The 72089-nt window shown below is 47.7% G+C and overlaps 1 protein-coding gene across 1 annotated transcript; it reads left to right on the top strand.

The window, feature by feature from the left end:
• The first annotated feature begins 9337 nt into the window (after positions 1 to 9337).
• NCR2 (natural cytotoxicity triggering receptor 2) lies at positions 9338 to 21288 on the top strand. Its single transcript, XM_069489052.1, is given in 7 exon segments — positions 9338 to 9425; positions 9579 to 9920; positions 14889 to 15018; positions 15110 to 15220; positions 15923 to 15962; positions 15965 to 16044; positions 21252 to 21288. Coding segments are annotated over 7 exon segments (828 nt in total).
• The last annotated feature ends 50801 nt before the right edge of the window (positions 21289 to 72089 follow it).

A 72089-nucleotide genomic window follows, 5' to 3' on the forward strand; every position in this document is an offset into this window, starting at 1 on the left:
TCACAATATTCTGTTTCCACATAGGATTTACTTTGATTATAACTTTATTATTATTTATTTACCTTTTTAAGAATTTTCCATCTCCTTTCTACCTTCCCCATCCTACCAAATTTGCTTCTTGAATATAAGCTCCGTGAGAGCAGGAAACATTTCTGTTTTATCAGTCTATTTCCTGTGTCTGGAATGGTATGCTCTCAATAAATATTTGTTGAATGAATGAATAAACTGTGCTTTTGTTTTCATAATCCTTCAGCTAACATCCTTGAGTTATCAGAAGCTGGAAGAAGCGAGGGAAGGATTCTCCTCTAGAACCACTGGAGCCGTGCAGCCCTGCCAACACCTTCCTCTCAGACTTCTGGCCTCCAACCTGTAAGAGAATTCATTTCTCTTATGCCATCCAATTCGTGATAATTTGTTACAGTAGTCCTAGGAAACCAACGCACCATCTAATCAGGATTTTTACTATTTTATAATATAGAATTGCATTAATTCACATGTTTTCTAATATACTTCAGTTTTGTAATTTCTGCTGGTTTGTCATTCCTATGTATGTATTCTTTTCACAAATATTTTTCCAACAGTATATTTATTCATTTAATTTAATTTAAATTTTTTTGCCTTTCTAGAGGGACATTCTTATTTTTCACCACGTTTGTGTTAAATATTTTATATGTACACATACTTAAATATAAATATGTTCTTATAAAATATGTACCATTTTATGCATGTTTTAAATTTACACGAGTTACACTGATATAAATTTATTATTTTATGCTACAACTAAATACATATAAATCATAAATAAAAAATTAGGAATAATAGGAGAGATTATTAATTTAGATAAAGATCCATATGCAAAATTTAATTGCATATATATTAACAAACAACATGCAATTACAAAATATGATTTTTTTTGTTTTTTTTTTTTAAAGCAAGCACAAAAATGAGGTTTATTGGGGAGAGAACGATAGGATTATAGGGCAAGAGCAAGCTACGGGTTTACAGATCATGATACATACGCCACAGATGACGACCGGACCCATTGTCACAGCGAAGGGAGAGCAAACGGAAGGGTGCAAAAAAAAAAAAAATAAGGCACAAAATGTGATTTCATAAAGACATCATTTTTGGTCACCTTTATAACCAGAATACAATAAGTATTTAAATTTATGTCTCTTTGGTCTTACTTACTGCCACCATTTGTCAATTCTTTAAAAAGCTTAAGTAAATATTCAAATTATTTTTTTCCAAGAAGGACATTCTTTTCTATCATTTGTAACACTGTCTGGTCATCTTCACAGAGTGAGGATAATTTAGTGAGACTTAAGAGTCTTGGATGACAATGCCTCCCCTGCTCTCTATAGAAATCCATCTGTTGTCTTCTGACGTTTGGTGTCGCAGCAGAAAGCTCTGAAGCCGATGAGACTTGAAGGAAATTAACTTCTTTCCAGTGCTGAAGCGTATAGGATTTTCCCCAGGGAAATGTGGCGGACGTTGCTACTGCTGGCCAGTACTTGGCTTCCCTTTACCCCTGGACAAGCAGAAGGATCATGCTTTTCAGCTCCTTGGTGACCTGCGTGGCTAATGACACGCAAGGGGTGGTGATATGCCTCATTCCCAGCAGAACCATTTAAGGGCCAGTGTTCAACTTTCTAAACCCTCTTTTCTTTCCATGACAACCAGGGAAGCAATCATTGCCCCTCAAATGCTGAGCCAACCCACAGGGGACTTCTGCCCTAGAGAGTCACTGGATTGTGTGGTGGACTTCAAAGGAGCAAGGGAAAAACATTCTTTGTGTGAACCCACTCAACTGTGTGAACACACTTTGTGTGAACACACTACTCATAAGGCTTGTGCTGGACGATACAGCTCGCATCTCTTCCACTGGTTATTAACAGAGCTTTGTAACTGGCCTTGTAAAATGACCCCCTTCCCAAGATACTTTTCGTTCCCACGGACTTTACCAGTCAAGCCTTACAACCAGACTTAACTAGCCCCTCCACGGGACTTGCTAATGACTCACTCCCCACCACCCACAGCTGATTCCTGAATCAGAACACCTGAAGACCCTATGCCTTCAAACCCTATGCAAGCTGACCTGCATTCCACAACCCACCTTAAAAGCCCTTGCCCTTAGTCCGTCAGAGAGATGGATTTGAGACTATTTCTCTTGTTCTTCTGACAGGTGTCTTTCACATTAAAACTCCTTTCTTCCTTGGCAATCCTCCTTGTATCAATAATTGGCTCTTTGTGCAGCAGATGACATGAGCTAGGCTGGACCCCTTTTTGGGTTCAGAAACAGCTTTACATAAGTCATCCTTCACTTGAGAAAATAATGGAATATATTTGTTGCTTGTGTTCTCATTCTTCTGGCCTGTCCTTCAGAAGCACCATTATTTATTGGCTGCCTCTCCATTCTTTGTCGTCTTCCATCTCTAGGGTCAGCAAACTTCTTCTGTAAAGAATCAGATAGTAAGTATCTCAGGCTTGTGGGCCATGTGATCTCTGTTGCAACTACTCGTCTCTGCCATTGTGGCACAAAACCTTCCATAGAGGACACAGAAGTGAAGGAGCATGTCTTCATTCCAATAAAACTTTATTTACAAAATCAGGTGTCAGGGTGGATTTGGCTCAAGGGCTGTAGTTTGCTGACCCCTGCTCTAAAAGTTGGGAGTAAACGAAGGAAGAGTTAGACATGGGATCAGAGAGAGCACTTTCAACACTAGATGGGGGCAAAGGGAGTTCCCAAGCAGATGAGGAAGGGCCATCTCAGGGAGGAATATTTCAGCTATGCTGAAAGCCTAGAAGAAAATTAGTCCAGACTGGGGCAGGAAGACATTAGATCACATGGGATGTCTTAAAGGAATAATACCAATTGAGAACTGAGAACTGTATGAACATACTGAAATGACATTTACATTTTTGGTGTAGAGTTTGGAAAGGAATTATTCATAGCACATAGAATATGAAGAATTTTTTTTTTAAATAAGGCAATTAATAACTTCATGGGAAATAAAAAGTATCAAAAAGGAAAGGTAGTCATAATAGACTACATGACCAGACTATGAAAAATATTTACATGGTCATGAAATAGAAAATCTAAGTATTAATTTTACTGGTAACCATATTGAGAGAATAAAGGTAGGGGAAGAGGACTAGGTGTGACAGTGATGGATGTGGAAGAGGAACAATCCTCACCTTCCATAGTATACACTTAATAGATAATACCTACAGCTGTAACACAGACAAATGTCAGTATAAGGATAAATAGGAAAAATACTTTAAATTGACTCCCTTAGGAGAAAGGGAATTGAGGTATAGAATGTTAAGGCATAGAACTGCTGCACTTTTTTTTTTTTTTTTAACACAGGGTCTCACTCTGAGTGCAGTGGCATCATCATAGCTCATAGCAACCTCAAACTCCTGAGCTCAAGTGATCCTCCTGCCTCAGCCTCCGGAGTAGCTGGGACTACACGTGTGCACCATCACACTGGCTATTTTTTTTCTATTTTTAGTAGAGACAGGGTCTCACTCTTTCTCAGGCTGGCCTCCAACTCCAGAGCTCAAGCGATCCGCCCACCTCACCCTCCCAGAGTCCTAGGATTACAGGCATGAGCTACCATGCCTGGCCTGCATTTTCATTAATATGCATTTATAGCATAAAATGTTTGCAGATGTGTACATGCATTATTTTGATGAAATGTTAAAATAACACTTCAGCAACAGCCAATGTACCCTTTTTTAATTCCTAGACTTAGAATTGCTGAGTTAAGGATGATTTCTTTTTTAAAATGGATTTTGATTCATCTCCCCACACTGTCTTTCAGAAAGGTGGTATCAATTATTTTGACCCAGCAGAATATGCAATTGCCTTTCCCTAAAGCCCTCGACTCAGGTTATCATCATTTATTTTAACTTTTATCAATCTGGGAAAAGAGTGGTTTTGCATTTATTTTAGTAATATCCCTTTTGAATATATTTTATTAACATTTTTCATCAATATTTCTTCTGTAGAAAATTGCCTACTCACAGCCTTATCCCCTTTTTCTACTGAAATATTAATTTTCTCTTATTGTTTAAAAGACTTGTTTTTATATGAAATCTATTAACCCTTTATCTGCCAAGTAGGAAGAAAATATTCACATTGTGATTTTCTTTTAAACTTTATTTATCATATTTTTGACAATGTCCAAGTTTTAATTTGTATATAGTGTAAGCTATCATTTTTCCCTGTATAGTTTCTGGCATTGGGATCATAAATAGAAAGTTCTGTTCCACAAAAAAAATTATATAACTTTTTTTTTCATTCAGAACTTTTGTGTACTGCTATTTTATGTATGGACATATAATTAAAAGTCAAGCAAACACAATATTGTGGATGTTGCTTATTCACGATAAAAGACATTAATTGGGGAGATACCATGTAACGGGCACTTCTATAAATGTTTTAAAGGGTTTACTCATTTATTCCCAGAACAATTGCTTTAGGGACCCATTTACACCATCTAAGAAAGGCGGGAACCTAGACTTTTGTTGGTTTAGCAATGTGCTTAAAAATGTCAGCACCCAAAGAGGCAAAGTAGGAACCCCAAAACAGGGGGTGTCTTTCAAGAGTCCAAAGTTCTTTACAGCACAAGTCTATGAGTTAGCTGCCTTGAAATCTAAAACTCAGGGTGTGTACGTGTGCACCTGACATACCACTGGAGAATACTCCTTCCTGTGTTACTGGGGGACAGTTTCAGGGGCCAGAGGAAATGTTTTTATTTTTATTTTTAAAATGATGGGACTCCTTTAAGGACAAATATACTAGAGATGTTTCAACTCCCTTAATAGATCTACGCAGTACAGAAAGAAATATTTTTAAATGAAAAGAAGCTAGAACTCATTTGCCTTTAATAATAATAGCTCGTGTTTATTAAGCGCCAAGATTTTACATGCAATATCGCACATAACCCTCACAGTAATCTTGTGAGACAGGCGCTGTCTCTCCATTTTGCAGACGATGGGATTGAGGCTCAAGTTGGCCTGATTCATAGGAGCTCCTAATGGGTCTGGGTGTACTGGCTGCATGGATTGGCTTAAGATTAATTCACTTGGCCACACTGGCACTGGCCCCACCTTGGAACCCAGAAGGAGCAATGACAGGGGTATTTCTGGTGGACCACCCCACTTTGTCCCTCTTGGGGTACCTAGAAAGCACAGAATGCATCTGAAGGCAGCTGAAAAGCCCAGGCTCAGATTAGGAGCCCTGTGAGGGTCTCGGGGAGATTCCCCCAGGGGCCAGTGGAGAGCCCAGCAACACTCCTTCTGCTCCATGTGAGGACCCTTCTGCAGACGCCTCTGCAGCCCCAGCGCCTTGGCTGCACCTGAACCCAGCAGGCAGCCGGCTGTGCCTTCACCAGCCCCGCTCCTGGTTTTCCACAGCCCTTGCCCTGCCCACACTTCCCACTGCCAACCTCACTTAAATCCCCTCTCTGTAGGCTGGTCTCTGTGCTGTGTTCTCACCAGTCCCCCTCTGCTTTCATTCAAATTTGTACGGTCCTCACAGTCTTTTGGAAGAGCCCTGACTCTATAAGCAGACCTGTTGGGGATCGGGGGGAGGACTCCTTGGGTCTGCAGCAGGCTAACCGGGCTGGGGGCTCAGGAGGTGCCTGTGGGGAACCTGAGCCCAGAAGGAGCACCGGGCCAGGAGACAGGAAGCCTGGGTCCTAGCCCTGGTTCGGCCCTGAAGTGGCTGAGTGACTGAACCAGCCACTTGCCTTCTCTGGGCCTCACTTCCCCCAGCTACGACATCAGCACTGATGGCGATTCCCTTTCATCCCTGTCCCTGTGGCTATTTCTGGGCTCCAGCACGGGGGCAGTTTAGAGCTGGTACTTCACCACTGCCCAGCCCAGCCTAGCTCTGAGCTGAGTCCTGGGGACCCCTTCGGACCTCCCCGTCCTGCGTCAAAGGCCAGATCTCCCTTCTGGTGAGACCCCAGCACTCCCTGGGCTCACAGCCACTGCTGGAGGCTGGACTGGTCCTCCCTGGGGCCACAGCTGCAGCTGTTGACAAGACAGAGGGGGCAAGGGCTGACCCCCAAGGGGAGGGAGCTTCTCCCAGAGCTGGTGGGAACAGAGAGGCAGGGGCTGGTTAGGCCTGGGCACACAGAGAAGCCATGATGCTGGGTCACCCCCAGGGCCTCTAGTCTCTGTACCCCAAAGCCTAAGAGCAACCTTCATGTCAGGCTGAGGGATGGGACATCCCACCCCAACCCTGACCCCAAAGACAGCCCTCAGCCCAGTGCCAGGCCTGCTCCCCCAGCTCCTGCCTCTCCCTGCCCCTTACCTGAGGTCAGGAGCAGCAGCAGGGCCAGCAGCAGGTGTGGGGCCTCCTGTGCGGGGTGGGGCAGGCGGGTGGGGCAGGCGGGTGGGGCAGGCGGGGCCTCAGCAGGGACCCTGCCCACACACAGAGAAAGGGAGGGGAAGCTTTGGCTGGGCCATGTGAGGCCTGCGGGGCGGGGTCTGTGGGCAGAGTGGGGGGTGGAGGTCGCTGCCCTGCGGGCCTCAGCCCTGCCCAGCTCTAGTCCCCACCCAGCAGGCACCTCCCCTCTCCCCACTGTGCTGCTGGGTTTCCCTCCACGGCCTTCCTGTCACCTAACACCAGGGAAAGGACAGGCTGAAGCTTCGTCCTGCGTCAGGGGCCCATCAGCCCCTCTGCTCCCTAGGGAAGGCAGAAACCTCATTTCAACCTCGTGTGAGCACCCGGGGTAAGGGGGCACCGAACCCATGTTGAGCTAAGTCAGCGGTGTGGGGTCAGGTCCACCTGGAATCCAATCAGAGCTCCCAACACGTGTGTCTGTCGAGGAGGGGGCGGGGGAGGAAAGAGCCCAGACTCTCTCAGCTCGGACACGCTGGGCTGCCAAGGTCCCCTGCAGGGCTCCCCAGAGCAGAGGTCACTGACAGGAAGCCACGGACGGATGGAGGACAGCCTGGGATGGATGGGAAAGAAGGCACAATGTGTCCATTTTACAGACAGAGAAACAGAGCTCTCGTCTGCCCCAGGCCCATTCAGGGAGGGGGGGGGGAGGGCCGGGCCCTCTGGAAACACCATGTCTTCAGCTCCCCAGCTCCTTCTCCGGTCTCCCCCGAGAATGCTGCCAATGAGGTTGGGTGAGGAGGCTGCTGAGGCTCCCGAGATCCCTGAGGGGCCCTCTCAGAGGGAGACAGAATGATTTCCCCCCTAGAACCCCAGGCCCCCCTCAAAACTCCTGGCTGTGCCCTCCCCTGGTGGTGGCTCCTCATCCTGGTGGTGGCTCCTCATCCCCATCTCTTGAGGAGACTGCTGGAGAAGCCCCAAGTCCTGCTACAGCTGCCTGCCCCGGCCCCTCCTGCAAAAATTCAACATGTAACAGGGGCTGTCATGAGCCCCTCAGAGCAGGGCCAGCCCCACCCCAGACAGGGTTGAGCCTAAGCTCAAACTACCTGCTCCTACACCTGGGGCTCAGGTCCCCAGTGCTGGAGGAGACCGAGGGTCTAGGTGTCTCCAGCAGGGTCCCCTCCTGGGGCACCTGAGGTCCCAAGTCTATGCAAAGGATGCCCACCCCCTCAGGCTGGTGCGGTGGCCACAGCGCAGAGAGGGGGCAGATCCCGCCCTTTGAGAGGTCCCTGTCCCGTGGGACACAGCAGAGAACAACGCAGAGCCAATCACAGGGGGCTGAAGGGACACAGAGCTGGTGGGATGTGGCAAGGGCAGCTCTGATGAGCCTACAGGGAGGGCGTGTCACTTCTCAGTGGTCAGCAGTGGTTAGAGAAGAGGAAAATCATTGTGGGAAACCGGTTGCTGACACCCTCGCACGCAGTGACACGCTTCTGAGCCACCCCTCGCTGATATGACTTGTAATTAGGTCCAGAGAGAGAGAGCTGGGCCCCACTGGAGGTGAGAAAGCCCCTATGAGCTCACCTCTGCCCTGCCTCACCCCTGGTTTCCTGTCCTGTCTGTGGGTCAGACTTCAGCCAAGCTGCAGCCAGAAGACTCCAGTCAAAAGTCAGGAGGCCTGTTCTGGTAATACCACCAACTCACAGTGTGACTTTCAGCAGGTCACTGCCCATGCCTGGGCCTCAGTTCCCATTTCTGAGAAAACGAAAAGTCGTGAAAGAGAGAGAGAGTGCATGCACAGGCCTTGCAATCATGGCAGAGAGTCAGGCGTGGCAGAGGGACAGCGGTCTGCCTGCAGGCGTCCTCTGGCTCTGCAGCTCCGTCCTGCTCTCCCACCCTGCCCCTTGGGCCCCGACACCTGCTGTCCCTCCTGCGTCCTCCTGTTGTCTGTCCCTCTGCGCTTCTCATCCTCAGTCTCTGCTTCCTCCTACTGTAAGGAGGAGGGCACTGCACCAAGGCGGAGCAGGGAGTCGGGTCCAGGGGTGGGCACAGCAGCGCACATAAAATCAAGTCCACTTGGTGGGTTCTGGTTCCCGTCTCAGCCATTAACGCCGCGCAGACGGTAGCCTGGCAGGGCCCCGGGCGCCACTGCAGTCCCACACAGCCTCTCCACCCGTCCTAATATAGATCCTCTCTCTCTGTAAATTGCATCTTTTGTAAAAAATGAAATCTTAAAAATGCTAACATTCACTAAAGAGATGCTAGAATTTTTCATCCATTTATGTTTATTAACATCTGTTTATTCTCAATTAAACAAATATTTCCGCAGTGCCCTGAGGCAGCAGGAGTTGAGGACACAGAGATGAAGCCAGGTCCTGGCTCCTGGGACCCGTCCCCCTGCCCCCTCTAAGGGCCCCTGCTCCGTGCTGTCTCTCCACCTCCTCTCTCCCCTCCCCTCCAGCACCCACGAAACTTCCCAGGGGGGAAGCACATCCCTGACCCACTGGGCAGGCCTAGGCGTGACGTCTCTGACAACCCCTGAGACCAGTGGGGCTGGGGTTCATGGTCAGGCCTCTGTGTCTCTGAGCTTGTCACCCACTTTCAGCCTGACTTTCCCTGGAGATGCGGCAAAGCCAGGGCCCTGCAAATAAGAGGCCGTGCACAGGGGGGAAACAGAGGGAGCTGGTCTACCACTTGACCACAGTTTCCTCCTGGCCCTCTCAGCTCCTCCCCCAGGGGTGGGTCTTGGCAGAAGGGAGGCTGGGCACCAGGGAGAGCAATCTACAGAGGCCAGAGAGCTGTGTGCCAGCCGGCCAGGCCCAGCCAGGCCTGCAACCAGAGGCCTCCACTTCCCTGTACCCACAGAACCTGCCCCCCACTCCCCCGCCCCCCTCCCCCCGTCTCCCACCTCCCCAAGCCAGGCCCTGGCCTGTCTCATTTTTCATCTCATCCATTTTTCCCTCTGCCCAGTCTGCCCCCATGTCCCTTCCCACCAACACACAGGACAAGGGCCCGGCCTGGAGAGCACTCCCAGAACTGCTGCTGCTGCTGCTGCTGCTGCTCCCAGGTGAGGGGAGGAGGAGCCTGGGGAGGAGAGGGGAAGGGTGCGGTGGGGACTGTCGGTGGGGGCTGTCGGGCAGGGAGCAGGTGGCTCTGTGGCCAGAGACTTGGTGTGAGGCAGGTTCTGCACGTGGCCCTGACCTGGGGCCTTGTTCTCCAGGCTCCTGGGCGTTACCCAAGGTTCATGAACTTCAAAGCACAGCAGGGCAGCAGCTCTCTGTGAGATGCCAGTACCCTCCGGCCAGCAGGTTCTACGAGAAGAAGGGCTGGTGTAAGGAGGTGTCGGCTCTTGTGTGCACCAGGCTGGTCACCAGCTCCAGGCCCTGGACGCAGGTTCAGGTCTCTCGATTCTCAATCTGGGATGACCCTGTTGCTGGCTTCTTCATTGTCACCATGACTAGTCTGAGAGAGGAAGACTCAGGACACTACTGGTGTAAAATCTACCGTGCTTCCGGCAACCCTGTCTCTAAGTCCGTCAAATTCTACCTGGCGGTGTCTCCAGGTGAGCCCCTTCCCTGAAAGGGGGAATGCCCCTCCCTCCCTCTTGCTGCTCCATCACCCCCATTTCCCAATCACGGAAGCCAGCCTCGCCCCGCCCCAGTCTCCCAGGAAGGCTACAGGTGCCCGGGTCACACATATGCACACGTGCAGCCACCCCACACTGTCTGCCTGCGGCCAGTGGCCTCCTCAGAGATGCTCAAAGGGGTCAAACACATCAGTTGAGCATGCTGACCAGTCACGTCCATGTGACCCCACCACAGGAGGGCCCAAGACTGCCCGGCGTCTTGGGCACATAGCAGGTGTTCAGTAAATGCGCATCCACTGGTTGCAAACCCGCCCCACCATGTGGAGCCGGGGACTCACACGGGCTCGGTGGTATCTGGGTGGGGACCTGCTCATCCCTCCTGGTCCAGATCAGAGGTCAGCAAACTGTGACCTGAAAACTAAGAATGGTTTTTAAGTGGTTGGGGGAAAAAAAATCAAAAGAAAAATAATACTTTGTGACGTATGAAAATTATATAAGAAATTCAAATTTTAATGCCAAGTAAAGCTGTTCTGAAACACAGCTATGCCCATCATGTACCTGTTGTGTATCTCCCTTTTCATGCTACGGCAGCAGAGTTGAACAGCTGTGACAGAGAATGCATGGCTCACAAAGCCCAAATTTTTATCCCTGACTCTTTACAGAAAGTTTGCCAACCTCTAGCCTAGAGCAGAGCTTCTCAAAGAATCTGTGGTGAAAAACCTTTTTTTTAAAAATCTGTAATTCATAAGTGACTACTTTTTTTGTAAAATACAGTAAAAACAAATTACTAGAAAATAAAATGAGATAAAAGAAAAACACAAAGCAAAGCTCGAAGTGTTTATTAGGTTTGATAGATATAAAACCACATTTCAACAAATATAATCAGAATAAATATAACATAGGGAAAAATTTAAACTATAAAAACTGTACACATCCGTCATTTGAAAGTATGCATGAAGGTGATTAATATAGTGGCCTAACATCATACCCATAATGTTTTGTGGTTCCCCAGTCATAACTAAACACAAGGTTAAAAGGGAAATAGCAATTCTCCATATTAAATGCCAATATGCACATTTTGAACAAACACCCTGTATATCCATATTTAATGATTTTAACGTGACAAATGAGTACTCTTCTTACTTGTTAACTTGCCTAATCTGAGTGCTATTTATGACATCATGTCTCTTAAGAGATAATGGATGAAGAAATTGTATTGATGCTTTTTTTTAAATAACACTCATAGTAGAATACTGGTCCCACAGAAGTATGTTGGCAGAAATAGAAGGAATTGTAAAGCAATTTCAACAAGCTCAATATTGTTATTTTTAACTTTTACAAAAGGAAGCACCTGATGCTGTATTTTCAAAATGCATCTTCAATCGTTCATCGGTAGCCAGTTCCAAAATTTTGTCCTATGAAGTTATAGTTTAATTTAAATTATCTTTTGATGGGAAAAATGAATTCTGGATCTATTATATTAATTTCTCTGCAGACTCTTCTTTTGACAAAAAACAAAATTGAAAACATTCTAACAAATAATTAAGGTTTCTCCATGAGCACTTGTGCAGATATGCAATATCAAAATCATCTATTTTGTTGATAATTGTTATTATGAACATGTCATAACAATTCATAGAAACTATTCTAAGCATATTTCACTTTTGCACTTAGATTTTATTTGCCATTGAAAAGCATGTTGCATTCCTTCCTTGCATGGAAACATTAACATCAAAACTATAATATAAATAAGTCTGATTGTGCAATTTACTTCTTCAAAAATTTGTACTAAACTGGTTTCTCGTCTTGTGGAAACATTAGGAGTTCTTTCCACTGATCAAACATTCTCAACAGAACTTTTCCCCTTGTAAATTGGTATGCACTAATGGCTGGCCGTGATAATAATAAAGGGAATGATTTTAAATTTCATACATTCATCTTTTGTAATTGACAATTTTTTCCATGTTGGTCAGCACACACTGTTCATATTTTTTTCATAGCAAAACTTTCTCAATGAAGGAAGCAGTGCATTGATTTACAATGTAGCCCAAGGCTTCTTAATCTGGATCACTATTCCAGAATGTTTTCCTGTCATAGCAACTTCATCCATCAGATCATACTCCTACATGAAACTTAGCACAAATCACACTTTGATAATGTGATCTTTCATTGTTTCATACAGTTCAGAGCTAGTTGTGTTTTGGGCAATGAAGCTAAAAGATACAGAATTCCTTCATATCATTGTGTTCAAATTGCACATATAGTAAAACAATAGGTATGCTAACAATATTTGTGCATTTTTCCAATTGCCATGCAAAATGCTTTGCTAGCTTTATATGTTCTAAGAGATGGTCTCCATGTCGTTATCCATTTCCTGAAATATTTCTACCTAAGGTGTCAGTGAAAAGTGATATTTAAGCTCCCTTCATTTCTGTAAATTAACCCAATATTGTGAACCAAAAGTCTCCATAGCAGTCTTTCAATAACGTTTTAGCAATTGTATATGGATTGTAAGTCTTTGCAATACAAAGTGTTACTTCACAAGAAACCCGCTAAACTAAGGTTTATAAGCAAATACTGATTGCTTTTAAAAGCTTCTTAATCCAATACTCTCTTTTTCCTGAAAAAAAAATAGTTTGTTTTGAACTTGTGTATTTATGTTGTATATGTATATGCCACTTGTTTTTATGGTGTATTTGCTTTATTAGCGAATACATTTCAACAAATAACTCGTTAAGTTTTAATACTTTACTACTAATTATAACTACAAAACTCACACTGTACGAGAACAATAGTTGCCTGTTGCTGCCATAACCAGTTACCAGAAATTTAGGGGCTCAAAACAACACAAATTTATTATCTTACAGTTCTGTAGCTTGGAAGCCCAGTGTGGGTCTCAGGAGACTGAAATTAAGGTGTCAGCAGGTTGTGTTTCTTCCTGGAGGCTCTAGGAGAGAATCCGTTTTCTGCTCATTCAGATCGTTGGCAGAATTCAGTTTCCTGCAGCTGTGGGTTTTCTTGCTGGCCGTACCCTGAAGGCTGCCCCCAGCTTCCAGAGGCCACCATATTCCTATGCTCGTGGCCCCCTTCCTGCGTCCCTCTCACGTTGCGTCTGTCTCTGACAATAGCTAGGAAACGGTCTCTGCTTTTACAGAGCTGTATAATTAAGTTGCCCTGGATAATCCAAGATACCTTCCCCATCTCGGGGTCTTTAACTTTCATCACATCTGGAAAGTCCCTTTTGCCATAAAAGGTGACATGTTCACAGGTTCCTGGGGTTCCAGGAGTGAACATTTTGGTAGAATACCATTATTCTACCTACCGCAATGAGGGATTCTATTTTCAAACAAAACCAGTACAAACTCTTTGGAATACTCTCAGAAGGAAAAGATTTCTTGGGCACCAATTCTACCATCTTCATTTGGTTTAATGTTACTGCCACATTACAAAACAGAAGTATCTTTTCTTAACAAAAACTCCTGTTTTGCTATCTGTTCATTAGAACTCTAATTAGGTAATCACAGCCCTACCATAAATTAGCTAATCATGTTAAAGCTCTAAATTTTAAAAAAAGATTAGATCAAAAATGAAAATCATTTAAAAATAACAATTGTAAAAAATAAATACTTTTTTTCAGGTGTTTATATAGTTTTGGGTTATAGCTAACAACTAACCTTAAAGTGTCACACACTGTAACCTGGTCCTGTGTGTTACTGGCACAGCTCACTCCACATTCGACTCCCCACACCAGTCTGGCAGCAGCCAAGCTGGTCTGTACCCTGTTCAAGCAGGTGAGACGAGTTTACTAACCACGTGCTTGGATGTTGAGCAGTATCAAAGTGACAAAGGTTTTACAATCCTTACTCTTAATTCTTAAACTTACCTTGTTGTGGGCGGATTACAAACAGGTCATGGACCAGCGCCAGTCCATAGGTCACACATTCACTAGCACAGGTCTAGAATTTTCCCAGAGTGCCCCAAACACTTCCTCCAGGCTGGGCACAGGGTTGTTCCTGGCCAGCATCCCAGGCAGCCTCAGAGAGAGCGCCCCTGTGGGACAGCATCGTGTCCATGTGTCCGTGGGCTTGGGGCCCTCTCCAGGGAAGGCCTTCCAGGGCAGTCCCTGGGACGTGGGATGTCCCAGCCTCTGGCGCCCTCTCCTCTAGCCCTCCCTGCCCTTGCCCTCTCTTCCCCCAGTTTTCCGGGCAGCTCCTCCCCTCCAAGACAGGGATGGGGATGTGGGCCCAGTAGAGGACATTGGCAGTCCGCACTTGCTCTCACAGCCTTGGAACCAACCCCACTTTCTTCCTCTTCTGGGCCCCCCTCAATCCACAGCAGCCATTGACCCTGGTGGCCCCCACCACTTTTCCAGAGACAGCTGTTCCCCCCCACCACCCACCAACAAGGGCTCTGAGCACAGGTAGGGCTGGGGGCTTCCTGGGAAGGTGAACGGTGGGAGTGGTGTGCAGGCAGCTCACGAAGTCTCAGAGTCGGGAGGGGCCATGCAAAGCACGTGGGGACTGTGGGGGCCAGGGCTGTGACAGCAGCCCTTCACATTCCCAGCAAGGGGCTCCTTTCCCCAAGCAGCCACAGAGGAGTGAGGACAAGAATGGAGGTCAGAGAAGAAAGGGCCCTCAGGGCGGTGACTGTCCCCATCCTTGAGGAGGCTGAGGCAGGCAGCCGCCCAGAAGTGCAGAGGAGCTGGGAGACAGCCAGGCCTCCTGAAGCCTCTTGCAGTGCTCCTGTGGGCGCCCTGTGGAGCCCAGGCCACAGCTCTGTCTAAGCCTGAGCCAGGGACTTCACAACACAGTCCCCACCCTCCCAAATCAGTTTTCTCCTCGGCCAAGGGGCTCTGTTCCCAGTCTGGCCCAACTCGCTGACCCGGCTTTCCTGCAGGCAGGCTGTCCCACCGGCTAACCCACTGTCCCTTCTCTCCCCTGGCAGCCCCCACCTCCACACAGGCCACCTGGGCTCTGCCCAACCTGGTCTCGTCGCAGACCCAGAGCTGTGTGCCCCCAGCTGGAGGAGCCACAGAGACCCTTGAGGCTCCGTCTGCCACCACTGCCCCTCCACAGTGAGTTCAGGGTGGGACCCGCAGCCACCGAGGCCTGGGCAAGGGACCGCAGAGGAGACTGCCTGCCCAGCCTGTCCTCTCTGCCCTCTAGGCCACGCAGCTCCACGCCCCACCTGGGCCCCGCAGTCCCCAGGGCCCTGCTCCCTGGGCTCTACGGACTCCTCCTGGCCAAGAGCCTGCTGCTGCCCGCCCTGCTGCTCTGGTGAGTGCGGTGCGGGTCAGGCTGGGGCATTGCAGCAGGGGACGGCTTCTGCTCCGGACAGAGGGCTGGGGGGAGTCAGCCAGGGAACAGAGTGGGAAACTATCCCGCACAGGGCTCCCCAAATTAAAGCCTCACAGAGTCGGTCCACCCGACACGCTCACGTGGACGTTACAGGTCCACCTCTGTTCCACAGCTGCAGACTCGCAGGAATCTCATCCACATTTCTGTTTGCTCCTCTCTCTCTCCCCCACCCCACTCTCTGTCTCTTTCTCTGTCCTTCTGTCTCTCTCCTCCTCCCGCCCCTCCACTCACCTGCCCTCTCTGTCTCCCTCTACTCCTCCCCCATCCCCTCCCCCCACCCCATCAGTGACACTGACCTGCACAACCAGAAGTTCCGTCCCCACCTGCCCTCCAGCAACACCCACCTCCCAGGACTGCCTCACTCCGGTCCTCAGGGAGAGAAGGTGGACACAGGAGGGGAAGAGCCACCAGCTCTGGGGAGAAGGGGACACGTAGGGGAAAACCTAGGTGGGGCTGTGAACCCCAGCAGTGAAGAGGGTGGGAAACAGTCAGGGCCAGCCAGGAGCAGGCTTGCTGGAGGAGGGGCAGGCTGCAGGCAGGCTTCGGGGAGAGGGAACAGGGTCAAAGAACAGTTAGGGTTCGAGCCCCTTCCTGTGTTTCTTCCCTCTCCTCACATCTCAGGGCCTTCAGGAACCGATGTGTGCGGCATCGACATCGCATGGAGGGCAGTCTCTGCTGCGCCCGGCTCAGCCCAGGCCCTCGGCCCACGGGCGCTTCCCACCGAGCCACCGGACCCCAGGGGGGTGGCCAGTCTCCCCCAAGCCTAGACGCCCAGGAGCTCCTCCCTGACCCCTGGGCTCTGCCTTCCCTGCAAAGAAAAGGCCAGAACTTGACCCCACCCGCAGCCCTTGGCTCCCTCTCCCTCCGGAGCCTAGGGCTTCCCCCCAGGCCCCCACCCAGCTCAGCGCAGGGTCTGGGCCAGCGCCACTGGGTTATGGGAGCAAAGCCCGGGGCAGCATCTTCCCACCAAACCTGAGCCACTAATGACAATTCCTCCTCTCCTCCTCCTCCTCCTCCTGTCTGTAGCCCCTGATGAAAGAAAAACCCTAGACAGGATTAATTTACAGGAGTTTATCTGAGCAAAGAACAACTTGTGAATCAGACAGCCGTCAGAATCAGAAGAGGTTTAGAGATCTCCCCTTTGCAACCTGGACAGTGTTTAGCGACAGAACACAACTGAAGAGAGCAGAAACGAGGACAAAAAGTGGTTGGTCTTTTCAATGTTACTTTCCTTGTAAAGGTTAAAGCAGGGGGGACTTCCTTGGCATTCCGGCTAAAAGTGGCCTGTTTGGGGATTTGGCTGTTCCTTCTCTCCCCACCCATCCCCCCTCCACCCGGCCCCCTCGGATTTCTTGGAAGGTCAGATGAGCAACCTCGCTTCAGCCTGGTGGCACTGTGGAACTTCAGCACGTGTGACTCCTTTTTGGTCTGGTCTGTTGGGCCCAGCACAGGAGCCCAGAACAAACCAGGACCTCCTGTGACTTACACTGAACACCCCCAGCCGGACACCTAGGTTGCCCCAGCATTTCTCCCTCCGTCTCCCCCTGTTCAGCCACACTCTGCCAGGGCCACTGTGTTGCTCGGCCTCCTCCAAATCCCTCCCCCTGGCACCAGCGCCCAGACACCTGACTGGTGTCCCGTCCCCGGACCCCCTCCTGGCTGGGTCCCCTGATACGACCCTTCCCAGCAACACCTCTGTGCATTTTTGCCACCTGGGAATTGAAGTCCCTCGCCCTGCCGGCACTGCACACCCTGTGCCGTCCTTCTCACCACCGCCAGTGCGGCTGCAGGATGGAGCGAGCAGCGAACTTCCTTTCCTCTGCACCAGCCGGGCAGGGGGCTGCTCACACACAGCACCTGAGGTCACTCTGCATCCTACCCTAGGCCTGTCACCCCCGAGGGGCTGGTCTCTCTCTGACACCTACTGTCCCGATGTCAGACCTTCCGGACTGAGCCTCTAACTTTATTATCTTTTCTCTCCTGCTCATCGTCTATTTTTCTTTATTCCTCCTTTCTGGAAACGTTCCTCTAGGTTACATTCTATCCAAATGTTTACAATTTATACTATCACATTTTTTTCATTTCTAAACGGTCCGTTTGTTCTGCGAATATTCCTTTTTATAGCACAGCGTGTTTTATTTTGGCGTGCCGTATTGTCTCTGGAAATATTAAAGTTTTAACTTTCGAACGTTTTTTAAGCTTTGTGTATTTTTTGTTTCCTCTGAGCGCCTGCTGTGTCTTTTGTCTTCTCCTTCCATGGGCCTCTGTCTTTCCTCAGAGCTTTCTGGAAGCCTCTGCTGCTTCTCAGCAGCCCATGGCCTTGCAGAGCTCAGAGGCTGTGTGTCTGCCACGGGGTTTGTGGCTCTACACAGATCGGGCAGCAGCTTGGGCCCATTTTTTCTCTCTGACAGCTCAGTTTCTCCAGAAGGGATTCTTGCCTGCCCTCCTTGGGGGCGTCAACCTGGCTCCAGGGTTCTAGGCCCCAACTGCCGCAGAGCGAGGGGCTCTCCCTGCCCCGTGTCTGTTCCCACTCAGCCCCCATCACGCCCTTTCTCCACGTGCCTGGTGCCCTAGCGGAGCACCTCTGTGACTCACCCTCACCAGAGACTAACCTCAAGCTCTCTGCCGGGTGGCCGGCGAAAGGGAAGCGAGGAAGTGGGCAGCTGACCTACTCTCACTCTCACGGGAGGCAGAGGATCTAGGAGTCCGACCGATTCTTAAAACAGACCCCCAAGCCACCGTCTGGTCTCCAGCACCTGCTTCCACTCTGCCTGCTGAGATGTCCAGGCCTCTGACTGCTAAGCCGGTCTGGGGGACTCAGGCAAAATGACTTGCTGTCTCTCCTCCCACCCCTACCAGCCTTCCCTGCTCCGTGAAGTCATCTGATTGTCACTCAGCTTCAGAACTTGTCTGGAGCTCTCTTCACCCTCCCGTGGATTTATACAAATTGTATCCGTTTGCTGTCCCGCCCCTCACCCAGCTTGCACGCCACTTAGCAGGATGAGGAGGGACCCCAGATTCTCCACTAAACGCCCCTCCCCAGGAGCGAGTGTGATCCCAGACCTCCACTCGTGCCAGTACAGACTCCTGTCCCCCAGCCATCCCCCACAGTCAGCCTCTCGGTGTCTTTATTTCATCCCTGTTCATGCCAGTCACCACGAGAAGCCCAGGATGCCCCTGTCCTCATCACCCCAGAATCCCGTCTCAGTAAGACCTTATTTGAAATCCATTAAATTAGTCCCTTTTCCCACTCTTCACCAAATCCATAAACCTTTCCACTCTGGCCTCTGAAGTGCACAGCCCTGAACACAAGCCCCTATCTGTCTCTGAATGTCACCTTCCCACTCTCCCTGAAAACTGCCTCTGCTCTGAGGATGCTGCCTTCCCTGCAGTTCTCTTGGGGGGTAGCTCATTGCTGTCCTTTGCCTCGTGCCACTGGGCCTGAGGGTGGGCTTGGTGTCTTCTGTGCTCCTCTGACCCTTCCTACTTTCCCATCTTCCCGAAACCACCCAGCAGCTGACTCGCTGCCATTAGACTCTCCCACCGTTGTGGACCACCCATCCTTGTTGCGGGTCCTATCTAACCTGGGGTCCTCCTCTTCATTCCTCGAGGGTCTTAACCCCTGGCTCAGTGCCACTGTCACCGCTCCTGCCACAAGTCCTTGGTGACCTTGGGCCCATGCAGACTCACGGATGAGCCTTCCAAATCCCCGGCCTCTCGGTCGACTAAGAGATAATATCTTCAAGCTTCTTGGAAGCCTTAATGTTTGACTGAAAAAATCTGGGAAGCACATACCTTAGACTCACTCGAGGGCCCTTTGTCTGAGGCATGATGTGAAATAATAAGAAATACGTATGCTGGCTTTTGACCCTGGTTCCTGACACAGAGCTTCTAAGACCCTTGTAAATAGGGGTGCTAGGGGGACCTTTTGTCTAATATTTGGTCTTTGACTCTGGTTCCTGACACAGAACTTTTAATCCCTTAGAATTTCCTGGGAGATAGGAGCATCTTTGGTTATAACGAGGCAACGTCTGGTGGGCTCCTTGATGGGGACTAGTCACAAGGAAGATCAAACCGTGATTAGAAGCTTGGAACTTTCAGCCCCACCTCCCATCCTGCAGGGAGATAGAGTTAGTCACCAATCATGCCTGCATGGTGAAGCCACTGGAAAAACCCCACAAGCAAGGTTTTGAGGAGCTTCTGGGTGGGTGAACATCACGACGTCCTGGGAGGGTGGTGCACCCCACTCCACGGAGACAGAAGCTCCTGTGCTCGGGACTCTTCAGACCCCATCCTATGTGTCTCTGCACCCGGCTGTTCATCTTAATCCTATAGCACATCCTTTATTATAATATTATAATAAGCCAGGAGACATAAGTAAGTGTTTTCCCAAGTTCTGTGAGTCATCCTAGAAAATTACAAAACCTGAGACAGGGTTCATGGCAACCCGATTTATAGCTAGTCAGTCAGAAGTACAGGTGACAACCTGGGGCTTGCGATTGGCATCTGAAGAGGGGGCAGGCTCGTGGGACTGAGCCCTCAACCTGCGGGGTCTGTGCTGACCCTGGTTAATGTCAGAAGCGAACTGAATTGCAGGACGTCCAGTTGGTGTCTGCAGAGAAATGGAGAATTTCTCGGGTGGGGCCCGGGGTGGGTGCACCCACACGTCTGGTCACAGAAGTGTTCTGTGTTGAGAGTACAGTGGAAGAAAACAATTTGGTTTTTCAGGCTCTAAACACGTTACCTTTGATCTTTCTGAGGTTTTAAGGGATTTTACAGTCACACCTTTGGTTTCATCTTTAGATTGCATATCCCTGAAAGTGCCTGGATTTTATTTTAGCATCATTTATCGCCTGCAGGCTGGGAGTTTTAAAGTCAAGTCCCAGCTCCTTCACGTTGAATAGTCCTGACTATAATTTCTCTCTCTCCTCTCTCCTTTTACAATGAGACACAGGGAGAAGCCAGGTAGCACCTTCAACGCTTTGCCTGGAAATCTTAGCTGGGCAACCCGGTTCATTGGGTACATGCTCTACTTTTCACATCACTGCAGGTGGCAGCGTTGCTTTTGCCGTTGCAGAACAAAGAATGCCTTTCCCTCTTACCTACTGAGAGACCCCAGGGAGGGCACTTAAGGTCTCTACCCCTAGGCTCTTCACTGGTAAACACAGAACTGGTATTATCCACGTTACCAAGCCATTTGGATTTGCAAGTAGGATGATACATTCATAAAGCACCAGACATATGAAGGACACTGAAAAAAATGCTGAGCTTTGGAGGGAGTGAGGGATGGTAGAAAGAGAACTCAATTATGACACAGCAGAATAATGTGTGAGCAGAGGTGAAGGTGAACTTGGAGCCCTGATAGCTTCCTCTTCTCAGTGGACAGTAGAGGAAAAAAAGGAAAAAATCAGGATTAGGAAACTGACCGAGCTGGGTCCCATACTCACTGCCACCTCTCTGGCCAGCAGTGGTCAGGAGCAGCCTTCCTCCTTGTCAGAACGGTGTGGCCACCAACTCCGCATGTCATGGGACAGGGAAGGGGCCACCTCTGCATCTGGCATGCAATTCCATGGCAATCCCTGACCATCTTCCTGGTTTCCTGTGCTGATTGCAGATGGCACACACGGTGGAAAACCCTGATGGAGCTCAGGAGCCTGGGTCCCAGCAAAGCCATCTGCCACTGTCAACAGGGCACTGACCTTCTCGGGACCTGAGTTTCCTCATCCGTAGGGAGATAAATATTACCACCACACTGACATGAGGATGAAGATAAACGATGGTAATGAACACACTTTGTAAATAATAAAACTACGTGAATATTTTATTCCTGCTGTTTCCTAAGTTTCCTTCCAGCTCTGAAGCTGCATCCTGCATCCCACACTTGGTCTCTAGGGGACCAGCTTCTCTGGTCTGCCCTCTTTTCCCCACCCTCACCCTTTCCCGTCCTCAGTTCTCTCAATGGCCCCTGGAAGTCCGGGAGCCCGTAGATGCTGCGGGGAGGGGCACTGCACAGGAGCCCAGGGAGCAGAGGGGCCAGGGGTGGGCGAGGCTTTGCTCTCTCAGCTCAGCCATGCGTGAGCTTGGGCAGGTCAGTGTCCCTCTCTGAACCTTTGGCTCCTTCTCTGGAAAACGAAGGGGATGGAGATGAGTTCTACCATCCCTTCCACGTGAGAGCAAGTCAGTGAGCACAAACTGAACGCTTCCCCGTGCCCAGCTCAGGGCTACCAGGGAGCCAGCAGCACAGGACACAAATGCAAGGAGCCAGCCCGGAACACAGCTATGAGTCTGTGGGTGGAGAGGCCCTGGGGAAGATTCCAGCACAGGCTGAGGGAAGGGGACAGGGAGGGGAGCAGAATTAGCATGGAGATGGCCAGGGAGGGACAGAAGAATGGGACACCAGTGGGCACCAGACAGTGGAAGGAGCCCAGCAAGGATGAGGAACTTTGCTATGAGGTCACATTAGTCAGGACGCCATGACCTCAGTTGAGCCCCGTAGAGGCAGACACAATCTCAGAAAGGAGGTGGAACCCTGTCCCATCTCCATTCACCCCTAAGGTCCTGGGAGCATCCTGGTATCCAGGGGCAGTTTGAGCTTTCAGAGGCAGAGCTCCTGCCTCTTTTTTCTGGTTCTCATCTTCCTTCCTGGGCTCCGCTCGGGACCAGGCTTCCCAGGGCAGGGAAGTGTGGGGACAGCGAAGGTCTCAGGCAGACCAGAATTGAGAACTGAGGCTCCTCTTTCCTCTAAGCCTCCCCCTAAGCCCCAGCCAACGCCACTCCCCCGTGAGCCCTGCTCAGCACTGCTCTGTGCTCCAGCCCTCATCTCCTCCACCTTTGCCGAGGCCCCTCTGCACCCAGATCCTGGAACTGGCTCTCCCCTCCCCTCCCCTCCTCCCCTCTCCTCTGTTCTCTCCTCTCCTGCACTCACAGAACCTCCCAGGGCGGCAGCACTTCACGGACCCACCGGGCAGGCCTGTGTGAGCTCCATGGGGTCCAGCGTGATCAGGATCCAAATGCCCCTCTGACCCTGTCAACTGTCTCTAGCCCATCCTTCTAGGGGACATGAAGAAAAGAAGGGCTACCGGGAAGTGAGGGGCAGTCTGGAGAGGGAGAGGAGCAAGGCAGCACTTGAGCTGACCACAGTTTCCTCCCATCTCCATTCCTCTCCGTCTCCCCACCCACCATGGGGGATGCTGGGCAAGGGGGAGCCAGAGCCCCTGAGCTCCTGTGGCTGCCCTGGGGGGCAGAGAGGAGGCCTCTCAGGGCCCAGAGGTGCTCCCGCACCTGGGGGAGGGGGTCTCCTGGCTCCGCCTCCCCCTCGTCCACTCCTAAAATGTCCATTTCCCAGGCCTCCCCCTGCCTCACACAGGGCCTGTGTCCTCCATTCTTCCTTCTCTTTTTTTTTTTTTTTAATTATTATTATTTTTTATTTTTATTTTTTTTTTTTTTGAGACACAGTCTCACTCTGTTGCTCAGGCTAGAGTGAGTGCCGTGGCGTCAGCCTAGCTCACAGCAACCTCAAACTCCTGGGCTCAAGCAATCCTCCTATCTCAGCCTCCCGAGTAGCTGGGACTACAGGCATGTGCCACCATGCCCGGCTAATTTTTTCTATGTATATTTTTAGCTGTCCATATAATTTCTTTCTATTTTTAGTACAGATGGGGTCTCGCTCTTGCTCAGGCTGGTCTCGAACTTCTGAGCTCAAACGATCCGCCCACCTCGGCCTCCCAGAGTGCTAGGATTACAGGCGTGAGCCATCGCGCCCGGCCCATTCTTCCTTCTCAGAGGTGCGGGGCAGCCCTGATGGATCGGGCCCATTTCCCAGGGACCACATAATGTCCTCAGCCCATCAGTGTCCACCCCGAGAGCTCAAGGAGAGAGGTGGCTTGGTTGTCAGGCCCCCTCTCCTACCCCTGAGCCCATGGCTCCAGAGGAGCCTGGGGGAGGAGGAGGAGGGAGACACAGGAGGGGGAGGCGGCTCCGCAACCAGGGGGCCAGCAGGAGGCTTACTCCAGTGTGGGCACACAGGTGGCTCACCCCTTCCCCAGCCCTGGCCTAGGCCTTGTATTCCGGGCTCCTGAGGAGAGAACCCTGAGCCTGAGGGACTGAGGGAAGGGAGTGGGGAGGGTCTCCATGGGCAGGGCCCGTGACACCCCAGGAAGACGGGAAAAGGAAGGAGTCTAAGCAAGTCGCTGCGGCCTGCCAGGTGCCAGCCCCAGGCACAAGGCGTGACTGTGTTCTCCCCATAGGTGACCTGGGACGACACCCCTGGGTCTGGCTGCTCAAGGGGAAAGCTCAGGCACCCTAGTAGGAAACACAGTGCTCCCTGCAGCTGTCAGCGTCTTCAGCGTTGTCCTCAGGTGTCCTGAAGTGAGCTTTGTCCCTGAAGAAACATGCCTCTGCAGGCTTCTGGGAGAAATGCCACTCACCTGTCCCCAGAGAAGGACTGGCCTCTCCATACAAACAGCTCCCCCACACACAGCCAGGAGGGAAGACAAATAGATTTTTCTACCTAGAAAGCAATTCTTGTACATGATAAAAGATACTACAAACAATGTTTTAAAAATTGCAACAAGATAGAAAAAAATAACCCATGCGTTATACAAAGATTGATATCCAGAATGTAACAAGAACGTGGGAAATCAGTAAGTGAAGGGCAACAAATCAATAAAAGCAAAAACAGAAAAGGACAAAAACTGCAACCCAAAGAAATGCCCCACGGAAAATTAATATACGGAAGACAAGATTGATTTTATTAGTAAATGGGAAAATGCAAATTAAAACAACGTTGGAGGATCATTTTTCACCTAGTAAATTAATAAAAAGTTAAAAAATTGGCTTTTCCCAGTGGTGATGAGGTTGTGAGAAAACCGGCAGTCTCGAAAGCTCACGGTGGGAATATAAATTAGCGCATCCTTTTAGGAAATCAATTTGTCCAGATTTATGAAAATATTAGATGTGCGTCCACTTCCTGCAGACAATTCCATTTCTAGTGTCTACAGGAGAGAATAAATCAGGTGTGCACAAAGAACTATATATAAAAGGTTGTTTGTTGCAACATTTTATATAACAGCAAAACTTAGAAACAAATCAAACTGGCCATGAATAGAAAAAGAACTAAATATTATAAATGACGCTGCATGTCTAGTGTAAGGTACTGTGCAGAAGTTAGAAAGAATGAGGCAGATCTGTGTGTGCTAACATGCACAGATCAGATGGCCCAAACATATTTAGTTCACAAAAATCAAGCTGCTGAGTGACACATATCGTAACACCCCGTTTATATCAGTTAAAATGAAGATAAAGCTATATCCCTAGACACAATGTGTGCACGTGTGTGTGTGTGTGTGTGTGTGCACGTGTGTGTGTGTGTGTGTGTGTGTGTAAATACAGGGAGCAGCACGCATAGGAATTGCCTGAAGATGCTACCATGGGTAAGGTCTGGGTACAGGTGTGGGACAGGGGTGTGAAGGGGGACTTTCACATTTTACACTGTGTTCTATTGTACTGAATGTTTTTACTATAAAACATACCTGGATTTAAAAAATAGAAATGTTTTAATGTTGACATGAGCGGGAAATGCAGAAATCAGAGGCCACGGCAGCCTTGCCCCTGGATAGCAGCGGAAGGGGGTGGGGGGTGTGATGCCCTGACCAAGGCTCCTGATGACAGACTAGTTTCTGTGTCCTTTCTGGAGGCTCAGCCTCTGTGTGGTGCAAACTCTGTGATTCCCGTACACTTCAATTACACACTTGTTCTATCCTTTCAACAGTCTGGCAAGCTTAACAGGACCAATGATGCCCTACTCTGTCCCGTCCCTGACCGCCCACTTACCATGCTAGCCCAGCAATGATGCTTCATCTATGTGCGCACAGAAGCCCCTACACAAATGTTTACAGCGCCCTTATTCATACCAGAATCAACCCCAGGGTCCTTCCACTGGTGACTGGATCAGCAACTGTGGCACACACGTGCAATGCAATGCTACTCAGTAACACAAAGGACAAGCTACCAATACGGATACATGCAACACACTTGTTACATCTCAAATGCACTAGAAAAGGGGCTAGCTTCACAAGGCTGCACACTGCCTCATTCCATAAATGCGACATTCTGAAACAGGCAAAACCAGCAGGAGAGAAACCACTAATCCGTGGTTTCCAGGGGCTGGGGTTTACCACAGAGAGGCATGGGGGAACCTGGGGGGTGGTGAGAAGACTGTTCCGTGCCTGGGTTGTGTTGGTGGCAACTGTAACCACCACTGCCCACTCCCAGAGGCTGTCCCAGCCAGTGCTTTCCTTACTTCCCTTCTTCCATCTTTATTCCTTCCTTCCTTTTCTTCCTCCTGCTCCTTGTTCTTCAGCAGCGGAAAGCTCCCTTCAAATGGAATCCTGCCTGTGCCCCTGCAGATGCTCCCGCTGGAGGGGCGCTGTTCTTGATGAAGAAGGGGGAGTGTCCTCGCTCAACAGAAGTTTGTCCCCATGCTTTCATTCTGCAGATGAAGAAACTGGGGCCCAAGAGGAAAGGGGCCCGCATGCTCTATGGGCCCAACTTTCCCCCATGTCACTTTCAGAGACCACTGGAGAGTCAGAGGAGCCATCATGGTGAGCAGCTTGTTCTAACCATTCTAGAGTCAGCCAAAGCTACAGCCTGGTCATTGGGTAACAAAATAGAAACAGATCTGGGGACAAACACATCCTTTCCAACTACCTGCCCTCCATACCCTTCTCCCTACCTTCCGATCCAAAGAGGCCCATGGGCCATGTGTCCAGGAGAGGCACTGGTTTTTCCAGATTGACTATGACTTTGCCATGACATAGACACAGCCTTAATAAGGTTCACCTGGCAGCCTCTCGTGCAACTGTCTCAGAGCATGAACACGTCTTGCAAGACTTCAGGGATTTGGGAATCCCACTTCTGGGAATTTATCTCACAGACATACAAATGTGAAATGACATACATAGATGACTATTTACTGTAGTACTGTTTATAATTTCAAAAGACTGAAAACAACCTAATGTCCAAGCTACTAGACAGCCATGCAGCAGAATACTCCGCGTTTTCACAGATGAAGTAGCTCTCTATGTACTGATACTGGCCACCAAGATGCTTTATATACCGTTAGGTGCAAAATTCTGTCTAACATAGGCCAGCTGTTGTGTTTTTTCAAAAGTAGAAATTACACTCATATGCATAAAAAAAAACTGGGGAAAAACAATAAACCACTAACAGTGGTTGTCGGGGTAGGGCAGGAGGAGGGGTGACGGGGACAGGGTAGGATAGAAATTTTTCACTTTTTATATATATTTTTATTTTTGAATCATTGAAGCCATTCAAAATTAAATTTCTTAAAAAATGCTTGTAGAGGACCTTCCACTTCTAAGAAGATGGAATAGAGGTATTTTCTCCTGTTCTTCCCACTACATAACTACATAGCACTAAAAATCTGAGGGGGATATATATATGTATATATATGCACACACACACACACACACAAACGCACATATAAAGCAAACATGAGGTGACTATGAAAGCTGGAGAGCAGAAGACTCGCCAGGGGCCACAGGACCCAAGCAGCACCACCACAGTGAGTTCCCCGAGTTTTCTTCTTACCCCGTATGTCCCAGACTAGATACTGGAGAAACTGCAACCCAGAAATGCCAACAAACACTGGAAGAAACGCCTTAAGAAATGCTTGCTTTCTCTAGCTGAAGGACCAAGACAGAAAATTTTTATCTTGTTTGGCATTTTGTTTATTTGTTTGTTTGGAGACGGGATCTCACCATTTTGCCCAGGCTGGGCTCGAACTCACAATCCTCCCGCCTCAGCCTCCTGAGTAGCTGGGACTACAGGCACACCACAGTGCCAGGCTAAAACAGAAAACTTTTAAACACAACTGCTCTACTCCAGCCAAACACCACAGGAAAAAATGCAGCCTCACCTCACCTGCAACACAAGCAAAGTCTGAAGCAGAGAGCCCAGACCTCTACCCTGTAATAAGCCCCCCATCCCCATCCTGGGGTCAGAGAAGGCCAAGTGGGAAGCCATGACTTTCATCCACTGGGGTGACATTAGGACTCCCACTATGGAGTCAGGCGAGACCACACAGGGAGCCTGGACTTTCACGAACACCCAGCAGTCACCAGGTGCCCCTGGCCCTCCCCCTGGGGTGGTGTCAGAGGAGGACCGGCAGAACATCGGAACTTTCATCACTGCTCAGTTTCATCAGGGCCACTCCCCAGCAACGGCCGTGGAGGCTGCCCCTTCCCCTCCCACCCAGGGTGGTGTCGGTGAAGGCCTAGCTCCCAGCCCCACCGGCAGTTATAAGGAGGGCCATCCCAGCACCCCCCACCCTAACCCACCAGGTGTCAAACAGAGGCCAAGAGGAGAACCCAGACTTCCACCCCTACCTGGCAGTAATAACGTGGCGCCCCACTTTTGCCCGCAGGAGCTGAGTCAGAGAAGTTCTGCTGACACACATGATTTAAACAAGATCCAGAGTCTTATAACACAATGCCCAAATGTCCAGGCTTCCATAAAAAGTGACTCATCATACCAAAAACCAGGAAGATACCAAACTGAATGAGGAAAAACAGTCAGCAACACAAGTGCTGACACGCAAAGACGTTAGAACGCGTCAACGAGCCATTGGGAACACACTGGAAACAAATTAATACCTAGAAAGTTGTAGCCAAGAAATAGTCTGAGAAAAGAAATAGAAGAAATAAAGAAGAACCAAATGGAAACTTTAAAACTAAAAAATACAACAACCAAGATAAAAAAAAAACCTCAATGGATAGACTCATCCGCAGAATGGAGAGAACAGAAAAAAGAAGCATAAACTTCAACGTGGAGCAGTAGAAATTACCTAACCTGAACAAAAGAGAGGAAAAAACTGAAAAACTGCACAGAGCCACATGGAACTATAACAAAAGATCCAAGATTTGTGGCATTTGAGACATGGAAGGAGAGGAGGAGAGCAGAGCTGAAAGAGTATTAAGAAAAATAGTAAGGCCGTGCGCGGTGGCTCAGGTCTGTAATCCTAGCACTCTGAGAGGCCAAGGCGGGCAGATTGCTTGAGCTCAGGAGTTCAAGACCAGCCTGAGTAAGAGCAAGACCCCGTCTCTACTAAAAATAGAAAGAAATTATATGAACAGCTAAAAATATAGAGAGAAAAAATTAGCCAGGCGTGGTGGTGCATGCCTGTAGTCCCAGCTACTCGGGAGGCTGAGGCAGAAGGATCGCTTGAGCCCAGGAGTTTGAGGTTGCTGTGAGCTAGGCTGATGCCACAGCACTCTAGCCTGGGAAACAGAGTGAGACTCTGTCTTAAAAAAAAAAAAAAAAGAAAGAAAGAAAGAAAAATAGTGGAAGAAAACTTCTCAAACTTAGTGAAAGACACAAACCTCCACATTCTAGAAGCTGAGTGAATCCCAAACAGGATAAACTCAAAGAAATTCATCTTAAGACATATCATAGTCAAACACAACATTTTTCAAGCACTAAAAGAAGAACTGTCAACAATTTATATTTAGTGAAATAAAAATCCTTCAGGAATGAAGGGGAAATCAAGGCATCCTCAGATAAAGAATAATTTGTTGTCAGTAGACCTACTTTTTAAGAAAATGGCTAAAAGACATACTAAACAGAAAGAAAATGGGATTTTGTTTTTTGTCTTGTTTTGTTTTGTTTTCAGACAAAGTCTCTCTGTTGCCCCTGCTAAAGTGCATTGGTTTCATCATAGCTCACTGCAACTTCAAACTCCTGGGCTCAAGCAATTCTGCTGCCTCAGCCTCCTGAGCAGCTGCAGCTGGGACCACAGGTGTGCACCACTGCACCTGCTTAATTTTTCTTTTCTTTTCTTTTTTTTTTTTTTTTTGGTAAAGATGGTGTCTTGCTCTTGGTCAGGCTGGTCTTGAACTCCTGGCCTCAAGCGATCCTCTCACCTTGGTTCCCCAGAGTGCTAGGATTATAGCACTACCACACCCAGCCAGAAATGGTTTTTAAAAAGGAATCTTACAGTATCAGGAAGCAAGAAAGAATATGGAAAGAGCAAAAATACGCATAAATACATTAGACTTTTCCTCTGGGGTTTCTAAATTATGTTTGATGTTGAAGCAAAAATTATAACACTATTGTTACAATGTCTAGTGAGGTTTTCAAGGTATGTAGAAGAAATATTTAAAATAATATTATAAATGGGGAAGGGTAAAAGGACATAAAGGGAGATATAGTTTCTACACATCACTCAAACTGGTAAATGGCAACACAAGTTATGTGTATACTATGTATTACCTTGGTAAGTTATGTACATATGTGATACCTAGGGCAACCACTAAAACAGCTATACAAAGAGGTACACAAAGAAATCCTGTGATATATCATAATGGAATTCTAAAAAATGTTCAGGTAACTCACAGAAAGGCAGGAAAAAGAAAACGGAGAAACAGAAAACAGAGGAACAAACAGAAAACAAACAAAATAAATGGTAGACTTAAGCCTAACATATCAATAATTACCCTAAATGTAAATGGTCTAAATACACCAACCAAAAGACAAAGACTGGCAGAGTGGATTTAAAAAAGTAATCCAACTATGTGCTGTCTACAAGAAATTCCCTTTAAATATAATGGTATGCACTGGTTGAAAGCAAAGGATTAAAATAAATATAGCATACAAACTTTAATCAAAAGATAATAAGCAGCAGGATGAGGAAGGAGGATCACTTGAGCCCAGCAGTGTAAAGTTGCAGTGAGCTGTGCTGATGCCACGGCACCCTAGCCCAGGCAACAGAGCAAGACTCTATCTCAAAAAAAAAGAAAAGAAAAGAAAAGAAAAAAGCGTGGCTATAGTAATATCAGATAAAGTAGACTTTAGAGCAAACAAAATTACCAGGAACAAAGAGAGACTTTACATAATGCTAAAAGTGTCAATCTACCAAGAAGATATAGCAACACCTAATGTGTATGCACCAAAAACACAGAGCTGAAAACTATGTGGAAAAAAAAAACCGATAGAACTGACAACAGAAAGGACAAATCTATAATTATATAGTTGGAGACCTCAACAACCCCTCTCAATAATTGATAGAACAACTAGACAGAAAAGCAGCAAGACTGTAGAAGAACTCAAGAAAAACATCCACCAAACTTCATAGAACACTCCACCCAATAACAGCAGAATATACAACTTTTCAAGCATTCCCAGAACTTATACCAATATTGACCACATTCTGGGCCGTAAAGCAAAACACCAGCAAATTTAAAATAATTGGAATCATACAATGTATGTTTTCTGACCACAATGGAATCAAATGAAAAATCAATAACAGAAATATAACAGGAAACTCTCCTATTTGGAAACTAAACACACTTCTAAATAAGCTGTGGGTGAAAGAGGAAGTTCCCAGGGGAGATTTAAAAATACGTTGAACCAAAAAAAATTAAAACACAACATATCAAAATTTGTGGGAAAGCAGTATTGAGAGGGAAATTGAGAGGAAAAACACCAAAATGCTTTCATCAGAAAAAAGTAAAAGTCTCAAATCAATATTTAAGCTTGCACCTCAATCTAAGTTCAAACGTAGAAAAAGAAAAGCAAAATAAAACCAAAGCAAGAAGAATATAATAAAGATAAGAACAGAAATCAATGAAATTTAAAACAGGAAAAACAATAGAGAAAATCAATGAAACAAGAAGTTAGTTCTTTGAAAAAATCAATAAAATGGACAAACCTCTAGCAAGGTTTGAAACAGAAGAAAAAAGACACAAATTCTAATATTAGGAATACAGCAAGGGATATCACTACAGTCCCCGCAAACATCAAAAGGATAATAAGATAATACTACGAACAACCCCTCACACATAAATATGACAAGTCGGAGGAAATGAACCAATCTCTTCAGTACACTTACCACAACTCACCCAATAAAAGAGATAATTTGAACACCCCTATAAGAACTTAGAAAAATGAATATATAATTTAAAACCTTCTAGAAAAAGAAATCTCCAGGCCCAGATGGTTTTACTTGAGAATTATACCAAACTTTTAAAGAAGAATTAACACCAATTCTACACAATCTCTCCCAGAAAATAGAATAACGAAGACAGTAGTACTTTGATACCAAGACCAAAGACAATATGAAGAAAGAAAACTATAGATTGATATTCCTCATAAATATAAATGCAAAAATTCTTAATAAAATATTACCAACATACATAAAAATAATTATGCATTATGACCAAGTGGAGTTTATTCTGGATGCAAAGCTGGTTCCGTATTTGCAAAGCAATCAGTGTATTCACCATATTAACAAGCTAAAGAACAATCACATGATCCTCTCAATTGATGCAGAAAAAGCATTTGGCATATTCAATACCCATCAGTAACACTCTCCGAAAACTAGAAATAAAGGAGAACTTCCTCACCTTGATAAAGAAATCTATAAAAAGCCTACAGCTAATGTACTTAATGGTGAAAAACTGAATGATTCTCACTAAGATTAGGAACAAGTAAGGCAAGCTTGTCCATACTCACCACTGCTATTCAACATAGTACTGGAAGTTCTAGCCAGTGAAATTAGGCAAGAAAAGAAAATAAAAGGCATACACATCAAAAAAGGAGAAATGAAATGTCCCTGTTTGCAGATGACATGATGGTCCATGTAAAAAATCTCAAGGAAACTACAAAAAACAAACAACAATTTCCTATAACTAATAAGTGAGTTCAGCAAGGTTATAGAATATAAGATCAACATACAGAAATTAGATATATTTCTATAGACTAGCAAAAAGCACATGGAAATCAAAATTAAAAATATAACCCCATTTACACTCACTCACAAAAGATGAATTACTTAGGTGTGAATATAACAAAACATATATAGGAACTGTATGCTGAAAATGACAAAACACTAATGAAAGAAATTAAAGAAGATCTAAATAAATGGAGCATTCATGGATTGGAAGACTTAACATAGTAAAGATGTCAGTTCTCCCCAAATTGATATGCAGGTTTCATACAATTTTTGTAAAATCCAAGCAAGATATTTTTGCAGACATAGACAAGATTATGCTAAAACTTATATGAAAAGGCAAAGGAACTAGAAGAGGTAAAACAATTCTGAAAAAGGAGAATAGAGTTGGAGGTATCAATCTACCCAGTTTCAAACTTATATGACATAGCTGCAGTAGTCAAAGCCGTGTGGTATTGGTGAGGGGAAATGGAACAGAATAGAGAACTCAGAAATAGACCCACACAGATATGGCCAACTGATTTTTGACAAACATGCAAAAGCAATTCAGTGGAAGAAGGATAGTCTTTTCAACAAATGATTTTAGAGCAACTGGATGTCAAAAAATAAAAAAGAACTTCAATGTAAACCTAACACCTTCAATACAAATAAACTCAAAATGGAACATCAATTTAAATGTAAAACATAAAACTACAAAAGTTTAGAAGCTAACATAGGAAAAAGTCTTGGGGCTTATTGATGAGCTCTTAGACATGACACCAAAAGCAGATCCATAAAAGGAAAAAAAGTCAATAAATTGGACTTCATCAAAATTAAAAACTTTTACTCTGCAAAAGACTCTATTAAGAAGATAAAAGGACAAGCTGTAGACTGCAAGATACTATTTACAAACTATACGACTTAAAAAACTCTTATCTCCAACATATAAAGAAGTCTCAAAATTTAACAGTAAAAAATGAAATAAACCAATTACAAAATGGACAAAAGACATGAAAAGACATTTCACCAATGGTAAATAAGCACATGGAAAGATGTTCAGCATCATTAGCTATTAGGGAAATGCAAAGTAATGATGAGATATTACTACATATCTATCAAAATGGCCAAAATAAAAAATAGGAACAAGACCCAGTGCTGGTGAAGATGGGGAGAAACTGGATCACTCACACACTGTTGGTGGGAATGTAAATGGTAAGCCACTCTGGAAAACAGTTTGACAGTTTCTTTATTTATAAAAATTGTATATATAAGGTGTATAATGTGATAGATTGATATACAGATACATAGTGAAACTGATTACTACTGTCAAGCTAATTAACATATTTATCATCTTATATAGTTACCTTTTTTACATGTGTATTGTGAGAACACTTAAGAGCTACTCTTAGAAAATTTCAATATACAATACAGTATTTTTAACTATAGTCCCCCTACTGTATATTAGATTTCTAGAATTTATGCATCCTACTTAATTGAAACTTTTTACCCTTTGACCAATACCTCCCCATTTCCCCCACATTCCCTGCCCTGGTAACCACCATTCTACTCTGCCTCTATGAATTTGACTTTTTTAGATTGCACGTATAAGTAAGATCGTGCAGTATTTGTCTTTCTGTGCCTGCTTTATTTCACTTAGCATAATGTCCTTTAGGCTCATCTACATTGTCACAAATGGCAGAATTTCCTTCTTTTTTTAAGATTGACCAGTATTCCATTGTGTATATATGTCACATTTTCTTTATCCATGCGTTTTTTGATGGATAGTCAGGTTGATTCCATATCTCAGCTACTGTGAACAATGCTACAATGAACAAGGGGATGCAGATATCTCTTGGAGATGCTGATTTCATTTCCTTTGGGTATACACCCAGAAGAGGGATTGCTGGATCATATAGAGCTCTATTTTTAGCTCTTTGAGGAACCTCCATACTGTTTTCCATAATGGCTACATCAATTTATATTCCCATCGACTGTGTATAGGGGTTCCCTTTTCTCTACCTCCTGAAGTTTGGCAGTTGCTTTTAAAAACTAAATTTGCACTTACCATAAGAAAAGCGATTGTATTCCTGGACATTATCCCAGAGAAATAAAAACTTATGTCCACATAAAAACCTATGAGTGAGTGTTCATAGCAGCTTTATTTGTAACAGCCCAAAACTGGGAACAACCCAGATGTCCCTCCACAGATAGATGGTTAAACAAACTGTGGCACATCCACAGAACACTACTCAGCAGTGAAAAGGAATTAAACTATGGATACCTGCAATAACCTGAATGGAGCTTAAAAAGTTTGTGCCGCATGAAAAAGTCTCAAAAGAGCACATGCTGTACAAGTCCATTCATATAACATTCTCAAAATGGTAACATTATAGAGAGGGTCAACACATTAATGTTGCCGGGGCAAATAACGTTGGGAGGGAGAGGGTGGGTGTGACTGTCAAGGGGTAGCGTGAGGGAGACCACTGTGGGGAAATAGTTCCGTGTCTTCATTACTGTGGTGGTTACAGGAGTCCACATGTGGGTGAAAGGTACCTGGGGCTTCTGTGTACTATCTTTGAACTTCCTATATGCTATAGTTGGATGTCTGTCCCTTCCAAATCCCATGTTGGAATTTAATCTGCAGTGTGGTGCTGTTGGGAAGTAGGGCCTAACGGGGAGGTTTGGGCCATGGGGGCAGGTCCCTCATGAACACATGAGTGCCCTGGGTTAGGGGAGGTGTGAGTGAGTACTCACCGTTAGTTCCTTCACAGCTGGTTGTTAAAAGGAGCCTGGCACCGCCCTCCTGTCTCTCTTGATTCCTCTCTTCCCATGTGAGCTCTGCACACACCTGCTCCCCTCTGCTTTCTGCCATGAGCAGAAGCAGCCTGAAGCCCTCACCAGATACCCAACCTTCCAGCCAGCAGAATCATGAACCAAATAAACCTTTTTTCTTTATAATTTACCCAGTCTCAAGTATTTCTTTATAGCAACACAAAACAGACAAAGACACTATGAATCTATAATCATTTAAAAGTTAAGCCTGGCACGGTGGCTTATGCCTATAATCCCAGCACTTTTGGAGGCCAAAGCAGGAGGAACACTTGAGCCCAGGAGTTCAAAACAAGCCTGGGCAACATAGCAAGATCTCATCTCTACCAAAAAAAAATTAAAAATTAGCCAGGTGTGGTAGTGCGCGCCTGTAGTCCCAACTACTTGGGAGGCTGAGGCAGAAGGATCACTTGAGCCCAGGAGTTCAAGGTTGCAGTAAGCTATGATCATACCACTGCACTCCACCCTAGGCAACAGAGTAAGACCCTGCCTCTAAAAAAATAAAAAAGTTAAAAGGTAAAAAAAAATGATTATAGGAGTCATTTTGTGTGTGTCTTTTCCACTTTGGAATGTGAGCCCATTGTACTAAACGTGGCCTTTTCTCTCATATAAATGTTTGGTGGGGAGTGATGGTCCTGGCATTACATAGACACAGTTCTGGGATGCTCTGCAGCCAGACCTTTCCAGAGGTTTCACATCTCTCTCCCAGGACACCTGTTTGGCTTTGGGGAGAAGCCCACCTCTGGGGAGGAAAGTTGAAGACAAGATGTGGCAGAGCCTGCTGGGAAGGAGCCTGGCGGCAGCCGCACCCTAATCCACTAGGGGGCAGCAGAGGATGAAGAATGGCTCCCCAGCTCCGCACTAGAACTGGCAGACTCTCTGGGCCAAGGGAAGGGGCTCTGCTGCCCAGCAGGCCTCTGCCCAGCCTGACCACTGCCGGGGCAGAACCAGCTTGAGCATTCCCAATGCCTGACAAAGAGAGAACCCTACACCAGGCAGGAGTCTCCTGACCTTGGGACTAAAGATGGGGAAGGAGCAGTGATGTGGGCTCAGTGAGGTCATCCCCTCTCTGCCCCCTTTTTTTTTGTGTCATCTGAGGTTCCTGGAGCTCCTCACTCAAAGCACCTTGCTGTCCACCTTCAGAGGTGAGGTTGCTCAAGGAGCCGGAATCCCAGAGAGGGGACAGAGACCCCTGACCTCCGCAGCCCTGCAACATGCAGGACAGAGTTGTCCAGCTCTTCCTTAACTGGTCTCAACCTGCAGGTCATGGACCCATCTGAAATGGGGTCAACGGGAGACAGGGAAAGGACCTTGGAACATGCCCAGAGATCTATTTGGAAGCTCAGTGCACCCGCTAAACATATTTTCTAGAAGATTCTTTGGGGCCAAGGAAAGGGAGAGTTCCTGGCCTAGGATGGAGGTGAGTATTTCCTTCTTCTCACACTCCATGTGCACAAAGAGACGGCATGAAAGTGAGTGAATCACCCTGCCATTTACTACCTATCTGTTCTTAGGCAAAATGCATTGCTTCTCTTGGCCCCACTTTCCTTATCTGTATAGTGTGGGAAATTACAGTTCTCTCTCTCCGAGTTACGCTGGTGGTTAAATAAAGCAAAGCGCCTTGTACAACACCTGGCACCTGGCAGGCGATCAGTAACCTGTTCCTGCTCCCCCTGCCGTCGCTCGTACAGTTCTGCATCTTGTATCGACCCCAGCTGCGATATCCTCCGTGGCCGCGAGGAGACGGTGTGACACCACCGTGCCGGCTGTGCGCACCACCAGACTCACTCTGGGGAAAAGGAGAGAATGCCGCAATCTGGGGAGCAACGGAATTGGAGCGTCGGAGAGATCATGGATCCTACCTTCTTGCACTGGAGTTGCCCACACTGTAGGCAGAGCAAAGGCAACCGGTGGGGCAGGGAGTCAGGGAGTGGAAATGCAGAGATCCTCATGCTGGGGGTCCCAAAATCCTTGCCCACAGCTCAGATTCCAATTCTGGAGCTGGCTGACTTAGGGACTGTCCCTTTCCAGACACCTTCCTCAAAAGTATGGGTGGTAGGACAGAGTACGTTCAAATATCTTCTGGGCCCCTTCGGGAGCACTCTTACCTAAGCACTCATGTTTAAGCCATTGGGTTAAATGACTGGGACACATTTGGAGGTCATTAAGAAACTCCCAAATCTGAAAACCATGGATAAGTTAGTTAAATTCTCTAGTCTTTATCATTTTTAAAAACATAAATCAGATTGCATCATTCCCTTTTTAAAAATACTCCAGTGGCTTCCCATCACACCTAGTACACAATCCAGGACACCCCACCACAGCCACCACCATCATAGCCTACAAAATCGGCCCTCCTGACCTGCCATTGACCCTCCATTTCACCACTATCCTCTCTCCCCTACGTCAGGCTCCAGCCCAGGCACCTTCCACATATCTGGCCACTGCCTTTGCAGTTCCCTCTGCCTGGGACCCTATCCCTCCAGAAGCCTGTGTGGCTCGTTCCCTTCCTTTATTCAGGTCTTGCCTGCTCCCCAGAGGTCCTGCCTGATCCAACTTTACCTTTCCTTGGCAGCTCCAAGGGCTGCCCTGCCTGACACCCCGTTGTATACTCCTGTGTTTACCTGTTTACTGTTTTTCTATCCCAGGAGAATGTTAGCGCCCTAGGCACTAGGATCTTGCCCTTCTGTTGCACTGTCACTTAATAGGCACTTACTAAATATTTGTTGCATGATGACTTAATGAATTAATCTGCAAACTGTGGAGGCTCAGGAAGGATCGTGATGGTGACAGCTCTTTGTAAATCTAATTCAATATGTATTGTCGTGCGCCTATTTCGTGCCTACTATAAGGAGTTAGGCATCATCGTCGTTGATGTTCATTGTCATAAAGACTTTAAGGTGGCAAATAAATCTAATCTGGGCCAAGATTGGAGACCATAGGTGCCGTCTACCTCTTCGCTGCCCTCTTCTCAATCTTGGAGCTGCAGGAGGCGTCAGGCCTGCTGGGGAGCTGGGTGCCTGAGGCGCTATGGAGGCGCTCCTCAGAGGAGACAGCCTGCCCTCCGCGCTGCTCCCTCCGCCCCGTGTTCTTCCCTCTAGGCCTGGAGTCTTGCAGATGCAGGGGAGGCGGAGAGATATCCCTGTCTTCTCCCAGCCGCAGCTCTACCATGCTGGTCCTGCTTCCCTCGAGATCCTAGTTCCGGCCTAGGGCAGTCAGAGCCTCCGGAGATCCCCCGCTGGGGTCTGGGGACAGCACGCAAGGAAGTACTGGCTTGGAGCACCACGTTCCCCGCGGCGGCCGGTGGAGGGCGAAGAGCAGGAAGATGCCCAGGGGACGACGGCAGCTGGGTGCTGGCGAGGCGGCAGAGGCGGACGGCGTAGAGAAAGCACGCACAAGGGCCCAGGTCGCTGGGCAGCGGGATAGCGGAGAGCAGCCTGCTCCAGAACATTTTATTCCGATCCCGGCAGGATGTCCCCGCGAGCCCCGGCCTTGTGCACGCGCGTAACAAGTGTGCGACTGGCGTGGCACGTGGGCGCTTGCACGCTCCTGGAGAGGCTGGGTGCAGGAGCTTCGCTGTTCACACAAAGAACGCTTAGAGAAGGAACATTTAAATTCGGGGAACAAAAAAAAAAAAAAGAGGAAAAGGTTTGGGAGAGGGAGAGGAGGATGGGGCTTAAGGACGCGATTCTGCCGCGGCTCCCCCGCAGGGGCGGGAAGCGCGGGGAGGGAGAGCGCCTGGGCCGGCTTCTCGCCTATTCTACGCAGAACTTTTTTCCCCTCCCTCTTCCCTCGCTCTGCCTCTCTCGGGGCGGTCTCCAGGGACTGTCTCTCACATCCATTCTCCTTTCCTCCTTGATTTATGCTGCAGAGTGGAACGACCTTCCCTGACCTCATTTTCATGTCGGCGCGAGCACACCCGGAGCCGACTGCGCGCATTCCAGAGGAGGCGCGCGTCGACACTCACACACACACACACACACACACACAGACACACACTCACACACCCAAGACCTGGGCTGCTGGACCCTGCCCATCTTTGAGTTCACACCAGCTCCGCCATTATTATGGGCACTGCCGGGCTGCGGACGCTCAAAGAATAGATCCTCATTAGCATCTTGCTTTGAATATCATTTGCATTTTATTCATTTCATGTCAAAATGCTCAGAACTCCCCCCAGTCAGCACCTGTCCCCGGAGCTTAGGAGTTATGGGCTTCCAGCTCAAGTCCCTTCTCTGTGGGCCCCACACTTGCCGGCTGCTCCCCCACACCCACCCTGGCGCGGTCACAGCCCCGATAGAAAGGGCTGATGCCTTCTGAGCTCTCGGCAAGATCCAGGTCCTGCACTAAGGGTGCATTGTCTCGTTTAGTCCTTACAGAGACCCAAAGAGCAAGGCACTAAATTATACATCCATTTGAGAGTGGAGGAAACTGAGTCATAAAGGTGACTTGCCCAAGGTCATGGAGCTAAAGTCGAGGAGGGGGAACCAAAATCCAAGGAGCCTGGAGGCCAAAGCCAGACAGCTTAACCACTTGTCTGTCCTGCCTCACCAAGGTCAAAGCTAAGGTAACTGGGGCAGGAGAAAGTCTGTTTTCTTACGTGGAAGAAAGTCGTTCGCTGACCCGCCACGACCCTTCCCCCCCAGCCCGGCCTCGGGGGGACCAGGGAGCATTCCCGGGGCGGGGGCTGGCAGTGCCCGCTAGCAGGGCCGCCCCCTGTCCTGACCCCTTTCCCGCGCGGGCTCGGCCGGGTCCGGCCGCCGTGCTCGAGGGTCGTCTGTCGGTGCTGGCTAGTTAAGAAAAATAAACAACCTTCCAAATGAAGGCGATCCCTTTCAACCCAAGCTCCGCCGCCTGCCCGAGAAATGCAAACAGCGGGGGACGGCCCGAGCCCGCCAGGCCCCCGCGCCCGAGCTGCGGGTGGGAGGGCCGGGCCGCAGTAACCCGAGCCGCCGCGCCGGCTCCCCGCGCGCTGCCCTCCGCCTGCCCCTTCGCCCCTGACCCCGCCGGCGGCGCGCGCGGCCTGCGCCTGCCATCCCCAGCGCCCCCACCGTGCCGGGACCCCGACAGCAGGCCGCCGCGCCCCTCGCTGCCCCTCCCCCAGCGCTGTCGGCTCAGGCCCCCATCGCGACCTGCCGCCCCAGCAGCGCCTCGCCTGGTCCCGCGCCCTCGCAGCCACAAGGCTGCTGTCAGCAATGCTCCCCTGCGGCGGCCGCGCGACAGGCCTCAGAGCTGGGATCGTTAAACACCGAGAAAAAACGGACAGGGGCCGTCAGAAACCCCGCCTGAGCAAACTATTGCCTAGTGGATCAGGGGTGGGGGGCTGCTTCCAGGTACGTCCCCTCCTCGTCCTGCCGCGTGTGACCGAGGCAGCGAGGGCCGTCACAGCGACAGGCCCGACCGGGCCCGGCACGGCATGGCCACTGTGGGCCCGCCGAGGCCGAAGGGCTAGCGCAGGCTGGGCGGGGTGTCCAGCCAGGGCCACCGGGCGAGCTGCGCTTCCCGCGCGGGGTCTAGGTTCCCCCGGGCCTGCGGCGGCCGGGAAGACCGCGTCCAGGACCGCCAGGGGGAGCCGGCGGGAGAGTGCGGTGACCCCACTCGCGCCCAAACTCCCCTAGAGGAAACGCAGCCCCGCGTGTGGCCCACGCCGGACGCGACTGCGCCATCCTCGTTTTCGTTGCTGCGTCAATGACTCTGGAGAGTCGCGGTGGCCGCACGTGCAAGCGGCAAGCCGGAAAGAGTCGGGAACGGTCCTGGGCGCGGGGCACGGAAGGAATCCTGGCCCTGGGGCAAAGTGGCTTCACCACTCGAGGAGGGGTCGCTACGCCGCGTGGCCTGGCGGCCTAGCCCTTTGCAGAGGCCTTGAGGTTCGCCACGGCCTCACCTCCTCTCGGGCCACTCGGCCAGCGTCCCCCGGGCCACCATTCCAGTGCCCAGCCACAGGACCAGGAGTGTGGGGAGGGGCGCACCCGCTTCCTCCGAATTCTTCACCGTAGAGCTGCGCCGCGCCAATAGCCGCGGGAAGTGCGGGTGTAAAGCTCCGTCGGCTGCTTGAGTCAGGGACAGGCAAAGACGCGGACCCCCGGGCTTTTGTCCTCTTTATCCCCAGCTCCTTTTCGCGGTACGGGCGTGTCTGACGGTCGGACCGTCCTAACTGCAGTCTCCCTACGTCCCTGCCCACACTCTCCAGCTCCCGGTTACTCCTCGCGCTTGGACGCGGGGACCCGAGCTCTCTCTGGGGAGCGACGCTCACACACGCGTGCACTGCCCGCACCTGCGATCCGGCGCCCGGTCCCTCCGCGCCGGGGCGCCGCGCAGCAAGTTGGCTGCCGGGGCTCAGACACCTCGCCAGCTCCAGGCCTTGACTTTCCTGCAGTCTTAGACCAGAACTGCAGTCAGTACTGGTTCGGTGTGCCTGACCGCTCGCTTGCCTCCCCGTCCCCGCCCCGTGCACAGACGCGTACACGGCTCTAGACAGCCCCTTCTCGCACGCCGGTGAAGGAGCGAGAGAGTGCCCGGGAGATTTCCTCTTTCCCTGAAGTTCCCTACCTAGGCTGGAAATGGGATTTTTCTTTTTTCTCCCCATTGTTTTCTTAAGAGAGTAGAAAAAGTAGTAGACATAAACACCACCACCACCATCTCGTCCCAGTTTCTAAATCGCTTCCTTTTCGGCGTCTGAAACCGAGCAATTCTGGCAGAAGGAGTCCTTTCCTTTCGGGTCCTTCAAAAAGCGCCACTTTGGAGACCGGCTATAAACCTGCGCTGCTTGAGTTCCTCCCCCCACCCCCCAATCACTGCTCCTCCCAGAGCCGGCAGTGTAGACTAGACCTCTAAGAGCTCCCGAGGGAGTAGGTTGGAAAGCCCAGCTCCGGGTTCCTGGGGCAGCGTTTGTTGGGTCAACCCCTCGCTCTGCTCCTATCCCCCTTCTCCAAGGCCGGTCCCCCTCTTCCACCCCACCCCCACCCTCGCGTGGGACTCAGACACCGATCCCGGGGCGAGGACGCGGCTGACAGTTAAATTGCAATGTAGGCCGAGCGGGGAAAAGGGACCGTGTCTCTTTAACGGGCCCTGCAGACAAAGCGTCTCCCCTCGGAGCGAGCGGAGCCGGGCGCAGCCGCGCGCAGACCTGTCAGCGCGTCTCCCGCGCTTGGGAGAGAGTTTGCAAAGTCATAATTATATCTCTTAACCTGTCTTGCTCTCTGCAGAAGAAGGTCCCATTATATTGAAATGAGATTATTAGCCATCAAATACTTTCTTTCTCGGGAGTTTTTTTTTTTTTTTTAATTCAAATACCTTAACGACTTGGCAATTGCATTTTGATCAGATTTAGTTGGCGCCCCAGCCCGGCGCGGGAGCCGGGGCGGGAAGGCAGCTGGTTGGGGAGGGAGGAGGGGGTGTCAAAGGAGTTTGCAAAGAAAAGCAACCCTTCTTTTATTCTTCTAGGGTTTCATCTATCTCTAGGCCTGGGGAGGAGGCGGGAGATAAAGGAAGCTGAGGCGGAGTGGGGAGACGTCTCCTATCCCCTCCGGACCTTAGGCTTAAAACACTTTGAAAACGGAACGTGACTTTCCAGAGGGGCCGACGTGGACGCAGGGGCGGAGACCAGGATGCGGAAATGTGAGGGCTGCAGGAATAGGGGTGGGTCTGGGACCCCAGGTAAGGACTGAGGCTGGAGCTGGGGATGGCGCGGGCTTAGCTGTTTCCGCTGGAGGTTGGCTCAAGGCTCATGCCAGGTTCCTGGTGGATGGAATTTCAGTTCGTAATAAATGGGGTTTTGCTCTACGCCCAGGGTCTGTCTGCTTTTACCAAAGATTGTGAGCCCCTTGAGGGGAAAGCCCATCTTGTTTCCAGACCCTGGAACTCCTGTCCCTACTGCCAGCAGACCCCTCCCCGCCCCCCACCCGCCCTACCCCCGACTGGGGAAGGATGTGAGGTGCAAGATTTTCCAGACTCTCATTGTAAAGCCCCTCACTTTGACTTCCCCCGGTGGAAGGAGGAGCCGGGCTTGCGTTTTCCTTGGCGTCAGCCCAGACTCAAGGAAAATACAGGGAGGGAGACAGCCCCAGCGCCCCTCCACCTCTCATACTTCACGTAGAATCCCGGTGGGTCCAACCAGCTCTCGTTCCACCCCACCATCTTCCACATGAACGCCCCTCTTCAGGTACTCAAAAAGCATTCTGAGCCTCCAGAGTCCAGAAACTTGGCTTCTAGGCCAGCTCAGAACCACACCACCTTGGACCAGTCAACCCCGCGTCTGAGCCTCAGTTTCTCCCTGTGCATAATGAAGGGCTTGGGCTTGAGAGCTTTATGGTCCCTTTATTCTCTGACATCATTTTCTTGTAATGAAGGTTCTAGACAGGCGTGATCACCTGGAAGATTCCAGAGAGGCATACCACGCCTCTCTTCTCATCTCTTCAGAAAAGCAGCCTGAGGGGGGATGGTAATCAATTATGGCTTTAAAAGCCTCCGAAAACAAAAACTTTGGGAAACCCTGACAGTGTCTATTAAAGCTGAAACATGCATACCCTGTGACCCAGCCGTTCCACAGGTAGGCGTTGCCCCAACAGAAATGCAGACCTACGTTCACCAAAGGACAGGTACAAAAATGTTCACACAGTTCTCTTCACAATGGCCCCAAACTGAAAGCTACCAAATGTTCATTGGCTGTAAAATGTATAAATAAATTGTGATATAGTTGCACAATGGAATACTACCTAGAAAGGAGAAAGAATGAACCATTCCTACACGTGACAACATAGCTGACTCTCCCATGGTGAGAGAATGGAACCTTCTCCATAGTTCCATTTATTAAAAGGACAAAGACAGGCAAAAGAAATCTAGGTATGCTATTGAAAGGCAGGATGGGCTACTTAGGAGGGCATGGCTGGAGGGGATCATGAAGGGGGCTTCCGGGCCAATGGGGACCATCTGATTCTTGATCTAGTTATACAAGTTTTTCAGTTTGTGCAGTTTCATTGAGATGTACAGCTATGTTGAGTGTGTTTTGTGAATGTATATGATATTTAAGCCGCAAATTGGAAGCTGCTTCTCTCGGATCTTCAATCTCATCCATACTCTCACACGTTCTAATGCCCCCGAACTTCACGGAGGCAGGAAACCAATCAATACAGTCATGTTGGACCCTCCTGCCCTATGTTCAGCACTGTGGAGTATCCACGAATGTATTTTAGTCCTTGCCTTCAAAGATTTGCAATTGAGTTTGGGAGGCAGATGCACACACAGGAAATAATGGAGGACATCTCTAGTCGGGTAGAGTGGTCTATGCTTGTGTCATGTCAGCCTGACAGCCAGAGCTGAACCCCAGCTTCACCACTGTGTGACCTTGTACAAGTGACTTCATGTCTCTGAGCCCCAGTATCCTCATCTGAAATATGGAAAGGGCAATGCTAATATTTACTTACAGGGCTGTTGTGAGGATTGCACCAGATAATCTATGCAACAGCATTGGGAAGTGCTCTGTAAATGGGAGCCACTGTTCTCACCTCCTGTGGCAGGTCTGGCTCAGGCTGATCAGAGTTCAGAGAAAGGACGATGACTGTGAGTTGGGGGAGGCAGAAAAGGGCTACTGGAGGGAGGGACAATTTGAGCTGGGAGAGGTTGATGAAAAGGGACCTTTAGAAATATCATCTAGAGCAGTAGTTCTCAACCCATGACAATTTTGCCCTCCAGGAGACATCTGTCAATGTCTGGAGACATTTTTGGTTGTTACAACCTGGAGGGGTGGGGGGGTGCTACTAGCCTCGAATGTGAAGAGGTCATAGATGCTGCCAAAAATCCTACAATGCACAGGGCAGCCCCCACAACAAAGAATTATCGAGCCCAAAATGTCAATGATGCCACAGTTGAGAACCTTGATCTGGAGGATAGAGAGAATCTATCTGGTACTAAGAGTGGGCATTCCAGGAAGGGAGAAAGGTGTGTTCTGGAAGTTCTGATATGAACTGAGGGTGTGTAGCATTGGGAGTGACCAGAGGAGAGGAGTCTCTGTCCTGGTCTTCATCCCTCAGGCTGCAAGTTCCTCCTTCACCTCCCTGCTTTCAGAACTTGCTGGGAGCTTAGGAGGCTCAACCTGGAGTTGTCGGGTTTTTTTTTTTTTCCTGCTCTCAGGAGATACTTCAGCAAGGCAGAGCAGATTCTTGAGAGATTTGCAAGGCCACAGGCATCACGTCTGCCTTGGAGCCACAAATGGAGGAAACCCCTAAGGTGGTGTCATCTGACCCTCTCCTGGAGGCAGTGTGGCTGGCAATGCTGAGACTCTATATTCCAGCTCTGTTCTTGACGCACAGCAAGTTAGGGGAGAAAGGATTGCAGACATTGATTTAAATAATCTAGAAGGGGAAAGTATGATGCATTTTAAAAGTCAAAAAGGAAAGTTGGCACTGAACTTTGGAAGTAACCCAAGAGGACAATGTGATTCTCTAAGGTCAAGTATAATTTGAGGCCCTAAAACCGTGCTTCATAGCCATGGCGTTCCAGAAAAGAGGAAATTGACATTGATTAATAAAAACTTTTTTCCTGAAGCAATTTCTACATGTCAGGCACTGTCCTGAATACTAGGGATATAGCACTGAACAACAGAGGCAAAGCAAACCCTCAGGGGGCACATATCCTGGGGGAGGAAGGTGACTAATAAAATATTCAATGTATTTAATAGTGCCAGCCATTTAATTGAGCACCATTATGGGCTGGGTGTTCTTCATAAATATTCTCAGTTTCATAAGAACTTTTAAGATAGAAATCCCCAGTTTAAGATGGAGAAACAGATTCAGAGAAGGTAAGTGGTTTCCCCAAGGTAGAATGGCTAATAAGTGGCAGATTCAGGATTTGAACTCAGTAGCTCATTCATGATAAAAATGGAACTTCCTTAATCGGACAAAGACTATCTGCAAACAAACAAATCCCTAAGCAATAATGATACTTAATGATGAAATAGTGAAAGTTTCCTCCTTTCAATCAGGACAAGATACGATGTCCAATATCAACACTTCTATTCAACATTGTATTTGACGTCCTAGCCAGGACAACAGGACAAGAAAAAGAAAGAAAAGCCTTAAGGCTTGGAAAGGGAAAAGTAGAAATATTATTATTCATAGATGACATGATTAGATACATAGAAAATCCAAAATAATCTGCAAACTACTAGAATTAATAGGTGAATTTATCCAACTCACTGAATACAAGATTTATACATTAAGATAAATAATATGTCTCTATACCAGCAATAAAAAATAGAAAATAAAATTATTTAAAAAATACTGTCTTAGTTCATTTGTGCTGCTTAACAAAATGCCATAGACTGGGTGGCTTGTAGGCAACAGAAATTGATTTCTCACAGTTCTGGAGGCTGGAAGGCCAGGATCGAGGCACCAGCAGATTTGGTGTCTGGTGAAGACCCAGGTTCCTAAAGATGGAGCCTTCTCTGTGTGTCCTGACATGGCGGAAGGGGCAGGGCAGGTCTCTATTTATAGACAGTCTCTCACTCTGTGCCCCAGGTAGAGTGCAGTGTCATCATCACAGCTCACCATAACCTCAAACTCCTGGGCTCAGGTGATCCTCCTGCCTCAGCCTCCCAAGTAGCTGGCACTACAGGCGCACACTACCACACTCTGCTAAGTTTTTCTATTTTTGGTAGAGATGGAGTCTCGCTCTTGCTCAGGCTGGTCTCCAACTCCCAACCTCAAGTGATCCTTCTGCCTCTGCCGCCCAGAGTGCTGGGATTACAGGAGTGAGCCATCACACAGTGTCTGGGGCCTCCTCTATAAGGACTCTAATCCCATTTGTGAGAACTCTGTTCTCATGACCTACCACCTCCTAAAAGACCCCACCTCCTGATACCATCACCTTGGGGGCTAGGATTTCAACATGTGAATTTGGAGGAACACAAACACTGAGACCATAGCGAATGCAATACTTGGGTAATGGCTAAAGGGCATGGGGGGTTATTTTGAGGTGATGAAAATGTTCTAAAATTGACCGTGATGATGCTTACACACATCTGTGAATATTCTAGAAGTCATTGAACTGTATGCTTTATGTAGATGAATGCTATGTGAATTATATCTCAATAAAGCTGTTTTTTAAAAAAACAGATAAAGGGTAGGTATTGCTGAGGCTATCCTTCCTACACTGCCCATCACTTAGAAAAATTCCTTACAAAAATGCAATTTGCAATAGCAGCAAAAACCATCAAATGTCCAGGAATAAACCTAATAAAAAATGTACAAGACCACCACACTGAACCACAAAACATTATTGAAGGAATTTAAAGACCTAAAGAAATGTAGAGTTATGCTACATTCACAAATGAGAAGACTCATACTGTAATGATGTCAATTTTCCAAACTGATCCATAGACTCAATAAAATTCCAATGAAAATTGGAAAAATTCCAACCTCAGCAGGAAACTGAACTCAGGTGGATCTGACTCCATGGCCCACTGGAACCTGGATACTATAGAAAAAGATCCAAGGGTCATAGTATTCTCTATGTACAGGGTTATAGGTAGCCATAACTGAAAGACCATCAAGACCCTCAACCATAAAATCAGGACCCTGGAAAACTCAACTGGGAGTAGAATGAAGAGATAAAATATATTCTCTGTTAAAACAGACTCTTACCATGCCTTCAGTAGACACAAGAGAAACACCATAATTGACTAAATACATTTTCATTTAAATAAGGGTGGTAGAAAGGACTTGTCACCTTCCACAAGTGATATCATTGAGGATCTGGCGTCCTGGCTGGGGATATGGCTCCCTTCATTGCGGTTGGAGATGTGCAGAGATTCCTCTGGCAAGGACTTGGAGAATGGGTCAATAAATCCCTCGGGCCACATGCCCAGGAGCGCCAGATTGTGCAGGTATGTGGCATTGCAGGAGGCATTTGACCTGCCCCGAGATAACAGCTGGGACGTGGTCTTGGCCTTGGGCTTTGAGGAGCTATGTGAGAGCGGAGCATTGAAGACAACCAGTGGTGGAGATGGCGGCTTCCTCCCTGACGACAAGCTGGGGAGCACCCCAGAGGCCGGGCGAGGCGTGGGAGGGGGCCGGGGGTGCAGCACCACCTTTGTCTTCAGGCTGCACCCACAGAGGCAGGGCTCAGGGCACGGAGGGACAGGGCTTGTTCCCCGGTGAAGGAGAGGGCAGAGACCCCAGGAACCCCATGGTCTCCCACCTTGATCCCTTGGGGTGCAGGGCGTTCCTAAACAGGAGGAAAGTTCAGATCAGTTGACTCAGAAGAAAGACAAAGGCCACAACTCCCCACCCCAGTGCCACACTCACGCTGCATCTTTCTGAAGGACTTTCTCTCTTCCTCCTGGAATGGGGACTTAGGCACAGATTCTGTGACAGGGCATCTCTTCATTTTCCCTAAAAGGAAAAGAGGGTGGGTAAACTGAGAGGCGGGAAGAGGAGCTGATGGTGAGGAACATCAGTGAGGCGAGGAGTTTCCAGGGAAAGGTGGAGAGGATGAAGGACAGGAGACGTCTAATTCCTCCAGGTGAGAGCACGTCCCCAGTAGCCTCTTTTCCAACATCCCCCTCAGGATGAGAGCCAGACCTACTCACTGGTTTCCCAGTTTGGGCTGGGAACTGAAATGTGAGGAGAGAGAAGAGAGGACAGACGTAATTGGAGAGAGTACACTTCTTTTCTCACCTCTTGTAGTATCTTTTCGAGTCCATCAAAGTCTCCTTGGTACATATTGTTAAAGGCCCCGTCCCTCCCCTCTACTGTGATGTCACAGATGGGTGGGTGCTGATGAGCCCCACAGGCCCCTGTGTTGAGTCACTGAGCCCAGGACTCAAGGTTCTCCCTGGAGCCTAGAAGGTCCTGCTTCCTCCCTGCTGGTACACTAAGAGCATCGGTTCCAGAAATATGTTAGGCCCTTTCTTTCCCCTCATTGCAGTGTGCCCAGTGCTGCAGGACCTGAAATAAAGAGTATGGCGCCGTCCCTGTCCTCATGAGGCCCGCAGTCTAGCCAGGAGGAAGCACACACAGGACGCCAGTGTGCACACCACTGGGGTAACTCCCCATGGTGGATGGGGCATGTTGGCACCAGGAGCTAACAAGGCCCTTCCCTGTGGGCTGGGGAGTCCAGAAGCTTCCTGCTGGAGGAGAACGGGTAAAGCTGGGCCTAGGAAGGGGTGAGATTTGGGTGGAGGAACCAGGCGAAGGTTACTGGGAAAAACACAAAGCAGGGTTAGAAGCCAAGAGCACCGTTTGGCTGAGGTCACGCATTGACGAGTGCAGGAAGCAGGCGATATGATACCAGGGCTGGAAAGCAGTGTGGCCCCAGCAGGGAGGGGCGTCGGGGCCAGGGTGAGGATGTGAGGCTCACTGAGGACAAGGGAAAGCCTCTGGGTGAGGAGATGAGCTTGGGAACCACACCAGTCGGGTCCCCACTCAGGTTGGTGGGACTGACAGCCAGTGTGATAAAGGGTGCGTTCATCTGCAGGGGCTGCTGTAACAGATCGCCGCAAACTGGGTGGCTTAAAACAACACAAATTTATTTCTCAAGCAGTTCAGAAGCCAGAAACCTAAAATGAAGGCGTTGGCAGGGGTGGTTCCTTCTGGAGGCTCTGAGGGAACGTCAACCCTGTCCCTCTCCTCGCTCCTGGTGTTGCCAACAGCTCTCGGTGATCCTTGGCTTGGAGCTGTGTCACTCCAGTCTCTGCCCCCATCACCCTGTGGCACATGTGTCTGCACAAGGCCTCCTCATAAGGACCCCAGTCATCGGATTTAGGGCCCACCCGAAATAAAATGACCTCATCTTAACTAACTACATCTGCGAAGTCTCTCTTTCCAAATAAGATCTCATTCTCAGGTTCTAGGTAGACATGAATTTTAGGGGGACACTATTCAAAGGGACTATTTACATAGGTGTGGACAGGTATAGGGACACCCCAGGGGATGCTGCTGTGTCCAGGGCAACAAAAGCAGAGAGCTATAACCGCCCCGGCCATTCAAGGTGGAGGGAAAGAGCGCCACCTTGAGAGAGTTGTGATCTTTGGAGGAGCCCGCACCACCCCTGTGGGGAAGGAGGCAGAGCAACAAGTACCTTCCCTCACTCTCCTCCCTCCCTCAGGCCTCCAGCCAGAGGGCACAGGGGCCACTGAGGCAGACCACACAGATCACCCTCCGAAGGCAGCACAAAACGTGGTTCTGGAGAGGCAAGTGAATGACAATGACATGATGACAGCAAGGGGTTGACATGCTGAATGGAGCCCAGGGCAGATCCCTGGAAGGGAGGATCTGGACAGAGTTGTGGAGGGACAGTGTCTCCTTAGCCTTTGGGCCTGGTCTTCCTTCCACAGCAGGCACCGTGTGTGCCAGGACTGGGCACCTTGGGGGTAAAAGGATGGACCCCGCCTCCTGGGAAAGGAGGCCTGAGAGGGTCACTTAAAGCCGCTGAGCTCACGCACTGGCCAGGACCATGTTTAGCCATGGTCACATTTGTTGGCAGACACACAGCTTTTTGTTTTGGGTTGTTGTTTTTTTGTTTTTTTTTGTTTTTTTGATAAACTTTATTTTTTTTAGAGCACTTTTAGGTTTGCAGCAAAATTGAGCAGAAAGTACAGTGAGTTCCCACGTACCCCCTTCCCCGACACAGGCACAGCCCCCCACTGTCAGCACCTCCCACCACAGTGGTGCATCCGTGACAAGCAATGAACCTGCGTGGACACATCATTGTTACTCAAAGTCCATAGCTTACATTGGGGTTCATTCCTGGTGCCCAAGGGTTTGTTCTAGGGGCTTGGACTAAAGTATTATGACATATCTTTACCATCACGGTATCCTACAGAGTAGTTTCACTGCCCTAGAAATCCTCTGTGCTCTGCCTGTCCATCCCTCCCCCAATCCCTGGCAACCACTGATCTTTCTATTGTCTCCCTGTTTTTGCCTTTTTCGGGAGGTCATGTAGTTGGAATTACACAGTATGTAGCCTTTCCAGACTGGTTTCTTTCACTCAGTAATATGCATTTAAGTTTCCTCCATGGCTTTTCATGGCTTGATAGCTCCTTTCTTTTTAGCACTGAATAATATTCCATTGTCTGGATGTACCATAGTTTATTTATCCATTCACCTATTGAAGGACATCTGGTTACTTCCTAGTTTTGTCAATCAAGAATAAAGCTGCTATAAACACTTGCGTGTAGGCTTTTGTGCGGATGTAAGTTTTCAACCCATTTGTGTAAATACCAAGGAACACGATTGCTGGATGGCATGGTGAGAGCGTGTTTAGTTTTATAAGACACTGCCGACCACTTCCAAAGTGGCTGTAACTTTTTGCATTCCCAGGAGGGATGGCTGAGAGTTCCTGTTGTTCCACATCTTTGCCAGCATTGGGTGTGACACCCAGTTTCTAAAACTTGAATTTGAACACCTTTAGGCGGGGCCTTCATGCCCAAGTTCACCCAGGGACTCACCCGTCTCCCATTGTCCTATCCTAGGTCCACTTTAGCTGTGGACATTTGAGTTTTCAACCCCTACTTAAGCATACAGGATGGAGAAGAGGAAACAGACTAGCCAGACACTTAGGATGAGCTTCCGCCTCCCTGTGCATCCCCCTGCCCCCAGGAGGGCAGAGACACCTGGGAGGAGGAGGGACGTGCCTCTGCCCCCTGGGGAAGGCCAGGCAAGAGCCCAGGTGAAGGGCTGGTGAAAGTCTTCTTTAAATAGAGGTGTTTCCTGTGAAGGCCCTGGCGTTCTTTGGGAACAACCAAGAATCAGTTTTGTTCCAACCCTCTCTGAGGTTTATTCATCAGCTCGGCTGCCACATGGAAACACAGAAAGAGCATGAACTTTTGTTTCAAAAGACCTGGGTTCCTATACTTCCTGTCTGTTGGGGGCCTTGGATGAATCCTTTAATACCTCCAAGCCTCAATTTCTCTTTCTTTAATGATGCTGGTCTCACAGGGTTGGCTGCAGGAGAAAACTCACTTTTACTCTCTACCAATTTCTAAATCAAGGGCAATGGTAGTCACTGCTTGCTATCCGCACCTCCTCACCCTCCCCTTCTCTAACACAGGCTGATCAATCCAGTGAAACTGGGCTGAGTAAGGTCTCCAGCAACCTCCACATGGCCAAGTGCAAGGACCAGTTCTCAGGCTTGCGTTCTTCTTGGAACACTTTGCTCATGTTGGCTCGAGAGCATCGTACACTCCTGGCCCTGGGTTTCCTCCTACCTCCCTTGCTGCGCCTTTTTTGTCTCGTTTCCAGGATCTTTCTCCTCTTCCTGGCTCCTAAAGGATGGAGTTTGCTAGGGCTTCACCCTTGGGACTCATCTGTCCACTGTCTACACCACGCCCTTGGTGACTGTAGTGCTTTTCTGGGGCTGCTGTAACAAAGCACCACTCACCAAGTGGCTCAAAACAATAGAAGCTTGTTTTCTCACAGTTCCAGAGGCCAGAAGTCTGAAATCAAGTCCCCATGCTCTCTCTGAAGTCTCCAGGGAAGAATCCTTCCTTGCCTCTTCTAGCCGCTGGTGGTTGCTGGCAATCCGTGACACTCCTATTTGTGGTAGCCTAGCTCCAGTCTCTGCCTCCATCTCCATTTGGCTATCTTCGCTCCATGTTTGTCAGTGTCCAAATTTCTTTCTTCTTATAAGGACAACAGTCATTGGGTTAGAATACATCCTAATCCAGTATGACCTCACCTTAGCTTGATTACATCTGCAAAACCCCATTTCCAAATAAGATCACATTCACAGGTTCCTGGTGGACATAAATTTTGGAGAAGACACAATTCAACCCAGTGCAGTGATATCATCTGGTCTCATGGTTTTAAAAACCATCTGTACGTTACTGACTTTCCAATGCAGGAGACGTGGCTCCTGCTTGCCTGCTTCACATCTCCTGCCTTCTCCACACTGCTAGCTCAGGCTTCAGACCTCCCGTGCTCCGAATGAACTCTAGTTCTGCAACCTTGGTCCTTCCCTTTCTCCATAAATGGCACCACTTTGCAACCAGTTGCTCACACAAAACACTCTGGAGGTGTTCTTGCTTCCTCTCTGTCTGCCCCCCAATGTGATTTATCAGCACATCACATTGCCTCTACCTTCCAACTATATCCAAACTCCAGCCACTCTCACCACCTCCACCCCCACCTTCCCAGCCCAAGCCACCATCAACTGTCACCAACCACAGGAGCCTCTGATCTCATCTTCTACCATCCTCCTCACTGCACTGTCCTCGCCCAAGTAACAGTCTAAATTTATCATCACAAGGACCCGCACTGCTCCTGCCATCACATTTAAGGACTAAGAGTCATGCCATCCAGTCCCAGCCTTAAGAGAATTCTAAATCACCAAGTAACCCCTCTCAGGGGTTTCTTCTGCTCCCTATGCCATTCATGTTTTGGAATTGCTTTATTCTTTCATTATCAATTCACACTTATTGAGCACCTCCTACGTGCCAAACACTCTCCTGTGCCTTAGGAAACAAAGGCTGAATAAGAAATAGTCTCTACTCTGCACGTGTTCCTCCTAACCTGGTAGGAAAATGGGCAGGTGAGCAGCACATGATCTAGGCACAGGAAGCTGTCTTCTGGAGGCCCAGAGAGCGAGACCCCAAAACCAGCCCCTGGGAATATCAGAGAAGATGGCTCCAACCCACACAGGGGTGCCCCTCAGGGGCCCCTCTCCTTTCCTCCTGCCAACCCGTCCTCGCCCAGGACTTCTAATCCGGACACACCACGACTGAGATCCTGCCGCCTTGTGTACCCGGCCCGGCAGCGAGCATTACTGCTTACTTCTTGAACTGTGTCCATTCAAAAAATATTTGTGCTTTTATTCAAAACATACTTAGTGGGTGAGGTGCTGGGGGTGAAGCATGAACAAGCAAAAGCCCTGCCTTTACACAAAAGATAGATGATTAAGAAATAGCAAAAATAATTCTAGTGTGACAAAAGACATGAAAAAAACATAAAGCTGGTCCAGGGGACAGAGTTAGATGGAGATGGCCAGGAAGCCCCTGTGAAAAGGGGACACTTGAGCCTGCTTTAGAGGAAAGAGCGCAGTTTCGGGGAGGACAGTTTTCGAGACAGAACAGGCAGGAACAGCAAGGAGGCCAGCGGGGCCACAGTGGACGGAGTGAGGGGCCTGAGGTCCGGGGCCAGACAGGGCTCAGGCCGGTGTGGCTTTGAGGGCTTCAGAGGAGACGTGGACTGTGCTTTCCGTGAGAAGAGATTTGAACTAGGGAGTGGCCTGATCCAGCCTGTCTTTCAAAAAGGGTTTTTTGGACCATAGGGAGGCGAAAATGGAAGCTGAGAGGCCAGTTGTTAGGCCCTGCTGTGGGCCATCTGGCCTCATGGTGACTTGCATACAACACTGGGGAGCTGGGACTTCATTCATCCTGAAGGTTATGGGGTCACTGAAGTCTTTTGAGCAAGAACGTGACATGATTAGGTTTCTGTTTGAAAATAATCTCCAGACATGTGGAAGATGGATTGAGGAGATCAACAGCAAACAGGGCTGGCTACACAATTTGCAGGGCCCAGTGAAAAATGAAAATGTGGGAGCCCTTGTTCGAAAACAAGTATGAATTTCAAGATGATGGCAGCAGAGCATTCAACCAAGCGCAGTGCCCTTCTAAGCCTGGCACCTGTGGGACACGTACGCACGAAGCTCGCTCTGACATTGGGGGAGTTGGGGGCTTCCAGGTTTTGCTCCCTTCTCCTCTTGAATACCACCCAAGGTGTAAATGAAAGAAAGAAACAGAAATTCAACTCTCATGATTGGATTAGTAAGCTGTGGTATATGTATACCATGAAATATTACTCAGCTATAAGGAATGATGAAGATACGACATCCCTATGGTTCTCCTGGAGAGAGTTGGAACCCATTATATTAAGTGAAGTATCCCAAGAATGGAAAAACAAGCATCACATGTACTCACCAGAAAATTGGTTTCCCTGAACATCACCTAAATACACATCTGGGAATGACACCAATGGGATATCAGACTGAGGTGGGGGGTGGGGGAGGGGATGGGGGTATGCCTACACAATGAGTGCATTGCGCACCGTTTGGGGAATGGTAACACTTGAAGGTGCTGACTCGGGAAGGGGGGGCTGGGGAAGGGAAGGATATATACCTGCATGATGGGTGCAATGTGCACTACCTGGGGAACAGACACGCCTGGAGCTCTGACTTGGGGGGAAAGGCGGTACAGGGGCAACGTATGTAACCTGCAATTCTGTATCCCCCATAACAATAAGATGAAATTAAAAGAAAAGAAAAGAAAAATCAATGTAATTTTCAATCACAAAAAAAAAAAAAAAAAAAATTCAACTCCGTCTTCAATAGAACTGGGAGACATCTAAACACAATAATAAACAGAAAAGAGATGGCACAATAGAACACGCCCTAGCAAGGAGGAGTAAAGTCAAACCCCAATGTCTGCAGAAGGTATCAAGGAGAGAAAAACCTACGGGCTACAGGAAGCCTAGGAAAGATCCAGAAATAGGAGACATCAGATACTGCAGAAAGTGAGGCAGAGGGCTAAACACTGGGATCATCCTTGGTTAAGGAGCAGTGAGACCACTCTAGGGACCCACCTCCTCCTTCCTCAATAAGGCCATCCTACCACCCCAGCCTTGCAGGAGACCTGCAGTCTGTTGTGGAGTTATGAAGTAAGTGAAGCAGGCATGCTCCAAAATAGGGGCATCAAATGGCCCAGGAAAGTCAAAGCAGAGTCTGCATGCCAGAGAGCTCCCTAACCCTTCCCCACTCAGCCCCACCGGCAGCAGGGCTCCCCCATGGGAGACGGGAGAAGATGCCTCCAGAGAAACCAAATGATCCCAGAGAAAAGACCAGCAAACACCAGCATTAGGAAATCCCAATAAAAGCAGTAGGGGTGGCCACCTGATCGAGACACCCCAGTCCACAAACCCATCACGCTCTTCCAATCAGAAACTCCCAAGAATAAGCAAGTGTTTGAGAAAAGCCTTGAACATTAAAGAAAGAAAATGAACAAGGGAGGAAATGAACTCATGAAGAAAAGAGGCAATTGTAGAAAGCAAAACAATTCAAAGAAATTATACCAAATATCCTCAGAAAGATAACAGAAGACTGCATCTATGAAGCAAAAACAGAATGCAATATTTTGAAAAATAAGGAGGAACAGAGAACAAATTAAAAATGATAGTCAAGACGGGTGCAGTGGCTCACACCTATAATCCTAACACTCTGGGAGGCCGAGGTGGGAGGATCGCTTGAGGTCAGGAGTTTGAGACCAGCCTGAGCAAAAGCAAGACCCCATCTCTACTAAAAATAGAAGGAAATTAGCTGGACAACTAAAAATATATAGAAAAAAATTAGCCAGACATGGTGGTGCATGCCTGTAGTCCCAGCTACTCAGGAAGCTGAGGCAGAAGGATTGCTTGAGCCCAGGAGTTTGAGGTTGTTGTGAGCTAGGCTGATGCCACAGAACTCTAGCCCAGGCAACAGAATCAGACTCTGTCTCAAAAACAAAAAAAAAATGATAGTCAAAATTTTCAAGTCAGTAGTAAGGTTGGATGCTAAAGTCAATGAAATCCCCTAGCAAGTAAAACAAAAAGATAAAATGAGGAATAGTATGAGAGAATAGGTAAGAAAGTTATGGGATTAGTGCAGAGGATCAAAATGGACTATAAAGAGAAATAGAAAGGAAGAACTGAAAGGAAGAAGAAATTGTAGCAAATCGTATTTTCCTAGGATTGTTGTAGCAATATCTCCTACCCACATACTTTTCTAGAATCTTGCTATGTCCCCATCAAGAAGTGGTGTCTAATCCTTTACCATTGTATCATCAAAAGTTTTGTGACTCTATTCGTATATTCACCAATATAGTATGGTAGAAGGGAGAATGTGGCTTTCCTTTTTTTTTTTTTTTTTTTTTTGAGACAGAATCTCACTCTGTTGCCCAGGCTGGAATGCAGTGGCATCATTGTAGCTCACTGTAACCTCGAATTCCTAGGCTCAAGTAATCCTCCTGCCTCAGCCTCATGAGTAGCTAGGACTACAGGCTCACATCACCATACTGGCAAAGTTTTTAAAATTTTTTGTAGAGAAGCGTTCTTGCTATGTTGCTCTGGTTGGTCTCAAACTCCTGGTCTCAAATGATCCTCCTGCCTTGGCCTCCCAAAGTGCTGGGATTACAGATGTGAGCCACCATGCCAGGCAAGACTGTGACTTCTGAAACTAGGTCATCAAAGGCAACATTCTTTCTGTTTTGCTTGCTGGAATATTGCCCTGGAGCCCTGAGCCACTGTGGGAAATCTCTGAGTGCCCAGGGCCACCATCCTGTGAGGAAGCCCAAAGGAGTCCATGTGGAGAGATCGATCACATGGGATGAATGGCCTGAGAAGAGAGAAAGACGTCCAATAAGCCCTCACCTGCTTCAGTCCCCATGGTTCTAGATTCAGCTATCATCTGACTATAACCTCACGACAGAGAACCATGAAGCTGAGCTTTTCTAACATCCAAGAGAGATTATAAAATGATTGTTTTGGTTTTAAGTCACCTAAGTTTGGGGAATGATTTTTTACAATGTTAGCAATAACTAACCAGAACATTGCTTAAGAGATAATAAAGGCCGAGCACAGTGGCTCACACCTGTAATCCTAGCACTCTGGGAGGCCGAGGTGGGAGGATCGCTCAAGTTCAGGAGTTCAAGACCAGCCTGAGCAAGAGCGAGACCCCTGTCTCTACAAAAAAAAAAAAAAAAAATAGAAAGAAATGATCTGGACAGCTAAAAATACATAGAAAAAAAAATTATCCAGGCATGGTGGCACATGCCTGTAGTCCCAGCTACTTGGGAGGCTGAGGCAGTAGGATCGCTTAAGCCCAGGAGTTTGAGGTTGCTGTGAGCTAGGCTGACACTACAGCACTCTACCCTGGGCAACAGAGAGAGACTTTGTCTCAAAAAAAAAAAAAAAGAGAGATAATAAATTTTCCAAGATTTAGAGATATGAGCCCCCAGACTAAAAAGGCCCACTGAGGGCCAGGATAATCCATAGAGAAAAGACCCAGTCTAGGGCACAACATGTGAAACTTCAGAACAAGAGGATGAAGTAAAAATCCTAAAAAAGTTTGGTGGAGGGTGAGGGTCACATAAAGCAGGAAAATGATACAGAAGAACAAATACCAGCATGACACTGGACTTCTCAAGAGTAACAATATAAGCTTCAAATCAATGGATCAATCTTGGCAATAGGGAGGATATGATCCTGAATTAACACAGTAGTTTACTTTTGCTCACGTAATAGTCCTGGATGGATGTTCAGGTAGTAGGCAGGTGCTCCTCCACGAGACCCTAGATCCTTCCACATTGTGGCTCAGCCATGCCACGGGCTTCCTCCTAACCCTTTTTGGGCCCTGGACCCCTTTGACTATCTGGTGGACTCTTTCTCAGAATATTTTTAAATCCATAAAACAAAACACGTAGAAGTACGAAGCAAACCAATTATATGGACATATAACTATCAAAATACATAAAGACCATTCACAATACAGTAATATGTGTTTCTGTATTAATTCAATAGCTAGTAAGACAAAATATTTAAAACACAGGTGAGTTAAAGTTACATTTATTTTTCGAAGACATATCCGTGTGAAGACTGACTCTACCTGTAGCCTGTACACCTCTCAATATTAACAAGTGTTAAAATTCTCATTTGAATCATGGAGTTTTGCAAATCTTTAACAAACAATGAAAACAATTCACTTACCTCCACTGATAAATTGACCAAAAATTGGAGGCAGGGACTACTGGAAAGCAACATAGATTGTAACAACGTGTGACTTCCGCATTTGGTGGCTGAATGGCTCCTCTGCTCAGCGTCGGCCAGTTGTGCTGCATGGCTGTCTGTCAGCAGGCAGACTGCAATTATGTGCAGTCTAGTGGCAGGTCTAATAACTGCCGTAATTTCCAAGTAGTGATGAATGTAATGATATTTTGAGATATCTGCAACAACTGTAACGTGATATGAAAATATCTGTGATTTCTACTGGTGAAAAAGTCACAGGTTCTGCTCATACCACTGTGGTTTACCAACTACATTCATTATAGAAAGAAATGCTAAATATCAGTTGAAGGTTAGGGAAAATAAAGATGTACTTTTCTTATCCAAGTTTATAGATTCCCCTGAACTTAGGGGCTGTGGACCGCAGGTTGGAACACTTGCTGTGGATCCTTCTTGTCACATCTGCAGCCAGCCAGTAGAAAGGCAAAGAGTGCAGAGAACTGCACAGATGAAGTTTGTATGGGTCTTTCCTGAAATTGGCATATATCATTTCCATTCACGTTCCACTGGGGAGGATTTAGCCATTGGCTACACCTCCCAGCAAGGGAGACGGGGGAATGCAACCTTATCTGTGTGCCCAGAAAGAAGAAAGAACAGATGTGGGTGTGGACATGTTTTCCACAGTCAGTGGCATGTGTGGCCTTCTCACCACAGATAGAACACAGTCAGTCCCTTCCCAAGGGAGTCAAGCCAAAGTCCCAACCAGCTTCTGCATTCAGCTCAATGTCCGGAACTTCTAGGTGTTGTGCAGTCCTTTCCAACAAGCCTGATGGAATTTCTCTTGGTCCAAAGACTTACGAACTGTGCTCTACCCTCCCTCCCACCTCTGCACACACTCAATATATAGGGTAATTGCAACTAAGATTGGGAAACACAGGCAGTGCCTGGTCCATGACAATGATGGACCCCTGCCCAGCAAGCATTATGAAGACCCACTGCTTTGGCAGTGGAGAGGGTCACTGCATTGGACCCTGTATTTTCTCTTTGGAAGGAACCTCCTTGTCTTCCATGGTCCCTGCCCTGCCCTCTGGGCAATTCTCCCTTGTCTGCTATGTCCTGTGTCTGCATGTGAAGGGGTTATGAGTAGTGTCCCCCTTTCTGAGGTCCCACTGCTTTCACAGTGCACTCGTTCCTCATGGAAGCTTGGGGGTCCAAGTGATGTTTTAAAGTTTTCTAAGGCCCCGTTTGTGGTTTCTTTGGGAATTTAGTTTCTTCCTTCAAATAGATTTCTGATCTATTTGCTTCCCAGTGGTTACGTATGCCAGTTACCACATTCAAAATTTCCTAGACACAGCTCTTAAATCTATTTGCTTGGGGGTTTTTTGTTTGTTTGTTTTCGTTTTTGTTTTGTTTTTGTTTTGTTTTTTGTTTTTTGTTTTTTGTTTGGGTTTTTTTTTTTTTTTTTTTGCATTTTTGCATTTTTGCCTCCATGCCAGTCTCTGTCTGCCAAATATCAGCTTCTGCAAGACCATCTGTAGCAAGAGGCTTAATAGAGAGACAATATCCTTAACCTGATCTTTGCATCAGGGATGAGTCCCTTAGTTTAACCAAGAAGTTTTCTTTGGTCTTTGTGGCTCAAATACTTACTCAGTCTTATCACTTCCTCCATGGGGTCTGGAAACTGTTTCTTTAATCCTTAACCTCTACTTGCAAGCAGCCTAGTTCTTTCCTGAGCTCATCTTTTCCTGGTGACAACCTGTTAAGTGAATTAAGCAGCTGACAACAAACACCACTTGCCTTTTTCCAACCTCTTCCATTACAGACACAGTTCTGATAAGAATTAAGAGTTCTCAGGTATCGGTTTTACTAAATGCTTTTCTCCCAGTATAACAGGCATCTCCAGCCCTCCAGCCTGTTATATTAACATCTGTTTCTTTACCACCTATCCCCAGCCAATGCCACTTATTTCAGTTTTTGTGATGGCATCACTCCACTTCTAGAATCAATTTCTGTACTGCTTAACAAATAGACCCCAAAATTTCACTGGCTTAAAACAGTAGGTTTTAGCTCACATAACATTTCTGGGTGAAGTGTTCTTCTCCATGTGGTTGTTCAGGCACTGACTCTCCCTGAATTTCATGGCTCTCAAAGCCCCTAGAATTTCATTTTCATTGTCCCCATCTGTATTGCCCAAAGGGGGAAAAGCATGGAGTAAGATGCTCAGGAGATTTTCAATGGGCCAGGTCTGGAATTTTTTAATTTCCATTTATGAGAACTTATCATATGGCTAAACTGTATTGTAAGAGAAGCTGGGAAATGTAGTCTAACTGTGTGCCCAAGATTTTGGTGGACAGCTAGCAGTCTCTGCTCTGGTTATTTTCCACCTAGGCTTCTGTACCCAGCCAATTTATCAATTACATATGAGGATGGTAAAAAGACATTTTCAGATCTGTAAAATCTAAAAAATATATCTTCCACTGACCCTTTCTCAGAAAGCTACTTGAGGATGTGCTCCACCAAAAAGAGAAATTAAACCAAATAAGAAGACAACATGGAACTCAGAAAACAGTGAACAATTGTAGATCTAGAGAGACTTCAGTCCATATTAGACCAAAAGTTTGGAGGGAAGTTTGGAGTTCTCTCTAGGAAAAATATAAAAGTGGAAATGGTAAATTATGTGACAGTGTGATGGAATACAAAATTTTAATAAAGTATATTTTGTAGGAAGTTGTTGAAAGATGATAATTTAGTCAGAAAATCAAAGAAAACTAATTAACTTTTTAAATGACATAATTGGCCAGATGCAGTGGCTCATGCCTGAAATCCCAGCACTTTGGGAGGCCAAGGCAGGAGGATAACTTGAGACCAGGAGTTCGAGTCTAGTGCAGGCAACACAGCAAGATAAAAACAAATTTAAAAAATTAGCCGGGTTTGGTGGCATATACCTCTAGTCCTAGCTACTCAGGAGGCTGAGACAAGATGATTGCTTGAGACTGGAGGTTGGAGGTTGCAGTGAGCTGTGATCATACCACTGCACTCCAGCATGGGTGACAGAGCGAGACCCTGTCTCACAAAAAAATAGATAAATAAATAAATAAAATGAGATAATTACTAAATCTAGTAAAAACAAACAATTTTACAAAAGAGATTTAATCATAAAATATCATGTAACTCAGCAGTGAGCAATCTTTACATAATCATTAAAATGAAAACAGCGATGATGGGCTTAACCAAAAACTGAGCTATAATGAAGAGAGGTTTGGAGAAGGAGCGTAAGTAGCTAAACTCCTCCTAAAGTATACATTAGTCAGGATGGACCAAGTTGTTCAATAGTGACAACTCCAAAATCTAAATGGCAAAATACATATATGAGAAGCTATGTCTTATTCACGCTACACTCATGTCCCCAGGGGTTCTGCTCCACACAGTCATGCAGGGATTTAGTCAGAGGCTCTACAACTTGTAGCTACACCATCTGGAACACACGGCATCCTCTGTCCCACGGCAAGACAGAGAGACTAGAGAAGCATGGGTGAGCTTATACCATCTCAACTCAGAAGTGATGCTCGTCACTTCCTCTTACAATGTAATCGGCCAGAAACAGTCACACGTCCCCATCTAATAGCGAGGGCATCAGCAGTGTGGTTTTCCATGTGCTCTGAAGGAGAGGAGAACTGGTAATATCCACCAGGTGAAGTTTACAAAACCATCAGAAATGAATGACTCTAGAGACAGCATTATTTACATATTATTTTAAAATATGGAAGTAAATACCAGAATATGTTGAAAGCTAAAAGAAAATGTGGAAAGTGTTGAAAAATATTGTTTCTGGTGACCCTGGTAACCAACATGGACAGTGAAACAGGCTAGGAAGCAAGAGACTGCTGGGGTTTTTTTCTAAGCTTTTTTTTTTTTAGCATTGCTTGACTTTTGAAACTATCTGCATGTATTGTTTTTATTAAATTATATATCACTTATTTTTTTAGGTTGCTTGAAAAATAAAGACTGGAGCCAGGGAGACTGTCACAAACATACTCTCAGTAATCCCATCTGAGATCATACTAGGATCAATGTCAGAGGGCTGGTCAGCAGTTTACAGAATCCCCATTTTCCGTTGGTCACTTGGTCAACCTCCTTCCCTAGGTCTCTCACTGCTCATAATTCTGGACACTCGAGTTTGCTTAGAGCACCTTGGTGCACTGTCTTACAGCCCCTTGCTCTTCTCAGCTCCCTCTTACTAATGTCTACCTTGCACTCCTCAGTCCAGAGAGTCTTCTCCTTGTGAAGATGAATACAAAACACCAGCTGAAAAGCTCTCACTCTCCCTATTATCTATTAGTAAAACCCCATCAGCCCAAGGCTTTTCAACTTGTTCTGACAATTTCTTCTCTTAAACGTTATTTTTGAAAACTTTAGTTAAGCGAGGAATCTGACCTCTGAGCACTCTCTGTTTCCCCCTTTGTGTCCTTGTTACACACTCTTCTTACCATTGTTACTGGCGTCCTTTGAACATCAGAGCATTCCTGGGGACTCCCTATGCCAGTCCTTCCCCTCCTCCACACAGTGGCCAGAGAGAGCTTCAGTGATGTCCTTCGTAACTCCCCTTGGTTTGCTTAGCAAAATAGTCTAGGCCCTTTCCCCTCTGTCCCCACCCCTTTCCCTGCCCACACGTTCTCTGTGTGCCCGCAGGAATAAGGGCCTCCATCCTGGCTCCCGCAGGGCTCCCTGCCTGGAGTGCCTTCCTTCTCCTGCCGGTGCAGCTCGCAGAGTAGGGAGCCTTCGCAGATTGCTGGCAGCCCTGGAGCAAGGGAAAGGGGCCCATTAGAATAGGCAGTGCGAGCTCAACACTCACTTACTAATTCTGACATTGGGAAGGTTACTCAGCCTCTCGGAGCCCTGGTTTTTAACCTAATATATTAGTGTTTATCTAGATTATCTTTAACATCTCTTCCAGGTCTAATGCAAGTCCCTCCCACCCCCAACATAAAAATTACACTGAGGCCGGGTGTGGTGGCTCACGCCTGTAATCCTAGCACTCTGGGAGGCCGAGGTGGGCAGATCGTTTGAGCTCAGGAGTTCGAGACCAGCCTGAGCAAGAGCGAGACCCCATCTCTACTAAAAAAATAGAAAGAAATTATATGGACAGCTAAAAATATATATATAGAAAAAAATTAGCCGGGCATGGTGGTGCATGCCTGTAGTCCCAGCTACTCGGGAGGCTGAGACAGGAGGATCGCTTGAGCTCAGGAGTTTGAGGTTGCTGTGAGCTAGGCTGATGCCACGGCACTCACTCTAGCCTGGGCAACAGAGTGAGACTCTGTCTCAAAAAAAAAAAAAAAAAATTACACTGAATTGGAATTTAATTTTTAAGAGTACATGTTCTGAAGATGAATAGGCCTAGGTTCAAATCCCAGCTCTGCCACTTATCAGCTGCCTGACCTTGAGCAAGTCGCTAAACCTCTCTGAGCCTCAGTTCTTCCCTATTTAATGGGAGACAGTAACAGCAATTGGCTCACAGGATTGTCGTAAGAATGAGGTGATACATATACAAAGTGCTCCATAGTGGGTCTAACAAGCTCCTACTAAACATCGGCATTGGTCTACACTCCAAAACTGAGCAATTGGAGGAATAGGGCCATATCCCCTTTCTCTCCAAATCCCAATGCCCAGCATGTAAAACCAAAACCTCAATTTTTCTCCCCAGTGAAGAAGGAGAGCATTGGGAGAAGCTGGCAACTGCACCAGATGAATTAGGTTCCAGGAGCTTTGCCTGTGCTCCTTGACTGTCTTCTTGTTCAGAATGTCACTGCACCAAATCATGCCTGGCCTTTTGCTCAACATTTAGAAGACTTGAGGGTAGAGATGAGAGGCCTGTTGGTGGAGTGGGGGGAGTGGAGCTTGTTTTAAGCTTGCTTAGACTCAGTCTTTATCTCTCAGACCACTACAGGTATAAAAGTCTATGAATTTAAGAGACCACAGAAAATACATCTCTGGAGGGCTGGGGGTGGTGGCACACTGGGAGCTCCCAGGGGATCAAGCTGTGGACCTCCCTTTAGGAAGACTCAGGGAGCACTGCCCCCTTGCAGTGTGACCAAAGGCCGGTCACTTCTTCACTCCAGGCCTTACCTGGAGATGCAGGACCCTGGGCAGGGAGCGGTGGGAGGAGAGAGCCCCTGCACTCTTCATGTCAGCTTGGAAAGCATTGCCCAGGCAGGGCGGTACAAGCTGCAGCAGCTGAGGACCACAGAAGTCCAGGTCAGAACCAAGGAGAAATGAGTGGCAAGGGGGAAGACAGTAGAGCCTGGAGCTGGTCAGCAAGGACCCCAGGGAAGGCAGGGAAGCGGCAGGTCTCAGGACAGGCTAGAGTCAGGTGAGTGCTCCACACTAAGACAGGTACCTCTGCCTATCTGTATGCATTGCAGGTTATTTAAAAAGACCTGCCAACGTGACTGCCATTTCACTGCTAATGTCCTAATGCCTCACAGTTCTGCATCTTAACCTCACTGCTGGGGCTCCAGAGGCCCCCTGCCCAACCCCGCCTGCCAGCCCAACTTCCCCCTGCAGCCACTGGGGCGGAGCGTCTCATTTTGCTAGAATGTCATCCATTTATCAAAGGACAGGATTAGCCCCCTCCTCCACATTCAGAAGGCAGAGCCTTCCTCTTTCTAATTTCAACTTGGCAACAGCTTAGGTTATTAACCTACTGAAATGTCCCCCAGGGTCTCCCCCTCATACAGCACTGCTCCCCCCGTGTTTTCCCAGCACTCACTCCCCAACTCTTTTCTCTAGGCCTGTGGTACTGAAACTTTTTCCACCTTCTGATCTTTACATGTGGATAAAAGATATCCCTCTCCCCACTCGGATCCCACGCTACCTGGGGGCGCAGGGGCATTAACGTTGAGCTGAGGAGCTGAGCGCTGGCTCTCCGGGATGAAGCGGGGACTGTGGTGCCACTTTTGATGAGACGTGGGGAGGCAAGGGGGTGAGGTGGAAGGAGGCTTGAACTAGGATTCAGGAGACCTGGGTTCAGAACCGAACTCTGTCACTCACTTAACCTTTGGCCTTGGGCAACTCAGCTTCTCTTCTCTGGGCCTCAGTTTCCCCATGTCTGAAATGAGAGGCACGGATAAGAAGCAGGGTTTCGAGGATTCCAGCCCCTCCAGGGCTCGGGTAGACCACCCAAATGAGCAAACTGGCTGGTGTAAGATAACAGGGAGTGGTAGGAAAACTGGAGCATGCATGTCTCAACTAAATGTGTCCAAATTTTTAAAAATCAAGTTTTCACCAAACAAAATAGATATGCTGGACAAGTTAGACCCAGGATCACCAGTCTGTAGCCTCTGGAGAGACTCCTGAGGTCCCTTTCCACTGTAGCAATACAATAAGCTGTGTAGACAGGGCCCAGTTAAGTGCTCTAACTAGGCATGGTAGGAATTCAGAAGACAGAGCTCCTGTCCACCCCACTCCTGCCCCTGACCTACACCTGATTTACTATCTGAAATTTATTTTAAACTGTGGTGGTGTTAAAATATGTCCACAAATTATTTGATACTCCTCCCTTCAAAAGATAGAACCTGATTCTTCTCCCCTGTCTGGGGGTCGGACTTAGTGACTTGCTTTTAGCAGACAATGTTGGAAGTGATAGTATGTGACTTCTAAGACCAAATCATAAGAGGCATTATGGTGTCAGCTCCTTCTCACTCTCTCTCTCTCTCTCTCTCTCTCTAATCACTCACTCTGGGAAAAGCCAGCTGTCACATCGCAAGGACAGAAAAGCCACCCTGCAGAAAGGCTCGCAAGTGGAGGCATTGAGCCTCCAGCCCACAGCCGCTGTGCGAGCCTCTTGGGAATGGATCCCACAGCCTCCATCCAGCCGCTAGTCCCAGCCAGCATCTTGCTTGGAGCCTCATGAGAAGCCCTCCCCCAGAGTGACCCAGCTGAGTCACTCTTGAATTCCTGACCCACAGAAACTGTGATATAGTAACTTTTTGTTGTTTAAGCTGCTAAATTTGGGGGTAATTTGTTACACAGTAATAGATAATAAATACATTAAGAAACAAAGTCCCCATTCTACAATGAGATAAGACTTAAATCTACACTCCCTGGACAAAGCAAATGCTCCTAAGTGGACACCAAAAAGTTAGGAGGAGGTTGGGGTGGGCCATGGGGGTGTTAGGTGAGCTGAAGACAAGCTTTACTGGTTTTAAAATTTGCACCAAACCAACACCAGAATTATAAGTGAATTAACTGTTAAAACCTAGGTACTGAGCTATGTTATAAATCATAACTCAGCTCTCCCTACTTCAGCCTTTCTGCCGCACACCTTAATCAGATAGTCCATTTTCACTTCAACCTTAGCCCATCCCATTCTCAGCCCAGCTCTCCCCGCTCCATAAGTCTCCATGTCGCAGAGAACGGTACTACCCTCCACGTAAGGCAGGAGCTACCTCATCCTCCCACTTCACCGAGAACTGTAGATTTTGCCACAAATATTCCACTAGTTCAATGGCACTAAAGAAAACAGGGACAGAATTTGTAAGAGTGCTCCTATTTCTTCAAAGACATGCATACCTGTTTTTCCGCATCTTCTGGCTAGCTATTGCTGTGTAACAAGCCACTCTAAAACTTACTGGCCTAAAATGACAACAATTGTGCATTTTGCTCATGAACCTGCAATTTAGGTAAGGCTCAACAGGGCAACTCCTCTCTGCTTCACAATATCTGGGGTCTCAGCTGGGTTGGTTCAAAGGGCTGAATGCTGGGAAGCTGTGGTGTGGTAAAGCTGGCTTGTACCAGCTTGTAACAGCCAATTGTTAAATATTCAGAAATTTTTGCAAGCTGGTTATTATACCATTGATAGCTTGAAATCAGCTCTAGTGGGACTAGTTATACCCAGAAATCAAACACTATAAACCAGGACACGTTTTATTCAGAGAGTAGGTTTACCAGCATACCACTATTAGCCAGGCATCTCTCTCTCTCTCTCTTTCTCTCTCCCCCCACCCTCACCCCCTCCCAGCTGAACGGCTAACTTGGGCTTCCTGACAACATGGCAGTCTCAGGGTACATAGGCTTCTTACAGGGTAGCTGGCTTTCTCCAGAGCAAGTGTTCCAAAAGATCCAATCAGAAACTACTCGACTTCTTATGACCTAGCCCCGGAAGTCCCAGAATGTCACTTCTGTCACATTCTATTGATTAAGCAAATCACTAAGACCAATCCAGATTCAAGGAAAGAGATTAGACTCCACCTTTCAATGGGAGCAGTAGCAGAGACAATGTGGCCATCTTTAATCTACCAGAGCATAGGGAAGGAGCCTAGGGCATAGCAGATAGCTATAGGACCAGAAGGCAGAAGATTCATGTCCTACCCCTCCTCTGCTTCTTACTACATGTGTGCCTTCAGCATGTCATTTAACTTACTTGAATCTTCTTTTTTGTTCAAGAAAGAAAGAAAGGAGTGTCAATAACCTTGATTCTGCCTACTTCTCAGGGTTATTGTTAGGAACAAGTAAGAACATTTTAATGTACCTATATGCAATTTAGTACCATCTACATTCAAGGCTCTGTAGCAATTTTTTTCATATATGTGCTTTAACTGGGGTGAGCATATAATTCCTAATTCAAATCAAGACACTTTGCAGAGCAAAAGGTAGTGCTATTAATAATTAATAATGTAAATAATTAATTATATAAAAGGCATAAGCAGAACTGACCCCAGCAAACCAGCTTGCATGGTCACCAGTGATAATAAATATGCCAGTTTTCAGAGAAGAAACTGCATGATGTGAGCTGGGTCGCGTTACCCAATGTTGAGCATCTAGTGGGGAAAAAGTAAGGAAAGATTCTAGGAAGAACTCAGCAAGATCTAGCCAAAACTTTCTAATGGAATAAGGCAGACTAAAAATATATGTGTAAAGTACAAATTGAAAAAATCTTTTTTTTTTCTTGTAGTTCAAATCATTTCTTCATTCCCAACATCAAGGGGCCCACTCGGGTCCCAATTCAGCTCCCAGCAGTGTGGTTGCCTCCACTCCTCTGTCCAGTCACTTCACTGTGCTCTGCCCCCAACCCTCCCACCCCCAAGAATTCTACCAAGAATGCAAAGTGTCTTGGAGTGTTCCCTGGTGTAAAACCCTTTGATGGCTCTTCGGCATTTACAGAAGATACCTTCAACCCCAAGCATGGTACGAGCTCCCCGAGCTCCCCGTGGTCCAGCCCTCCTCCTACCTGTCTCTCCAACCTCCTCTCCTGCTCCCTCTGACCTCACACTTTATTTACATTCTAGAAATTCCAAAAATACTTGTGTCTACTGGTATGTGGTACTGGAGTTTACACAGTGACACCTTGTTCTCAGCCATTCTCCCAACCTGGAATGTTCTTCCCCATAGCCTCTGCCTCTCCACCTCTCACTTATGATTGTCGATGCCACTCAGGAGTTGTCTGCTAAGGAGGCCTTGGGACAATGCCCTCCCCAATGTTCACCTAGCATCCTAAGCATGCCTTTGGCCTTGGAATACTAGAATGGTTAAGAGCACAGGCTTGGCGCACAGAATGCCTAGGTTGAAATCCTAACTGATCAAGGGCAAGTTACTTAATCAAGCTGTGCCTCAGTTTCCCCATCTGTAACATATATTTAATAGGACTCATGTCTTGGAATTGTAATGAAGATTAACTGTGTTAATATAACATAATATTATATATATACATATCTCACTTAATACAGTGCCTGGCATGTAGGTAATACCCAATAAATAGCAGTTGTCACACTCTGATGTGGCCTGCATCTGGCTTCCTCAAGGGCAAAGACTGGGTCTCATTCACATCTGTATCCCTGGAGGCTCCTTATAAGTGTTGGTTGAAAAGAACTGAAATTAGGAGCTCTTGCAAACCTTTAGGGAGACTCTTTGTTTCAGGGGGAAAAGACTAGAAATCAGAGAGTAGACTAATGTAATGAGACATTGAAATTTCAGTCTTAGCTGGTGATGGGGTGACTCTGCCCTAAGGAAAATGGCTGACCCTTTGCACAAACCATGTTCCTCCTCCTCCTCCTCCTCCTCCTCCTCCTCCTCCTCCTCCTCCTCCTCCTCCTCCTCTCTCCCTCCCTGGCTCTGCCTGCCCTTGGCATTTCTCCCAGTTTGGTTCTCCCACTCCCTGCCCTGTTCCCCAGGTGGCTCCTGTCTGAGAAGGGGGCACCCCTGGCACCAACCCCCAGAATCACACACATGCCAAACCATGTGGGGAGGCCAAAAATTTAATAGAGCATAATAAGGCACCTTGCATTTGTTTTCTTACTCTAAGTCAGGAGGTTGGAGATTTCCTCTTAAATTTCAACTTCTCTTTCCTGGCTTTGCATTTCTATATACACCCAAATGAAGATTTTATGGGCAAACCCAGTTATATATAAAACATTTTTACATTCCTAAACTGACAAAATGATTTAACTTTGCAAAGGGCACTTAAAGTCTAAGTATTACATATGCTTCAAAATTTCCTCAAATTTCCACTAAAAAAAAAAAGATTTTAAAGAGCTCCAGAATTCCCAGACATTTTCCTACTCTAGGCTGACCCCCAAGAGGCAAGTTGTGTGCATGTGTCCCATGAAGAGCACTTTTGAGCTGAGAAGACAAAGGCCTCACCATGTCCTCTGTGTCTGGGCACAAGCCCTCCACCACCATCACCTCTTCCCACACTAGGCTGCCCTTCCCCAGGAGAAGAGCCATAGACAGCTGGAGTTGCCTCTGCAGACTCAAGCTCCGGGGAGGGCAAACATCTGGGCAGCTGCCAAGAGCTCCAGTTCCCCAAGCCCTCTCCATTCTTGGGACATTAACACCCCTGTTTCCCCAGACCTCTTGGCAAATGCCTAACTGCCTGGTGGGGAGGTCACACCAGTTAAAATGCTTCAGTGGGTCGAGGAAGCATGGGAGAGGAGCCAGTCACCCCACCAGAGTCCTCTTCAATCCAGGGGACTGGATCTAGCATAGGACAAGGGGAAGTACTTGTCTTTGTCTAGGAATAGATAACAGAAAATGGTTAGAATTGTACCAATGGGGAATTGGGCTTAAAGTTTCTGATAATCAGTGGGTGTTGTGGTCCATTCAGGCTGCTATAACAAAATACTTTAGACCAAGTAATTCATAAATAGAAACTTGTCACTCACTGTTCTGTAGGTTGGAAAGTCCAAGATCAAGATGCCAACAGATTCAGTGTTCTCTGCTTCAAAGATGGTGCCTTCTTGCTGCGCCTCACATGGCTGAAGGAGGGGAAGGGGCAAGTGGGCTTCCTCAAGCCTCTTTGCAGGGGCACTAAGCCCATTCATGAGAGCTCTGTCCTCATGACCTAACCACCTCCTAAAGGCCCAAATTGGGGATTGATTTCCAACATATTAATTCGGGGAGAACACCAACATTCAGACCATAGCACCTCATAGGTGAAATGAGGACCAAGAGCTTAGGGATAGAAGTTGATATATGATAGTAGGGACCCACTGCAATCTTGGGAGGAGAGGCAGTATGGCCTGGAGGACAGAGCCCTAGAGTCCCTCAGTCCTGGTTGAATCCTGGCTCCCCTACTAACCCGCTGTGTCCTTGGGTAAGTTACCTACCCTCTCTAAGCCTCAGCATCTCATCTGTAAAATGGGAAGATGATAATAATAGTGCCCACACCATGACTTTTCTATAAGGATTAAATATAAAAGGGCTCACTATAGAACCTGACATATTATAATAGCTCAGTAAGTGCTACAGTCACTATTGTTATTCCCAAGGTTTCAGATCCCTTGGAATAAGGAAGAGAAGACCTGTGTCTAAACCAGCACCTGCCTCTCCCACCCCACGACCTCCTCTCCACCACCGGGGCAGGTGTCCTGTCCCCTCTATCTGATAAATGCCTCGAGAAACTCACTCGGCCCTCCGGCTGCCATCCCCAGCCCTGTCCACCCTGTTTCCAACCCCAGTCTGGAGAGTGCGAGTTCTGGCGGGGACCCCAAAGACCTATACACAACTCCCCAACTCCAAGAAAGGGGGGCTCCAACCAGGCAGAGCAGTAATGAGATGGAAGATTTGGGCTAATCCTGAGCCAAATGAGGGTCTAATTCCCGCTGTAAAAATCTGTCAGCTGCTAGTTAACAGTTCCTCTGGCCCTGAGCTGGGGGGGAGGGGGTCTGCTCGCAGGAGCAGTTGGGCCTGTACCTAGGGTGTTGTTTTTCTCCCTTTTCCTTGTTTTTTCGTTTTTGGAATGTGAATATAAACTTTATGGAGGGGCCTGGTCTCTGTTCACACCGGGTGCTAATAACCCACAGCTGAAAGCAGAGGTGCGGAGGGAAATGGGAGGTGCCGGCCCAGAAGGCTCCGGGAAGCAGGAGGGGCTGGACAGGGGGCTGAGAGGATATTTAATATTGAATTTGCCTTTTTTTTTTTTTAATGTGGAAACTTTTAGACACAAACCGGCCCCTGTGTTTAAGTCATTAAAACATCTTTAAGCGTTTTCTGGTTT

Source organism: Eulemur rufifrons, chromosome 15, assembly GCF_041146395.1.
Source record: "Eulemur rufifrons isolate Redbay chromosome 15, OSU_ERuf_1, whole genome shotgun sequence".
In the NCBI taxonomy this organism is placed as follows: Eukaryota; Metazoa; Chordata; class Mammalia; order Primates; family Lemuridae; genus Eulemur; species Eulemur rufifrons.